We start from the raw sequence: 72089 nt of genomic DNA, 5'->3' as shown, positions 1-72089 counted from the left end.
ATACAGCGTACAAACAAAGGAGAAACTGCAAATGTTTCGCTTAATGACCCCATAAGATTGATTCCAACATAAAAACCCACCCGTGCGTCTAGCCAATGAGAAATAAATCTCGTGCGTGGTTAGGATGTCTATCACAAACCGAGCCAACTGAGGGAAATGAGAACTGTTTTGTTTGTACTGCGATAGCCTACCCAAGTAAAACTGTTGTGGAAAAGACTAGTTCAACCGCTTTTAAAATTAAGGCTTTCCATTTACAGCTATTACATTACCAAAAAGGCCAACGAAATAAACACCAGCTCTATAAGATTAATAAAAGAGTAAATGAGGAATCTTATGAAACAAAAGAACAATATGTTGTGCACCAAGAAAATAAATTAGCTTTTGAAGTCAATAGCAATACCCATCTAAGTCAGCCCAATACCATAAGATATCCTACGCTCAGAAAATATAAAGATAACAGACAAAGAAACAATAACTATGAACCTCGTGAAGTCTATAAAACCTAGAGAATGAACACCATTATTGGCAACAGAATATCAAATAAAGTAAATTGTCGTCCTTTTTTTCCTTGAACCTTTATTTTTTATACTATTTGGAGCCAAAAGTGGAGGGGATGGCTGAACTATGTCCACAAGAACTTGAAGGTCAAAACGCTGTAATAAACCCACTAAACTTGATATACATCAAAAGATCTTCCGACTTTTCTGTTCTACGAAATGCTCACAAACATGAATTTGTACCTTCCTTATTACTGTCTAATACAACGTCAATTGCTCCTAAAATTGACGAGATTGCGAATACCATATTGATGTCAGACACTGATGTTGTTATGTTTACAGAGACTTTGTTAAAGGAACCAATTCCAAACAAAGCAATTAGCATTTCTAATTATCAACTGCTAAGAAGGGATCGAGCTCAAAAGTTGCACGGAGGTGTCTGCTTATACGTAAAGTCATCAATATTCAGCCGCCAGCTTTCAGATATGCAAAGTGAAGAAGAATAGTGGGCCATGCTTCGCCCTCACCGTTTACTTAGAGGGTTTCATCAAATTATAGTCGGTGTAGTCTATCATCCCCCGGGAGAAGATAATGATCGTATGATTTAACACATACAAAATACATTGGAAAGTTTCGAGTCATCTTTCCCCAATAGTGCAATTATTATTGCCGGTGATTTCAATAAACTAAAATTGAAGCGCACTGTAAAATTATTCCAGCTAAAGCCAATGGTCAGTTTCCCAACCCGAGGACCAAATACTCTTGATCAGATTTTGTCAAACCTAAATAAGTATTGTAACCTACCAACTAGTGCGTCACCATTTGGTCTCTCGGATCATGTGACAATTAAAGTCAAACCAAAAGAACGTACCGTTTCTTGCCAATCTCAGTCAATAGTATAACGACAAAGTAAAAAGGCTAGTATTGGCAGATTTTCAATTGCTGTCCCATGGTCCCATATGCTATCCAACGAATATACATGTGACCAAAATATCGAAATAATGACAGATATCGTTAAATACGGACTAAATAAAATGATGCCCCAACGTTCCCTCAAGGTTTATAAATATGATCGTCCATGGATGACTAGACATCTAAAGACACTGATCTCTAAACGCCAAAAAGCATTTTTGTCCGGAAACGCTGCCTTATTTAAAGTTCTTTGAAACATGGTTAACAAAGAATAGAAAAGCATTCGAAAAGTATATTATAAGTCTAAAGTTGAAAACCTTAGAAATGTAAAACCTAATAAGTGGTGGCAAGAGGTCAAACAACTGTGTAGAAACTATAAATTGAACCAAAAAAAACTTTAAGACATGTTATCTACAGATTTAGATAACGATGAAAAATTTTATGTGATAAAATCAACGAATCCTTTATAAATGTGATGCAAGAATATTCTCCGCTATCTACTGAGGCATAAGTGTCTATGGATGAGAACGACCAGTCTATCAAAGTCGATGAAATCGAGGTTGTTGAAAAGTTAAGAAAAATTAGTCGCTCAAAGGCCAGCGTTCGTGATGGTCTACTTAATTGGATACTGAAAGACTATGCAGATATTCTCACGTTACCAATCACACCAATTTTAAATGTGTCTTTCCGAAATTTTCAAGTTCCTAGGATGTTGAAAATTGCCGATGTCGTCCCACTGCCCAAGGCATCAATTGTTAAAGTTTTTACACAAGATTTGAGACCGATATCACTTACTTCTGCTCTATCCAAAATTGCAGAAGAATTTGTTATTGAAAAAGATATAAAACCAATCATTTTAAGATGCAATGATAAGCATTAATATGGTTTTATCCTAAATCATCAACTACCCATGCTCTCATATCGATGATTCATCATTGGCTACAAATGACTGACGGAAAAGCCGTCACAGCTCGAGCTGTTTTCCTAGACTTTATAAAAGCGTTTGATATGATAGGTCATAATTTCCTAATTGCCAAGCTTTTAAGTCTTAGGATCAAACCTTGAACCTTTAACTGGCTGATTGATTTTTAGAGACAGGAAACAAAGAGTAAAACTCAATCAGTGTGTGTCCGATTGGAAAAACGTCCCTGCAGGAGAGCCTCAAGGAACATGTCTAGGACCATGGCTATTTTTAGCCATGATCAATAACTTAGAAATATATGGAAAAACAGAATCAATAATGTGGAAATTTGCAGATGACACCACTACTTCAGAACTAATTTCATATGATCGAAAAACTTATCTACAACAAGAAATCAACCACATTGCTAAGTGATCAATCAAAAATAAACTCACCCTTAATCAAAAGAAATGTAAAGAAATTTTCATATGTTTCAGAAAAACTACTGCAACGTTTGATGAAATCTTAATCGATGATCAACCTTTATAAAGAGCTCAAAATAAAGTAAATGGTTTGAACCAGGGAATATCGTTACTTTTTGACTCTGAAAACGACTACCGTCAACACGACAGTCCTTCTCAGGGCTATACCAACCTAGACGATCTACATTTACAAACATGTAGATATCAAAATGTTGAAATTTTGGGACTCACAATAAGAAATGATTTGAAATGGAACGACCACATAAATGTTATCACTAAAAAGGCAGCAAAACGTCTATATTTCATTAAGCAGTTGAAACGGGCTGATGTAGATAAAAAAGACCTTGTTTGTTTTTACTGCGCTAAAATAAGATCAATTCTTGAGTACTCTTGCCAAGTATTTCACTCTGCTCTACCAAAATATCTATCTGATGATTTAGAGCGTTTACAAAAGAGAGCCATGGGCATCATATTTCCTGAGCACATTATAAAGATGCCTTAACAGCAGCTTATATTCCGACCGGGGGCGGATCTAGGGTATGTCAAATCACTCACGTGACTTATGTTTATAGTTCAAAATTATTTATCAAATTTAATCATTACAATTTTTTGGTCATTAAATTTTCGTTCTGTAATCGTTTCGATTTCATCGTCAAAATTCTGTTTTATGTATGAAAACATACACAAACACCACCTTAGTAAACAGATCAGTAGATAAAACATATCTAGAATTATATTAATTGGCTTACTGATAAGTCGGGTGGCTCGACTGGTTCGACCGATAATGGAGTTCAATAGCGCTTATTTAAGCCATTCAATTGGTGAATAGCCAGATCAGTGGATGATCTGGAATAATCTCGACCGATAAGTGGGGTGGCTGGACCGATAAGAGAGTCTGATTGCTATCGTGTAATTGGTTCGTTTAAATTTTGTCTTACTATGATTGGTTTGACCGATTTTGATTGATAGCAAACTGAACTAACGTATTCAAGCTCACTGTCTAAATTGAATGTTTGATCGTTTCATAGTAATTTTCTAAAGCATGATAAAAACTAAACTACACTCAGATGGAATTTATGGAAATCTTGTACAAATTCATACATTGACATGAATTATGGTATCCAAACTGTGAATTTTTCAAGAGGGTGAAAATTTATGGATGAATTGTAAATGCTTGGCAAAGACGATCTCGCAAGCGACATTTCAGTAAATGATGTTCAAAAGCAAGCCAACATTGTTTTGAGTTTTCTCAGCAGAAATTTACATCCAAAGTCATAAGTAACGGACAACTGAAGTGTATGCATAAATGTAAAATATCAAAGTCAATTTATGCGAGTGTGTAAAGCTGTGGGTACATCCTACATTCCTGCAAACATATTTCAATGGACAAAAAATCTATAGCCATAGGGTGCCATACTATTATTTAATTTATCATAAACAAATGTTTGGGGCTTTACACTTTATGATCATTTATCATTCAATCATTAGACTGTTATACTACACATTGTTTAAGATATGAGAAAACTAACATTGATTACATGAGAAGCTGTTTGCTATAACCTGTGATTTTGAGTCTTTTCTGATCCACGAAACTTTTTATTTTGATGATTTGACTGGAATGGTATTAAACTAATTATTTCACATACATGAAATGTTGTCCCTTGTCACATATTGTCCCCTTTTCTAACTGAACATCTCATGTAGAGATGTCAAGGTGTGTTGATCTACAGCTCATACAAGATTGTTTGCCATAAATTCCAATGGGCTATTTATGTATGAAAAACATTTTCTATAAAGTAAAAATATGTTCCTATACATGCAGATAAACCTCAAAATTTGGTAAAACAGCAAAGTATTTTTCATGATCACTAGGTAATTTCTCTGATGGTCATTATAATTTCTAAACTAAATCATTTCAGACTTACATTCAAACTAGCTTTGATCATATATTTATTGGAAATTTATCATAACAAGTAAGCATAACACATGAACCAACTTTAACACTCATGTAACTATATGATGGAAGGCATGTTGGTTGCATTCTGTTTGTATTGGCAAATACAATGCTACTGATGATTGCTATATAGCACACCTTGCATTTACTTACAGAAGATAACAGTCTAGTGAGATGCCTAATAAACATTAATGACATAAAGCTGTCCTTAATAGCAAATTTTCACTCTGATAATTTTTTCTTAATCTTTGGCAGAAAAAAATTTGAGTTTTTTCTCAAAAGGTGAATTTGCTGCCCTGTATGTGGAGATGGGTAAAGGGTTACAATAAACTTGCCTGGTTTGAAGTCTGAGCTTTTCTACATCTATGAACTGTCTCTTTTAGTACCAAGCTTCTAACTTAACTTATTATATAGAGGTTTGAATGGAGGTCTCTAGGGTGGTCTATACCTGACAACTTGGTAGAAATTTTCAAAAACAATATCTTTTTTGGAATAGCATTATTGTAAATTAAATTTTATGTTCCTAGACATGCTATTTAGCCATATTTTTGGCAAGATAATGAGCCTAAATATTTGGCAAAGCATTCAAGTATTATTCACTTCATTTTTTTTGAAAAAAACGTAAGCAAAATGTTTTGTATCTACGCAAAACGATGCCCACAAAATACATTTTGTATTCCTCTACAACGCTGAAAATGGCATTTCCAAGGCTCTGAAATTCAAAATTTCCTAGGGGAGGATGCCTCGGACCCCTCCTGAGGTGCGGAGAGCCTCCGACGATTTATGAATCCGCCCCTGATTCCGATCCTATTTGACAGACGTAAATCTCTCAGTAGGAGATTCTTTAATGATATAGTGAAGTAAATGGTTTGAACTCGGGAGTATCGTTACATGTTCGTAAATGTAGATCGTCCAGGTTGGTATTGTCCTGAGAAGGACTGTTTTTGTTGTTGTTGACTGACGTTTTGACAATCTTAGCGGTAGTCATCTTTAGAGTCAAATGAGGAGTAAACGTCAGGTTAGCCGTATTTGTTATCTTGTTCTTACATCATTGTATTATGTGTACAGGAAATGTGTATTGTTATTGTGAAGTAGTGTGAAGTGAAATGTTTTTAGTTGTGATGAGTGATTTGGGTGTGATGTTTTTAGTTGTAATGTGTGGGTGTCAATTCTGTATTGTCATTGTGAATTAGTGTGATCAAACAAACGATCAACTAAAACATTTCACTTAACACTAATTCACAATGGCAATACACATTTCCTGTACGCATAATACAATGACGTAAGAACCACATAACAAATACAGCTAACTTGACGTTTACTCCTCATTTGACTCTGAAGATGACTACCGCTAAGGTTGTCGAAACGTCAGTCAACAACAACAAAAACAGTCCTTCTCAGGACTATACCAATCTGGACGATCTACATTTACAAACATGATATAGTGAAGGATAAGAATCACAAACTTTACAATTTATTATCTCAAAGAACTTATAGCATTTATAATCAGCTAAAGACAAATAAAACATTTAATGCAACTAAATATTGCACAAATTGTTTTAAAAACTCTTTTATTCCGAATTTCTCAAACGAACATATCTTTTAAATTGTACGTTGCCCATAGGTTGTACATTCAATCTGCTTATGTAATACATCTTTAATTTAACTTCATTTAAGTTTTACTATTATTAATCTTAATGAATGTAAATAACTGTATTATGGTAACTATAAGTAATAATTGTGTATAATACATGTAATTCAGTTGTAAAAACTGCAAGATGTATTAATATTAAATAATTTTTTGATTTTTGATTTTGATTTATTGTATGAAGTAAATAGATTTTGTCTAATTATCATTTTTGGAGGGCAATAAAAATATTTGGTGTGAGCCTTTAGTAGAAAATTATTTAAATAGGGCTAGGCGCCCACTTAAGCGCCGCTCCCGGATAAGCGCCGCACTCAGAAAAATGAAATTAGGTGAGCACCGCGGCGCTGAATCGAGCATTTACGGTAGATGACAAACGAAATGTTGACTGCACTTCTGAAAAGTTTTGTTTACGTTCGGTGATGGATTTTGTGTTTTCTTGTCGTAGAGAATTTGAAGTGATTTCGGCAGTTTTTATGCGACTCTTTGATCGTTAAGGCAGGATAAATAATTGAGCTGATAGGCTTGCACGATACTCATGTATTTGCTTAAAACTTTAAGAGATATTTTTGCTTGTACTGGTGTTAGCTGTTAATGAAATAGTTACGTTTATTGAAGAAAGAAAGTTTGCTTTAGATAAGGAACAATATAACTTGGTGGCATCAATATACGTTTTGATCACTTGAAATTCATTTAATGTTCTCTTATGTCCCTAAGTATTAACCATAACAATGTTTATCCTTGAATGTACTAATTTATCAATACATCAACAATTGGTGTTTTGAAATGAAATCGTTTTAGCTTCTAGGTTCCGTTCTCTTTAATAAACAATAGTTAAAAAGAAACGCGCACATCCTGACTTTCGGATGCGTTGAGTAACATTTTACTGTTAATACGAAATTCGAATGTTAGTGGTTTAATTATTTACATTAAATCGAACTTAATCGGATAATGAGGATGAGATTCATTTAATGAAGTAGAACGAATCAGAGCAGTCTAATAATAGCGTGTCACAGGAACCATCGGATGTTCAAATCACGTTAGGTTGCGTGAAAGTTTTTAAAATCCTAAGATGTTAGAAGTGTACTGGGTTAGGCTTTAGTCTTGATTGTGTGAAATATTAAATATTTTAAACTGCTAAGCACAAGGTGAACATTCGCTCTTTTCGGTCAGTATGTTTAATTATATCTTTTAAAAAGTATTGTAAAAAGCATAACCTATTATAATAAAATAAATTTAGAAATGGCTTCAACAACATAAATTGAATATTTAAATAATTTATTAGAAATTGTTTTGAAGTAACCTGATATTAAATAGCAGTGTGAACAGGCTACGAACCATTAAGTTTAGATTGACAGAGTAACATAAATGACATAAAGATATAGTTTTGTGATATCCACGATAAATTACCGATTGCTTATTTTGAATGGTTTTTAGTCATTTTCCTACATCATATTCATTGTTCCTTAAGCAATTATTTTCATTCGTTTATTGCAATATTTATAAATATAATATGTACATTTATCACTCACCTCTGTTGGCTGGAGTGAGAAGATTGTTCTCGTCAGAAATCTGTCCCGATATCTCTGCAAGTCTTTTTAAAGTGAGGCTGTTTGTGTCGTTGCAAATGCTTTTATGAGTGCATAAGTCCCTCCCCCAACATGAACGTTAAAACACAGCAGGCTCATATTTCGCAAGAAGCTTAAAATTAGTAAAATGCATAGCATATTTATTGTTCCACAATTATTGCAACACCAAAAATTGACCACCAACCATTACCTTACATGGAGTGATTTCATTACCATTGGTCAGATCATACACCCTGTATTTGTTTGAATTTCATAACAAAAAATACCAAGAATGCCTGAACACATGCGATGGTTTTATTCAAAAGCAGTTGATTTTAATGTTGATTTAGCACTTCAATGTTAAGTAACATCTTGCTTCAATCTTTACTTTGCCTAATTGTTTTACTTGTTAATAACCTGTATAATGTCTTTTATTACACCGGCTGTAAAACTAAAAAAATCGCTGGATCGCGAGAGATTGATGATTGGCATATGATATTCATATATGCAGGATATGCTGTTTTCATTACTTTTGAAATTCATTGTTTTATGCGGATTATAACATACATTTTGAACACGAATCTTCCTATTTTAATCTTCCTACGGCCATCAATCATATCAATATTTTTAAAGAAAATTGAAGTTTTCAATCACAACATTTGCTACTTTATTTGACAAAGAGCATTCCCGATTATCCACCATATAAAAAATGAAAAGTTACAATGTAGTACAGAGCGATAAGATGTGAAGTGTTTTAGTCACATTTCGCTGATTGCGGAATAATCACGAAAATATTGAACGAAATCTTCGCGTTTTTGTAAGGGGATTTAGTGTTTCCTTGTTATATAGATGTGGAAGTGATTTTGAAAGATATTCATGGCAACTGTTTGATCGTCAGGGCAAGTTAAATAATTAGGCTTGCGTGATGCTCAGTTATTTTACAAAAGCTATTGGAGATATTTTTGTTTCTACTGTTATTTTTGAAACGAAAATTGTTTTGCTCGCTTTTAGGTTCTGTGCTTATTATAATACAAAATTACAATAGTTTATACACGCTCTTCCGTGGAGTAAAATTTGGTTTTTAATGCATATTTTAAATGTTGGTGTTTTAAACTGCATGTCACCATTTACCAAAGTAGGCCCTAAATTCGCCACAATACCTAATGGACTTTGATTCCCTGATAGAGTGGCTCTTTTTGTAACTATTTTAGTTTTTGACTATCAGACTATCTTTTCCACAGATTAAATAAAATTACGCCCACCAGTCGAAATTCCTCAGCATCACCCCCTGGTTTGTTGCGCAATGCCTTCAAAGATAATTAATATTTTACAGAACTTAATCGGGTAATGAGGAATAAAATCATTTGTAGAAATAGGAAAAGTTGATTGAAATTCCGTTGTAAGAAATGATCTAGTGTCCCTATAGTCTTGTTATCTTAAAATAAACCTTTTTGTTTTTATGCAATGTAGCTAAAGAGTCTTTATGTACAGTATAAACATAAATAGTTCAGCGAAGATAAATTTTCTACAATACCTAAAGGATTTTGATTTCCTGATAGAATGATTCTTACTCCAACTGTGAAAGATTTTGTTGACTTGCAGTTTTAACATATATCGGTATTGAAATTGGTTGGAAGATAGCCAGCTGAACCGCATGCAAACTGAATAAAATTACGCCCTTTAGTCAAAATTCCTCAGCTTCACCCTCTGGCTTGTTGCGAAATACCTTCAAAGGTAATTTCCATTTTAAAGAATTTAATCGGGCAATGGGGAATAAAATCATTTGATGAAATAGGAAAAGTTGAAATAGAACCTGACTAATAACTGCGTGTCGCTGGTAAAAGTCACGGGCTATATTTTGTCCTTAAAAATCCCAAGATTGCAGAGGGGCACTGGGCTACGCTTTAGTCTTCATTTTGTGAAATATTTATAATCAAACTGTCAAGCAGAAGGTAAATATTCGCTTCTTTGGGTCACTATGATTGATTATATCTTTTAAAATATTTGCAAAAAGCACACAACCTAATATAATACGATAAAATAAACTAGTCGCATAAAAATGTGCAATAGCATAATTTGAATAGTTGAATTCATTAGAAATTAATTTTTTTAAATGGCATGATTTGAACTGGCCGAGGGCGCTGGCTACGAACCATCCAGTTTAGACTGACTGAGTAATGTAAATCATATATAAAGATGCAGTTCTGTGATATTAACGATGAGTTATTGATTGAATGGTTGTTAGTCATTTTCCCATTTCAGACACTCCTAAATATACGCCCTCTACAAGTCCCTCCTAAATATAAACGAACAATCGCAATGAAAAGCCCCACCGGGCTCTTCTTATTTAAAGAATTTTAATTTATTCAAGTGAATATCGTACTCATGTTCACTAATAAATATTTCATCATACACTAATACAACCAACCATTACCTTTAACGGAGTAATTTCCGTAAAATTGTTGCAATTACGTAAAAAAATACAGGTTGCTGAAAATTGTTCATGTTAACTGTTGTAAAACAGAGAGCACAAAGGCAAAATAAACGATTTCCGTTTCAAAACAACGGTAAGAGCAGAAGTGACCCTGCTGAACATCAATTAAAACAAGTTACTTTACTTACGTTTACTATCAAAATGTTGGCACAAAAACTCTTAAAAACGGTTCGAAACAAGCTTGGCGAACTCATCATTCATAATCAATGTTATCTATGAAAGCCTAATTAATTAAATTGCCCTAAAAAACAAACAGTCGCTACCAAAAACTTTCAAAATCACTTAGAAATCTCTACGACAAGAAAACATTAAATCCTCTCACAGAACATGTACAAATCTTTTCATAAGCGCTTCGAACACTTTGTTCGTTATGTATGTTATTATTTAACTACCACGGAAACATGACTGAAAATGCAGCATTCTATCCCACATACATACCTAGAGAGTAGCTTTTCATTTTTCACATCGTTGATGGTCACGAATGCTCTCTTGTTATTTAGTGTGATAAAGTTGCAAACATTTTTTTTATCTAAAAGTCAAATTCCGTTTAGGAAAAATATCGGCATGATAATTGACCGTCGGAAGATTGATAATTGGAGGGATTTATTAAAGTGAAATTCATGATGCATCATTTGTTCTATATTCATTAAAAGAGTTCTTTGTTGTTAAGTTTGTAATGTGTTGAAGAATGTGTGCGCCGGCTTTTGCATGCAATTTAAGGTCTTACACATTTACACTTGCTTTTTCAAAATATATGTTCTTGAAAGTCCTTAAAAAGTGTATAAATTTCATTACTCTTGCTTTGTACGGTATTCAATGTTTCTGTTGAACCTAATTCACATTTACTTTGCATTTATAGGCTTTTAGTTGATATTGGTATTATTTCATCTACACAAACAAGCAATTCATCGTGTGAAATTTATGCCGTATTTTTTACTTGGATTTTTGTACATGTGGCGTGCATTTTCAAAATGATCATTGTAGTTTAATATGGTTATTTTCAACTGAAGGTAATCTAAAATCTTAGTGGTCATTTCACTCATATTGTTACAAAATGCCGTGTTCATAGTGACAAAGCAGGGCCTATGGTAAAGAAACCATCAAGTGTTTAGTGTATAATAAGTCCTTGTCTAATTTGTTGAGTGTAATGCCACTGTAGGAAATGATCGAATGTCTCTCTAGCCTTGATATCGTAATTAAACTAAACCAGTTTTATTTTGTATATGTGCAATGCAAAGAGTCTTTATGTACAGTGTAAACATAAATAGTTCATTGTAGATGTTGAGTGTTAAATAATCACACCAGCCCCAATTTTTGAAAGGTTAACAGACTCAAATGTCATGTTACTATTGGTCACTGTAAGATCACTTTAACTTTTGTGATCATTAAGAGCTTTGGCACCTGGCTTTTTGTCGAACATAGTTGAATCGATTAGGCTAGGTAAATTTGCCAAATCTTACCCATGCAACAACATGATTTGTGATTACATGTAGCTATTGATATATGGCATATTCTAAATAGTTTCATTTGAAGTGGAATATTTTAAAATAGCATTCAAAATGGCACGGTTGGCCAGCTACAAACAATCGAGAATAAACTGACAGAAAACATAAAGCTATAGGCTATAGCTATGACCTATACACAGATGTAGTTTTAACGACATTGATAATAAATCAAAGTGGTTGTTTGTGTTGAGCTCGCGTATTTGGTTATTTTCCTTAATAAAAAATTTTCTACTGAAGAAATCGTTTTCATTCATTAATTGCAAAAATTTATAAATATCATTGCTCTTACATGCACCTCTGACGAATAGAGTGAGGAGATTGTTCACTAAAAATTTGTTCTAATGTCTGTGCAAGTTTTTTGAAGGTGATGCTGTTGGTATCAAGACACAGCAGGTTCCTATTTCGTAAGAATTTTAAATTTAATAAAGTGCACAGCATTTTACTTATTCTTCACCAATTATTGCAACATATAACTCTGACACGACGAACAACTACCTTAAACGAAGTGATTTCTGTAGCATTTTTGCAATTACGCATGTTATTGACGTGAAAAATATAGGAAAAATGTAGGAAAAATATGTTATGTCATTGCGTATGTTATTACGTATGCTACGTATGTATAAGAAATTGCTATCTTTTTAAAGTTTGGATTTGGACCAATCGATGAAAGTTGCTACATTTTTGTCACACTCAAACTCCAACTACATATGGAAATTGTGTTCGAAAGAGATTCCACATTGTATTTGTTTGTATTTCCAATGCTAACAAATTTGAAGAATGCTTGAACACAGGCGTTGCTTTTGTGCAACTTCAGTTTAGTTTTATTGATTGATAAAGATAAAGTAACATCATGCTTTTTCATTTTCAATGGTTTATTTATTAATACCAATATAATGTCTTTAGCTGCATGGAATATTCGTAAATCATGTAAAAACGCGAGAATCTCACGGCTAGAGGAAGATCAATCACTGGGAATGGCTAATATTCATGTATGCATGATTTGCCTTATTAGTTTCCTTTGAAATTTATACCCTTAATTATCAATCTTCTTGCGGCCACGAATGATGCGGACATTTCCGAAATAAAATTCAAGTTTTAGATCAACAACTTTTGCGAGTTTATGAAATTAGCAATAGAGCATACGCTACTATCTACTATGGAATGATAAGATGCTAAATGTTTTGGTCATGTTTCGGTGATTGTCAGATAAAAACATAATAACGAATGGAGCTTCTCCTGCTCTTCTGTAAACATTTGTATGTTTTCTGTGAGGAAATTTGTAGTTTTGTTGTCATATAGATTTCGAAATGGTTTTGAAAGATTTTATGGCGACGCTATGATAGTCAAGGAAGTTAAGTTATTAAGCTTGCTTAATGCTCATGTTATTTACATAAACTATAGGGGTCATTTTCCTGTTACTGTTGTTTTAAAACGGAAATCTTATCGGTCGCTGGTACGCTCTCGCTAATACGAAAGTTAAAGCTAAGCATTTCAAGATATTCGAACTAGTAGGATTGGGAAATAAACAAAGCATAACTTTTATTGTAAATACTTTCGTAAAGTAAAATAAAGAAATGTTATAGAAACAAGCAACAGCATGAATCGAGCCGTCGGTCGTTTCGAGCCGTCCAGGGAATCTAAATTTTCAAATTTTCTCATGATTTCATTTTAGCTAGGTGTTTTATAAAAAATATAGTTACTCAACACATAGAGGTGGTCTGCAATCACACGTTGGGACTAAAATAACAAATGAAGTCCTTCGACATTAGTAAGACAAGAATAAAACTAAATTATGCATTCATCATGGGAATTGCACTGCAGTTATTTAAACTGAATTGTAGCTTAAGCTTCGAAGAAAGTCTTCAGCCATTTGCATGAGGTGTTTTATCTTTTTGCACTTCTCCACTGGACCAGTCAACGAGCTTTAAACAAATGGAAAAGTTTTGGTGAAAATTGAGAGCCGCCAAATCTTATTTTTATCTATATTATATACTTTGACGATAAGAAGGTGATTTTAAAATACAAATTTTAAATGGTCGGTTTAGCATTGACGTGAGGGTAACAATTCTTGAAGAATAAAAGTAGATGCTTGCAAAAACCAGATCGTAGCATGAACTTCGACTTATCGCATCATATTACTGTTAATTTGCATAATCCATTTGCTTGTTTCAGATAGGAACATCGATTGTGTTAGTAGAAACTATCTCTTTTGTTTATAAAGAGTTATTTATCGTTCCTTAGTGTCGATTTCAGTTAACTTTTCAAATGGCGGTTGCCAAGTTATTTTCTAATGTTGCCAATTACATTTCCAAATATGGAACGTTCGTTATGAGCTTGTCAACTTAAGTTCACAAGTTTTGTACTTGAGTACTGAAGTTGTGAACTAAAGTTGCGAAGTACTAGCAAACGCGAAAGGTCCATGTACCCTGTAGACAGTTGACAATGATCCGTTCAGTAAGCAAGGAAAACCTTTACCAATAGAAGTAAGAAATGAAATACTTGAAATGTGGTTAAATAACGAGCGTTTGACAAACATTTCGAAACAATTAAACCTACCGTATAAGACTATATCAAATATAATAGATCTATGGATAAACACTGGCTCTATTGCACCTCGCCAGAGCAAACTTGATGTTCGAACCACGCGTACAAATGACATTATTGCATACACTGAATATCTAAAAAATTAATAAACCATCTATTTACGCAAAAGCGATTCAGCAACAACTAGAAAATAACAAAGTTTGCCTTACAGCAAACATACCTAGCAGGTCATCCATTAGTAGAACTTTGAATAAAGATCTTGGTTACACTTACAAGATAATAGGTCAAATTACTCGAGAGACAGAACGGCCGGGCGTTATGGATAGCAATTATTTGATTGATTGATTGCAGCCGAATTCATTTCTTTGATGAGTCGTCTGTAGTTGGTACGAGTGGCAACAGACGTCGAGGGCACAGTATGCAGGGTACTCCTGCATTTGAAATCCAACGATACACTTCTAGTGCCACATTTACTGTAAATTTATTACATGTGGCACTCTTAGAGGGCCGTCAAACGGATTAGAATTGCTTGATTTCCTTGCTTACTGAACGGATTCATTGCCAAATGTCTACAGGGTACAAAGAACTTTCGCGTTTGCTAGTACTTCGCAACTTAGTTCACAACTTCAGTACTCAAGTACAAAACTTGTGAACTTAAGTTGACAAGTTCATAACGAACATTCCATATTTGGAAATGTAATTGGCAATATTAGAAAGTAGCTTGGCAACCGCCATTTGAAAACTTAAAGGACATTGGCAACGAAAATTTTTATGGCATATTTTTGAACCTTTGTAATGTCTAAAAACTAAAATAGCAAAATTTTTTTCCAAAAATATTTTATTGCTGAGATATTTGCAGCAAAAGTTTATAAATTTCGCGATCTTGGATAAAATTTTGATAAAATTATCTCGAGCGGTAGTGACGTCTTGGCCGGTAGGCAGTCAAAACAACAATACAATATACTTTGTGATTGACTGCGTTACAACACATTTAAAGCATATTTTACGGGGTTTTTTGCTGTAATGGATGACATACACGAAAATCAACCGGGCTAAGTTCTGCCCCTTCAATATGAACCTGAAATGAAGGCCGAAACAAGTGAAGAAAGCGGTTCCGAACAGGAGAGTGAGCAGAGCGACTTGTCCTCGTCGGAGGATGAAATACATGCTGAATTTGAGAAAGCAAATGCTTGGCGCCTTCATACTCTTAGTTGGTGTAAGTGTGGACATTGTACTTTGCCAAAAGGCAATCGAGTGTTTTGTTGCCACGAAAAGCACTTGAATACGATGAGTATGAGGCTTTGCTAGGCCAAACAGAAACTCAAGGAGAGTATTGCTTGACAACACACCAAGAATTTAGGGACAATATGCTGTCAGAAAGTGTGTTAGAGATAGACGTGTGTCGGTATCTAGAAAAAACTGGCCCCTGTCTGATGAGGAGCTGGCGAGAATACACAAGCTGTATCGATTAGTCGCATATCAAAGATGTTCTAGGTGGATTTTTCAAATTTTAGGGAATAAACATCGAAGACCATTTCCTGCTTGAAACTTTGAAAACTACGGTGGCCCTTATCTGCAATTCACAAATTAATTTGTCAATGCACAAACATTCCCTTAAATTCAAAAACAATATATTTGATACAAAATAATGTGCTGAATGCAAAATGATTTTGTTTGCGATGCAAAACACGAACAATGCAAAACAAATTTGATCGCAATGCAAAACAAATTTGATAGCAATGCAAAAATAAATTTGATCGCAATGCAAAAACAAATTTGATCGCAATGCAAAAACAAAGTTACCGCAACCCAGAATTTTGCACTGTACTGTGGGCGGCAATATGTCGAATATTTAATAGAGTGGGACAGTGTATATTAGATTTCTTTCCAAAATATCTGCGTTGGTTTGTAATGTTTTGCTGCTTTTGTGGACATGGAATGGAGACGTCGTTTTTCTTTTGCCCGAATTGCGGAAAGAAAAAATCCAATGGAACCTCTGAGCCTTCAAGCAGCTCTGTTAAATCACCTTGTGTGACTCACTCGACTGGGAACTCCCCCACTTCGTCGAACACGTCTTCATCTTGTACAAGTTTGTCTACTTTCATGAAGAACAAGGAGGCTGAACGACGGTCGCATTTTGAGCCCAAGAGGAAAAAGTCACGCTCTGCAACATCACGAAAAAATACTGATGTTTTTATAACAGTAGGTTTAATGGAATACGACCACGATGATTCATATACGCCAAGACGGGTTTTTGGTAAAACATTTCCTGTGAAGGTGACACCGGACATGGTGTATGATCAAGTTGTTAAAAGATCTTTGACCGAATGGGCTAACTATGATAGAACATTTTGCCCTGATAGAGGTTACGTACTTGTTTACCCAGATGGTCAATTGGCACGAACAATTCCTGGTGGGGACGAAGAATTCGTGATGGGCAAGTACAAAGAAGAACTTGGGAAAGCGTACTCAAGAATAAGTTTGTACCTTTGCCCTGTAGCACCAAAACAGAAAGTGAGAGCGAATGATGTACTCATCACTGATCTACTTACCGAAAACGACGATTTGGACCTCAATAGTGAATTACAAGAAGAAGTGCCTGAAAATTGTAATGGAAATTTGGCAGTATCTCCAGAATCCAGTGGAAATGGGTCTGGGGAAGCTGTTGCAACATCCTATGCTTTGACGGACTTTTTGTAAGTGTAACATGTAATATGACTAAGTTTTTACTACTTTATTGTGTATAAAGCAATCACTGTTGGTTGTATTAAATCTATGAAATCTTTTGTTATTAGACCAGTTGGAGTTGATGAGAATGCTGCTGTGCAACAGGCCATACGTAATAGCTTGTCTATGCATGTCGATGTGGAAGATGCAGTTGGTGATGCTATCACTGACCCTGAAATTCTCACAAGTGATGGTTTCTTGAATGCAGTTAAAGAGCATGCAGCAAACAAAATTCAAGGAGACCCTCGAAACATTGTTGTTAGCCGATTAAGCATATGGCGAACTGCGCTACCATATTTTAGAAGGAAAGGCTTCCTTAGTTCCGTTGGCATTTTGAAAGTATCATTTGCTACATTTGAAGAGGAAGATGCCGTAGATCAAAGTGGCCCAAGAAGAGAATTCTTCCATCTACTTCTTGGAGCTATTGCACGAGACAGTGGAATAATGTGTAGTAAGTTATGAATTAAAGTTCTTGACTTGGAAATGTTGTGTACTAAATTTCAAGTTTTGATTTCATTTCAGTCTGTAGCCTGGTTGTAGAGTGTGCCACTTTATTTTTATTGGCTAAATATAAATTTTCTGTAGGCATGCCAACAGGTTGTGTAATTTGCTGCAATGTTGGAGCCTTGAATCAAGGAACATTTTGGCTGTTGGACACATGTTGGCTACACTTGTTGTGCAAGGTGGAGAATTGCCACGAATATTTAGCATATCTGTTTGCCAATATATTGAGGCAGGGTTTGGCAGCTGTACACCAGATATAGATGAGCTACCTGACAAGAACATTAGAGATTCTCTTTTAAAGGTATCAAATGTTCGACATCACATGGCAGAAACCAATTTGCCAATTTTTATTGACACTTAAATTCTTTGAAACTTAATTTTTTTTTAAACAATTTTGGCAACAATTGTTTTCATTATTACTATAGCTGAAAGCTGCAAAGGATCAAGGGGGTGTTGATTCTTTTTTGGCTGAGAGTGAGTGGAGATATGACATTGATGGATTGTCCCAAACCCTCCTAATTAAAGATAAGCTGATGTTCATTGAGGAGGTCACCAAATACTTCATCATCACAAAATGCAAACCAATGCTTGATCAGCTCATTGAAGGCCTCAATTATTATGATGTATGTGGTGTCGTATATTTAATTCAAAGTTTAGTTTAATTTTATTTTATTTGCCTGCCTCCATAATAGTGTTATAGTAGTAGCACTTTGGGGTATTATGTAAAACAAAGCAAAACAGAGAAACTAATGCTAGTCATGTATTATTGGTTAATACATTGAATAATATACACAGCAGATATTAGCACTGAATATTGCAATAGTATTAATTATTGATTTCTATATACTATAAGTAAAATGCCTTTCCTATTCAAAGGTTTTGCAACTGGTCCGTGCTAATAAAGGAATGGCAAACTATTTATTCCATTGAGCTCTATAAGACCTGGAGGGGCAAAGGGGCCTGGGCCTCGTGGTCAAAAACATGGCGGTAATGGCGGATTTTGGTGGTCAAAACTTCCACTTTAAAAATTTTTTTCAATATTCACTCCCTCCTGATTTCTAATACTGTTTGTATGGACGAAAACAAGTGAGAAAAAACAATTACGATACCGACAGCATATCATGTGAAAATAATGCTCAGCATTGCGTGAAAACACAGTACAGACACACATCAAAATAAAGAAGATCGACGGTAGAGGAACGCATATTTTGGATGTAACATTTAAGTTATTTTATGACATTTTAGCCTTTTAAAGTGAAAGTCAAACGGCATTCTTTACTAGACCTGTCAATCTCGTCAAACTTATACATTATTTCATGCTTTTGTGTGTTTGACTGTTTGTCAACAGTTGGTGCACCTATTTTCTTGCTTCAAATGGATAAATCTGTGTAAAATGCTCCTAAGGAAGGAGAAAATGTTTGCTTCAGTCCTACGACATAAGTCAACTAAAATTTACCATGGTTAAGTATCATAAGTGTATTGTCATTACCTGATAAATCTACTGAAAACTCATAAAGAAAGTATGTTGAACTAGAAGAGCTACAAGAAAAAATTCAAACACCATGACATGTTGCTTGGTAATTTGTATTTTGTAAACAGCTTGGCAGAATCTTGGATCTATTACTGAACAGAACTACATTAATTTTCCATTGAAATTACAAACTTGGAAACTAAAGTGCATTGGTTTCTCTGACAAAAACACTGTCTATTGCTGCATGAAGGCAAAATAGTTATCTGACAGTGTTGGTGAAGAAATTTATCAAGTTCTATAGATATTATTGTGCATTACTTACAGTTTTTTGGAATTGTGTAATATATGTCATGAACAAGATATAATTTTTCAAAATGCTAACCCCTTCGAGCACTACTACTCTTCTGTTTTGCTTAAACAACTTACAGCTACCAATACTAATTATTTATATGTACAAACTAACATTTGGGAATTAAATGATAAACAACTTGTTAAATCTTTGTATTTTACATCAAGCCTTTGAATTAGTTCCTTTTATCTCTTGGTAAAAAATATTAATGAAAGACACAAATCAAGTTTCTCGAAAATAGTATTTTGTACAAAGAAACTAAATAATTGGAAAGGTCGCATGTTGAAGACAGACTTTGCTTCTTTGACTAGGTTGCTTGACCATGAGCAAATTTAAATTTGTTTACAATTTGTTTAAAGAATTCTTTTTATTGATTTCTACTAATTCTTCACAAGACACAAAGAATTTCTTTGCCATCTATTTTTGCTTCCTCTACATTCAACTTCATTGTAACCAATGCATCCGATGTGAATTTGTGGATCACCTGGAATCATACCAATTATGGATTTAATGAGATGAGACAATGATACGTTTAATTTTTCATGCATATTAATGATAAAATCATAAGCTACTGTTAGAAACAATTTCAAGGTAGAAACAAATCTTAGCACATTGTTCAACACACTACTTTCATCTTGGTTTTGAAGTATTAATCTGTTTACTATAACAATAAATACTTCCTTTACAGAAACGCTAAGTAGTACTTTAAAATTGTTAGCATAAATCCAACTTTCCAATCTCATTATAATTGTCTACAACATACAGTCAGTCAAATTGAGCAGGCAAACAGTTTAACAGTTATTTTTATTATACAACATATACCATAGTTCTCATTAATTTTGCATGGCACTGCATTCAATTTCAACACAACTCTGTTGTAAACTTTCCCTTCATCTTTTCAAAAAAAAAACATGAACAAATTATGCCCCATTTTTGGGAGGTAAACTCAATTCAAATCAGGAGAGTTTAGCTTGATGCCTTGATCATGATACAAGATGGATGCAAAACTCGATAAAAATTGACAGCTTCGCCACGTCTGGCGAGCGATTAAGTGAAGAACAAACAAGACTGGACCAAAATAACTTTAAATTAAAACTTAGTAGTAGAAACACTCTTCAAGTATCGTGTTAAAAACACAATAGTAAAACTAATACTGTGCTACTTACCGGAGTCAAGAAATGTTCCCTTTTCTGTCGCTATTTCAGCATCCGCAAACCACAGAAGTTGACGGTTTAATAAATAAAATTTTAAAAAAAAGTGTTTATGTTAGGAAAATAAATAGTTTTGATATTTTCTATACTCGCAATCGTGGTGGTCAAATCAGGGTGGGCGACAAAAATTTTATTTCATGAGCCCGCGTCTCTCCGCTGACTTTGACCACCAAAATCCGCCATGTTTTTGACCATGCGGCCGCGCGCTAATAATTTATACTAATTTTGTTGACGTTTCCCCTCCAGTTATTATAGAACTCAATGATTTATTCCAGTACAATCCAGAGGAAAAGATGGATGGCAGCAAGCTGATAAAAATCATGAAACCTAATTTTTCTCCAATTGGTCACCATCTTAGAGAACCACAAGAAATAATAATGGCTAAATTTATCGCCTTCATCAAGTCCATGGAAGGTGAGTGACAATGTGATCTGTCCCAGATCGAAGCATCTGCTTTTGCAATGGCAGATTTAATAAGTGTCTTTTTCTGTATATTTCTGTGTCATATGATATGTATTACATATTACTATTAATAGATGGAAGTTTGCTGGAAACTTACATGATGAATCGAGTTGACAGAAGAAGAGGAGCTTTGCTTCTGAAGCAACTCCTAAGCATATTCTTCTATTTGCAACTGGTGCAACCAACGTACCTACTATTGGCTTTGTACCTAAACCAACAATCACATTTGTTCATGATGATGGCAAGATGATACCATCAGCTCAGACCTGTTCCAACTCATTGCATTTGTATGTGAACAAGAAGACACTAGATTGTAGCCTGGCCCATTGCTTTGACAGCTTTAATGAATGGAGGAATATTTAGTAAATTGTGAGGAAGAATAACAATGTGTCCCTTGTTTTGGGGATTTAGTTAAACTTTTGCAGAGTTATGTTACAGACATTATTTACAAATGGTGTGCCAAAAAAAAAAAAAAAATTAAAAAAATTTAAATTCAAAAATTTTTTTTCAAAAATAAATTCAGCTTTGGGCAATTCCACGTAAGATATGGTACATTTCAATGCTCTTCTCAATGTGTTGGTTGAGACATACCAAGTTCATTTCCAATGGTGCAATAATATTCTTGAATAACATTTTCTTCCATATACTCATGACAATATTGAGACATATCTTGAAATTGAGCATCAGTCACTTGCTTTGCATAATTTTGTGCACCATTGCATTCAGGAGAAAGTAAAGTTCATCTGGTCTTCCAGCAACTGTGTCAAACCTTGACTTACGGATGTAGTGGGACAATTGACGCTTGTTAGATCTTCTTGTAATAAATTGGCAAAGCAATACCACAAACATTCCTTGTCTAGATCACTTGATGTATTTAAATGCCCTGTCTCAATCATATCTTTAAAAAATTCATCCACCAGTTCGAGCGATTTTTCATAGAAATGCCCACCAAGATTCAATCCGCTGGTTTGACTGGAGGAACCATACCGATGAGCATTGATACCTGCCATCTCATCATCCCCACTAGTTCTAAAATAAGTTTGCATTGCTGCCATTATGACATTTTCAGTCCCATTGTCTGTTCTCAACATGTGGGGCATCCACCATACTTCTTAACAGCATCCAGGAAGTGTTGACTTGTAACAGCAGGATTGTTATTTGTTTTGCATACTTTAAGCCATAAAACTTTTCGGCCATATCCATCTATGCATCCATGCACTGGGAAGCCATATGGCTTAAGTTTGTCATAGCCATCAACATGCCAAGCATAATTGGGACCTGGGTTGTGGTAAGTTCTTCGCCTAAGGGTTTTGCCCTGCCTTTCCCTCACGCCATCAGGATCCAACTCATTAACAAAACCCTGATCGTTTCCCTGGGCTTGGTAACCTTCCCGTTGCAAGGTATGCCACACAGAGCGATAACCAGCTGAAGAACCTGGTCCATCAAGCTCGTGCTGTATTCGTTGTCGAATTAGACTTAAATCATACTCCTTGTTCCTTCGACGAAGACCAAGAGATCTTAGCTTGAATTTAAGTGTTCGTAAGGAGATGTTAATGCCGTGAAACTTGCCAAGGAATTGCATAATCTTCTCGTATGCAAAGCCTTCTATGAAATAATGCGCGATTAGTTCGTCACACGTATCGTCTCCTCCAGGGATTTGTTCCTCCGCGTTTCGAAAGCCTTGTAAGTGATTTCCGCAAAATGGGCAATATTGGAATGTGACCTGAATATTTTGACCGCAAAATGGACAATACATTCCTGGTGAAATTCAGCAAAACATTACAAACCAACGCAGATATTTTCGAAAGAAATCTAATATACACTGTCCCACTCTATTAAATATTCGACATATTGCCGCCCACAGTACAGTGCAAAATTCTGGGTTGCGGTAACTTTGTTTTTGCATTGCGATCAAATTTGTTTTGCATTGCGATCAAATTTGTTTTGCATTGCTATCAAATTTGTTTTGCATTGCGATCAAATTTGTTTTGCATTGTTCGTGTTTTGCATCGCAAACAAAATCATTTGCATTCAGCACATTATTTTTGTATCAAATATATTGTTTTGAATTTAAGGGAATGTTTGTGCATTGACAAATTAATTTGTGAATTGCAGATACGGGCCACCGTAGAAAACGCTTCGCGTCATCTGACGGAGTTTATACACATTTTAAATACGCATATTATCACGAAAGACCGTAAATTTAAAGTCTTAGACAGACGCTCTTTGATGTTCTTTGTTATGATCTGCAATTGCGATGCCATATCATTGTCGAAGGATTGTCACGAATTGCGCAAAAGCAAAATGCATGAGTGATCCACCCAAAACTTGTATTCATTCATAAGTTGTAAAGTTAATAGAAAAGTGTACTTGTACATTGTGCACGCAAACACGCACGTAAAACATTACGAATAAACGCAACTCTACAGTCATGAACAAAACATAACGGCTTATAGCTTATCACCTATATAAAACTACATAATCTCGCAGAGTCTTATGTATATAAATAATAAATTAAACGTATAACTCTTTGTTGGTCACAGGTTTGTAATATGGGAAAATGAAATATTTCTATTGCACGAAATGTTCAGTGTACAAAACACGCTTATTGCTGTCTGGGCTTACACTTGGTATGTCGCCAAAGCCTAGTTGTAAGATCTGCTAAAATAAACGTTTCTACGTCTTATAACGACTAAATATCCTGAGTGTTCTGCTGTACTGCTGTGAAACCTGGTCCACTTATCGCGGGCACATACAACAGCTGGAGCAGTTCCACCAGCGCTGCCTGAGAAAAATCCTCCGCATCAAGTGGCAGGACAAAGTGTCCAACCTTGAAGTCCTTGAAAGGTGTGGACTCCCCAGGATTGAGAGCTTGATCATCAAAGCTCAACTCCGATGGACAGGCCATGTCGTAAGGATGGATGACAGCAGAATCCCAAAGATGCTGCTTTATGGTCAACTACAAGACGGGAGCCGTGTCCAAGGAAGACCGCTGAAGAGATACAAAGACACCCTTAAAGCCAACATCAAGAGCTGCAACATAGCCCCAAACACCTGGGAGGAGTTCGCGGGAGGTAGACTGCAGTGGAGGCATCTATGCTCCCAAGGCGTTCGGAACTTCGAAGCCGGTAGAGCAGCCGCCATCAACGAGAAGAGGGCCGGAAGGAAGCAACGCTCTGCCCCTCTTGTCTCGTACCCCTTCAGCGTTTGCGGCCGTTCGTGTGCATCACAAATTGGAAAGTATATAAACGTGATAAACTACATAACTTTTGTTAATCTTATCAACCGCCGACTATTGTTTTTGTTTTAAAATTCCAGTGAACAAATGTGCTGTATATTATTATTATACTATTATTTTATATTGTGTCATTCAGTTGATACCAGCCAATGACGTCAGTAATCTATTCCGGCATAATTTAGCATAACGTTTTTTTCCAAAATGGCGGATAAGGATTCAACTTTATGTCAAATTTTCTCAACAGCAAAACTCAAAGAGAAACGAAAACACGAAATTAAGTATTCCATAGCTATCTATGACAAACGTATGAAAAAATTTCATTGCCATTGTCCTTTAACTGAAATCGACAATAAGTGATTACTGTTGATTTTGAGCCAATCAAAATAAAATTTATTACGTCATTGAATAAACTTTCTACCTATTAAAACTCATTTGTTGTTTATACCATGTTGTCTTTATTTAATGTTGTATAAAAATGCTGTTGAGTAACTTGCCATTTTACTGACGAAGTAGTAGGAATGACTTCGAAATAGTAGTGGTTTATGTCTATTGACTGCTGTATAAATTTTAATGAAGCAGATTTCATTTTGTGCAGTGTATACTAAAGATCTACGGCTTGAACTTTTAATTTTATTATAAATACTGGCATATATTCAGCGAATAGTGAATTTATATTTGAACTTTGAATTATCTTCTACATGTAACTACGTGGCTATGATAGATATTTCCTGGCCAGTTAAGCAAATTTTGTTGGAGGAACACGACTTTTATAGAACACGACTTTTTAGCGACTTTTTTCGTTTATAGGAACACGACTTTTTTATCCATTATAGATCAGAAGTATCTGGCAACTGTCATTGCTTTTGGCAGGTGATAACAGTTTATTGCATATTTTGAGGCAGTTAACATCACTTGAGCTGTTTTTGAATGCTACTTTTTAGTGCCAACATTCTTTATTTTCCTCAATTGTTGAACAGCACAAAGAATTCAACAACACCTCAAAGAATATTTTACCTTTGACAGTATCTCAAGACTGTCTAGATTTTGGTTTTATAGGTGTTGATCTTGTCAAAAAGGAGGCCTTTGTGAATTGTCACGACCAAAAGTGGTCATCGTTTCTATGCATTTTAGCTCTTTCTTCTGTGTTGGAGACAAAAATTTTTACTTACTACCCAGATTGTGGAGAGAGCAGGCCTAAAACAATATTCAACTCTCTTGTTTGTCCAAGAAGAATAGTTAAAGAATCGGCCGATGCAATTCATCTTTTGTTTTGTTATAAAGGGGTAGTTAAACCAGATCAATGTTTCCAACCTAATCATTTTTTTCTCTAGCTTTTCCTAGCAAAACTAAAGGACATTTTCTGGTCAAACATGCCCAGTGCCATCAAAAAACAAAGCAAAAAAGTCTGGGAATATCTGTAAGTTCTTTTCAAAATGGAAAAACCAGAAATCATTACAAGTGAGGTTTCTTGTACTAGGATTTCTGAACAAATCATTGAAGATTTACAGGTAAAGCCTAACTTTAGTCACAATTTTGATATAGCTACCTACTACAAAAGAGCTAAAGGTTTGAAAATGTCTGATATTTGTTTGCTTATTAAAATGTTTTTAAACCAGATGAAAATTACACTTTTCCTCCTTTGAGTGAGAACAATAAAAAAAGGTCTTTTAAATGAATGGCTCGAAAATTTTACCTGGCTGTGTTTCACCAAAAAAATGGTGCTTATTGCTTATCATGTGTTCTTTATGGACATTAATTCCCAGTAAATGCTCGAGAATAAGCAAGCTATTTCGTTAACCTTTTCGTCATTGGAATGATGCTGTAGGGGGGACAAATGTGGCAAGAATAAAAGTAATATTTCCAAGACCAGCTAAAATAAAATCATCGATAGTATTGGTCAGGTAATATCCAAAGATATTATGAACGAGATAAAAAGAATAAATATTATTCTATCATTGCAGATGAAGCTGCTAATTCTTCTCACAAAGAGGAATTTTCTATTGTTCTACGTTTTGTTGTCCCTTCAATGAATGTTAAAGAAGAGTTCATGTGTTTCCTACATTGCAAATGGGGGTTGAGTGGTCAACAGCTTTCAAAGCTTGTCTTAGAAACTCTAGAGAAATGTGCTTTACCCATTATGGATTGCAGGGGACAAGGTTATGATGGTGTAGGAGCTGTTTCTGGGCATATAAATGGTTTAGCGGCGCACATGTTAAGAACTAATCCTAAAGCTCTTTACACTCACTGTTACAGTCAACGACTAAATTTTTCTGTCTGTGACACTCTTTCTAACGTTGAAATTAATAACATTTTATCTGTTGTTTCTCAGGCTGCCAATTTTATCAACATATCACAGACACGCAACATACCCTTTGCTGAGCTCGTTAAAAAGTCAGATGTTCAGACCAAGAATGCAAAACTGGTAAGTCTTTGTAAAAAGACTGTAATGCGCCGTTGTTGCTAAAACAAAGACTGTCCATGTCCAGAATCACATTATTGCTTTGCACTATGTGTTTCCTAGGCATGCTGAAGAGCCCTGACATTGGGCGAAACGGTCTTAGCGTGTTTGTCCTCAATATTTTGTATGAAAAAAATGAAAACTGCGATTTCATTCACTTTGAAAATTTGTTGTAGAGCTATTCCAAAACGCTGGAAATCGCATTTCTGGGACCCTAGGCTTCAACATTTTCCAGGGGACTGCTTGAAAACTAAATGCTCAAGTGTAGCGAAATGGCTCCATGGCAATATATTTACACAAATTTGTAGCAAGTATCTGAAGGAACTTCATGATAGCCAACCTATGGATTTAGGAAAAGCAACCAGCTGAAAAAGTTACAAGTATTGGTATTCTCATGTCTGGGATCAATATTAGTAAACTACATCGAAAATGTTTCATGTAGTATAACTATTTGAGCATCTCAAAGGATTTTCGTTTTAAAATATATACCTATGTGTAATCTGATGGCCAAGAAAAGTGCCAAACTGAGAGTTGAAGTAGAGCATATTATGGAAGAGTATGTATCAATTTGACAACCACAACATGACCTTGGAACAGACTGACATGTACATATCATAATTATACAACTATAAATATTTCGGCTTCATAGCTACTGGACCACAACGTCCACAAGAGTTTTAGAAGAATTATAAATTTTACCAGAACAACTCAATTAATGAACTAACAGGGAAGTTTTGCTTTGCCGTGTTAAACTCATTTCATCATCACTCTGTTGACTCTGTTCATTTACAGAAGAAAATTTCGTTCGATTTATCCGTGAAAGACGATTTTACTCTTCACAAAGCGTTTGGACGACAAATGACAATATAGTATTTATCTAATAAAAACGGTTTACATTCAAATTAGCAATGAATTTTTTGTTGACTTTTACGAGGACGTCTCTATAATCGTTGCAAGTAAAGCACTGGAAGCGGTTATACTTATGCTCGCTCAAGCTTGCCGTCGGCTTTCCGAGCGCGTGACACTAGGAGACTGAGAGATACATATATGAGACCATCTCAGCATGCAGATTTTGTAAAAGGAACTTTGGAAAACTGCTTGTCCAATTATTCTTAATTTAATATTTGCATATTATACATACGTACAGTGTTACTTCTTGCTGTTACTTCTATAAATTGACTTAGTTATATGAGAATTTGAAAACAATTACTTTGTCTAAATTGAATGACAAAACAAACTCTAAGTTGCAGTTTGTTGCTCATCATATCAATCGCATGTTTTAAGAATTACTGTGCTTTTGTCCATTTGGTATTGTTTCGCTTATAACAGATGATAAATGATTGCAAATGGCACTTTACGCCTACCCGGTGCGAGAGGCAGCAGTTACCTTGCGATAGTAATTCGTAGTTTCTAATTACAATTACTAAGTAGCTACAACTGCATGTGGCATATAAACTTAGATCTTTAATCTTTATGTATAGGCGAACGAACTATGCAGAAGTAATGCCATGCAATTTGAAGGTGCGAAAAGGACATTTGAACTTCTTAAGAAATCTAGTGTTTCATTTGACATGTTAAATGATTTTGGCAAACGGAAAATATTCAAAACTCCTCATCAAAAAAAGCTTCTAGATCTTGAGCAATTTCACAATATTCTGATTTAATAACTACGCAAAATATTTAAAATTAAAAAGATCAGTTGGCCTAATTTGAGAATCACAACAGGAATGATTTGTATAGCTAAACTAAAAGTGTAATTTTTACGCTTGAAGTTTTGACTCTTTTTAATGCTATGAAATCACGTCATGCCTCACTGAATCCCAGTCAGCCGGAATCATGTAAACAGCCTCTGAACATGGCGGCATAGAAATCTGTTAAAGTTTTTTATTCAGTCGATTTATGTAAGTAGTAAATACATCATATGATTTATGTACAGTTGTTACCACGCATGTATGGTTTAAAAGGTCTATTTTAGAAAGGTTGGCAGCTCTCAACACAAAATTAGCGACCGTTAACACAAATATTTTTACAAAACTGTAAATATCTAATAAGTAAATAACAAAACATGAAAAACAAGTACATCTCATTAATAAGGAGTAATTGTACAATATTTTTGCAAGTTTTTAACATGCAAATGTATTTCTAGGCATATCTTTGCAAAACCTATGCTTAGGTCACTTATTCGTCATATTTTTGAATGTTCAAACACATCGCAGATTGGTTGAATTTATGCGAAAACCATTAAAAAAAATTGTAGCCAATCTGAATACATGTGAAAGCAATTGCAAAGACTCATTTTGAAAAAGACAATCTTATCCAACATTAAGGCCCAGAGCAAGAGTATAATTAGTTATTGTCAAAATGAGCCAACTAAGTATAATCATAGTTTTTGTCAAAATGAATTAACAGAGCTTGGCCAAAGCTTAAATCGATAGGTTTATTATAATGTCGGGCAAATGTAGTCACCGTAGACAAGCCACCAGATTTCAATACATCTTTAAGGGTGTACAAGCCCAGAGCCCATGAGATGTAGATGCAGATCTGCTGCTATGAGAGCTAAAAACTCCGATATCAAAACTTGCATCTGCTAACACAGATTCGACCAAGCGACCAATCGTTGCATTACTTACAAGTTTTATGTGGTTTATGGTAGCTAAGCAGTAGTTGATGGTGTTTTCTTATAATTTCAGTTCATGTCAAAGAGTTTGAATGTGAGGAACTAAATATAGTGCACTATCTGGCTAAGAGACGATTTCAACGAGTCGATGCGTTTTCCTGGTTTGGTAGTTTTAATTTTATCTTTGATGTGAAAGACGATTTTTCCTAGCATGACCTGCATATGATTGGTGTTTAACTTCACGAGGGTATGGATCTCGATGCTGTTATGATGGCACGTAAGGTCGTTGCTTTTTGGTAAGCCTTTCGAGACTTCTGCATTGTAAGTGTTTCGTTGTTTTAAAATACCTAAATAATATAACGATTGTCGAGAATCGCCTTTCAATTACCACACAGTCACAAAACGATTAAAATTTTACTGATCGTAAATATATTTTCTTTTTTGTTGCAGAAGTACTTTATTGCAAAGCCATCATCAAAGAATATATATAATATATTAATACTAACATGGCTTAATATGCACATGTGGCTTGGACGAGATATGAACTTGCACCTTCGGGATACTAGTCCGCCGCTCTACCTGTTGAGCTATCAAGCCCACAGGGAAACGAGAGAAAAGAGATTTGACTCCTATTTATTATTTGTATTCTGTAATGATGGCTTTAGAATAAAGTCGAAACACTGTGCCATCCAGTAAACTGCTATAGTGGCGAGAATCTACGTCCATAAACAGTTTAAAAAGAGATTTGACTTGTCTCCAATCCTTGTGGGCTTGGTAGCTCAACAGCTAGAGCGGGGAACTAGTATCCCGAAGGTGTGACTTCAAATCTCGTCCAAGTCACATGTTTTTATGTGCATATTAAACCGTGTTAGGATTAATATATTATATATATTAACAGAAGTATCTTATGCTCTTATCTCTCATATCACCCCACTTTTTCCGACCCTCAAATTGGCTAATCTAATCAACTTGTCATACAAATACTTTAACGTATTTCCGACGCTCGCTAAATATTCGACACCGATATCCCAAACACATAAATAACGCGGTAAAGAGAGTTTTAATTCAAAAAGTGTCTTTAAGAAACCGTGTTACCAATTGGTGTTCTCCAAAAGTGTGATGGTCGTGTGAATTGAGAACAGACGAGAGCGCTGAGCGTGCAGTGTATATTGCGCTATATCCCAGTTTATTCTAGTATGTGTATGTCAATATTCACATCTGGGACATTATCTGATTGTCAGCGCAAAACACTACCCATCGCTGTAAACATATAAAGTATTGCTTACTTGTACTGCCCGCCAGGAGATTAATATGATGTCAACTGTGTCTTGTTTGGGTCCCATTCCTATGAACTTCCCAACAACAGACAGACCAGATACTTTAAGCTTTTGTGCAGCTGGTGAATCTCATGCTTTTTATCCGTCAGTGGTAAAAGTCGGGGTCCGGTTTCTTTTAGAAAGGGTCTCAGAGGTACATACTCATGGCTTTGGATATCAAGACTGTGCGGGCCAATTGGAAATAACATAGATTCCTGTTGCCCTTTCCTCGTCGATTTTCTGTAAAAAAGGACTGATTACTTTGAAAGGAGAGAAAGTGCAAAACTTTATATTTGATAAGTCCACTGAAAATACGTCTTACTGCGAGGACTATGGAGTTCAGGGCGTAGAGCAGATTTGCTCTCTACGCAACTTTGAAAAATTAACCAACGGCATATCCGATTAAGGCAATAGCATCTATAGTATTACCGATTTGATCAAGAATGTTGAGCGACCACATTGTCGCTAGCTGTTATTAGAGAAAATGACGCCTTTTATAGCACAGACTGCATGTTACCCACTCGTAAATCACTGCGTTTTCGTGCAGTTACCATTTGTTCCCAAATTTTAGGATTTAACATAGGGATTGACATAATTGCTACAGATTTCTGATCTTGCGAATTTTGCCATCATTCCTTTCAACTACTCAGATGATAAAGTAATTTGGTATACGAGCTGCCTGCTCAGCTGGGCCATCTTTCTTTAGCAACTTCCGCATACCCTCATTTGAAGCTGCTACGTTTAAATTATTGCGCTGATCTCTTTCTGAAATCTCTAAGACATGTGAGCGTGTATCATGTACCTGTAAACACAGTATAGCGGCACGTGCTACACTTTGCTCAATCATCTGTTGATGGAGTGTGACCATTTCGCTCATGTTGCAGTTAATTTCTACCTAATTTTGAGTCGCTACTGATGTAACTTCACCATCATATTGGCTGGGTCGGCCTGAACTACCACCAGTTTGGCACGTGGTAAACGTTTGTCCTTAAATATGTTCTACTTGTAGCATAGCTTGATCGAGGTCCATTTCGAGATAGAAGATGAAAAAACCGAACTGAAAAAATACTCTTTACTACAAAAGCTAGTTTAACTCTGATAGTATATTAATCCTAACACGGTTTTTAATATGCACATGAAAAACATGTGACTTGGACGAGATTTAAACTCGCACCTTCGTGATACTAGTCCGCCGCTCTACCTGTTGAGCTACCAAGCCCACAGGGATTGAAGACGAGTCAAATCTCTTTTAAATTGCGTATGGGCGAGAGATTCTCGCCACTATAGCAGTTTACTGGATGGCACCGTGTTTCGACTTTATTCCAAAGCCATCGTCAGAGAATATGTAATAAATTCATCCTAACACGGTTTTTAATATGCACATGAAAAAGGTGCGAGTTCAAATCTCGTCCAAGTCACATGTTTTTCATGTGCATATTAAAAACCGTGTTAGGATTAATATATTATATATTCTTTGATGATGGCTTTGGAATAACTCTGATAAAGAACAGCAATATAATATTAGTATAAATGAATCGTTCTTTTTTACCACTGTACTTACCAACTGTTGAAACAAACCGTTTTATTAACGAAAATGCAGTAAAAGTAACAATATAGCACATTTAGTTGTTACCGCTATGAAAGGTTGTGTATAATGGCTATCGAAGGGGCCTTGTAATAGTATTGGTCATTATTGAGGAGTAGGTGATTTGTAGGAGAGAGAGCACTGCGCATTAATTAACCAGTATTTAGAGCACGAATAGTGGTACGATGGCTGGAGTGGATGAGAGGGGACTGGGAAAGATATATGTGGGCCACAACTCCTCCACTTCTCGCTAATTACTAATAGAATTGCAATCAAGCTACAACTTAAAACAAGTCTCTTTCGATTTACAATTCTATCATGTCATTTGCTGTAATTGTCACGTAGCTGTAGAAAGATTTAGAGCAGCAGACATTGTACCAATATTTCGAATGACAAAAAACAAGCCTTCATAAAATAACCATAAAAACCATTATAATTAAAACATGAACAAATCATAAAACTGTATACAGACGCACATCAGGTCAATGTTTTCTAAAGCGGCGTTCCCATATTAAAATTCTGTGTATTGAATGATGAAAGCATTGAAATGTATATTCTTTGACCATACTGCGGTGCCTATTATATCTTTATTTGTGGTAAGATGAGAAGTTGAAGCCGTCCTAGTACTATGACTTGTATATATAGATATGTGCATACCTGCATCTGTCATAGAACGTTCAACTCTGTGTTAAGTAGTGTCAGTGAAATTAGGTTGATGTGGGTTGATAAAGCTGATAAGGAATTGTTTATTTTAACCACGTAGTGGGGCCGTTAGTTTTAAATTTTGCAAAACCGAGTGACCACACATACTTAAGAGTGGCAGGAGAAAAGCAAGGCTGGGGAATGGTTCTTATATAGAAAGTGATACCTAGATTTTCTGGCGGTGGAGATGATTCAAAGCGGTGTTAGCATCCCAAGTTAAGTAATATCTAGCTAATGATGAACGAGTGTCGTATATACATTTCATAAATCTTTTGACGAGTGGCAACTGTCTAAATTGCGTTGTGTTTCCTTCCCGATTGAGAATAAAACACTTCTGGTCGTTTTGATTGAACTATATGATGGTCATAGGCAAAAAGAAAGATTTTTTAAAAATTAGTCTGACCTTGTCGTCGTGAGCAAATCGTATTACGACGGGTTTGGCTAAGAGTTTTGAATTTCCTGCTTCAATCGTAACTACATGTTCATTACATATAGAAATAGAATTGATAGAAATGCGAAATTTCCATTGTTCACTCACTTTCAAGGGGATGATTGCACTCCACTTTTGCAAATTAGATTTTCGTACTTGTTAACTAATCTCTTTCAATTTTTTACAAAAAGTTTGTGAGAGTGTTTTCATTTTCTCACAAATGTAAATAAATATAGCTCCATTTTTCAAACATACACTGCATGTATGACAGCAAAGCTGTAGAATGTATTCATAACCCTGCGATATCTTTATAGAAGCAGGATTGTGAACACATGTTCATCGTTAACCTACTGTCGGGCTTCAAATACTGCCTCAGGTGACTTAGCAGTACTACCACAGTTGACTTAACAATTAGAAAATGTGTTAGGTACAGCAAAAGTGAATTTTCACTTGAAATCAACCTTTTATTTTTATGTAGTTATATTTCAGAATCCAGCTTGAGATACTACCGTGTTTAAATAAGTGTAAATGCTACTACTACTATTACTACTACTACTAATAATAATAATAGTAATAATAATAATAATAATAATACTTAAAATACATATGATACTACCATTACTATCATTGTTACAGAGCTTAAACACTATACATTTTTAGTACATAAAGAAACCGTGCACACTTGAACCCTCGTATAACGTGGCTTAAGTTATTTAACTGAGATTAAACTATTTCTACTTTGTTATCAAAAAGTTGCTGATGGGTCACCCCACCATATTTTTCTTGTTTTTTTTATTGCATCAGCCTTTTCTTTTCTCTTGCCGTATATTATCCTCCATTCCTTATCGTAATCGTCCGCTTTTCGTTGCTCGCCATCATTCCTACACAGTTCGCTAAGCTGCTCGTATACGTCTAATAACCAAGGATGATTATCTGACAAAAAAAGATTTATGATATCTAAAGCTTTTAAAAGGCTTTCCTTTGCATCTTTAAATTTTTTATTTATTGAAAGACACACGCTAAGATGTAGGAAGGCTCTTGCAATTCCAGGATTTTGCTCAAAATGGACAATTTTTTTCAGTTTTGCCAAAGCTTGTTGGGCATAAGCCAAGGCATCGCTATGCTCTGGGTTCTTTATTAACGACATGCATTTTGCTAGATTTGACAAGACCATGGCCATGTTGAGTTCGTCATTGGTTTCATTTAATTTTTGTTTTGCCTTATTCAATAAACTGATTGCTTGTTTGTAGTCTTTCTTCTCTATCAAAGAAAGTCCAACATTGTGAAGGGACTCGGCTATAAGGCGATCTTTTTTGTTTTGACTTAAATTGTCCCCTACACTTAAATTCATTCTCAATTCTTTAGCTTTGCACAATAACTGGTAGGCTTCAGTAACCATTCCAAGATATAGAAAACATAAACCCACGCCATTCAAGATTTCTGCCATGTTAAGAACGTCGTTGTCAGCGACGAAGTTGGCTGCTTCTCTGTAAGTATTCAAAGCTTCATTAAGTTTTCCAAGTCGTTGTCTACACCACGCTACTTTGATATGGACAAGTAAATGCTTCTCGTTATCATCGCTGTATTTGTACAAGATATCAACTAAATGCTTTTCTGCATATTTAAAATAAGATGTACTGGTGTAACAGCATACTTTTTGAATCAAATTATCAAAAAAAAGGTCAACACTTGGCTCACCTAAATAGCAAAGAAGTTTGTCTTCGTTGGATTCAAATAACTTTATTGCCAATTGAAAGTTTCCAAGTTCTTTTTGGCATGTTGCGATATGATATGAAATCTTTATCATAATGAAATCGCTGCTGTCTTCTCTTAGCATACTTTTGCATGTTTGGTACGAAGAAATTGCTGACTCGTACTCTTCGCTGCATCGGTATGCATGTGCTGCAGCTTTAGCGAGCTGTGCTGCAACTGTGAGAGAGTTTTCTTCAGGTTCTTGTCCTTTATTGATGGACGTGAGAACGACAAACATCGCAGAGGCGACAACGTCAACTATATACATTGCTTCATCACTCTTTACTTTTTGCATGGCATCCAGCATCCTTTCAGCATTGCTTTCATCAAGCTTGAATTTTTTCAAGCTTTCACCACGTGGCGACAGCCTCTGAAACAAAGTTTGTTCATTTCTCTCCACAACATTTCTGTATACAGCGTTTCCATCAGTTACTTCGTTGACAAAATAACGCAACCAAGTCGACAAGCTATGCGGTGTTTTCAATTTCAAAGACGGGGGTGCAATGGATAAAGCAGAGGCTATTCTTACGTGTTCACCATCTTTTCCAAATAGTTTCATTGCTTGGGGGATTGCTTGTGCCAATGGACAATTGCCACCAACGCCTCCGTCTACAAATTCATCATCGCCAATTCTGACTGGAGTATCAAAGTAAATTGGAGCATTTGAGGTTGCGAGCAGGACTTGGTAGGTTGGGTAAAGTTTGTAGTCTTCGTTTGCTGTATCAAACAACACCAGCTCTTGCTTGCTGCCAAGTTTTTTAGCCACAGCTCCGGCCACACATTTTAAATTGTCGATATTTCTAAAATCTTCAAGTTTACAATCGCCAAACTGATCTTTTAGTACTTTCTCTAATTTGGCTTTTGAGTATGTTTTAAAAGGAATGTTCGACAACTTAGGGGTATGAGAAAGAAACTTTTGCATTCTCGATTTCTTGAAAATTTCTTTAATTTTTTTACGATACATCTCAATGCATTCATCCACGCTCATTTGTTCCCTTGCATTGTCGTCTTCACCAATTTTATTTCCACCAACCAAACCAAACGCAATCAGACCACCTATACTGGTACCAACTATCATGTCGTAAACATCGGTGGGATGAATGGGATCCTCTACTCCATCCATAAAGTCAATCAGAAACTCTCTAACGTTACTATCTTTTAAGAAATCTACTTCCTTTTCATCATTGTCTACAAGGCAGCTCACATCATCAGGATTTCTTAACACAATCGTCGCCAATCGTAGAACGTCGTCCAATATCTTCAGCTCCAATATACCTCGACTTCCTCCACCATCTAAGGACAGTATGTCAATTGTTTTTTTTGATGTTTCCTTTCCCTTGCTCATGACGTGTATACACAAAAATAACTCAGTCTTTTTCTTTAACGACAAGGTTTAAGTAACCACACCTTCCTTTCTGAGAAAGAAACAAGTTTCTCACGGCAATATCTTAGTTTTGTTAACGAATCTCATATTAAGTTCCACCCTACGAATAAAAATAAAAGCTGTAAGAAGCCAATAAAATAAAGTCTCAGAGAAATTTTCCATACTTGTTTTCCAAGATCAGGAGTTACAAGCTAAGGAAATATTAGATGGCTCCTGGAAGAGCAGGTCCCTGACCTCACTTCGAATAAGAATGACAATATTCTCGTATTTATTATAATGAAATTATTACTAATACATAAGAAAGAAATCTTAGTGCTAACTTAACATGAATATAGGGCAAGTAAAAAAATTAAACTAGCCAGCTGACTTGAATTATATATGCTTAGAATTATATTGTATTGAGCTCCCCTTAATTATGTTTGCTTAAAAAATAAGTCGTTTTTGGTGTTTCTCACATAAAGTATAGCATGTCTATTTTGTCTATTTATCTTTTACATACATGAAATATGAACCATTAGCAAGTGAGAGCTATTTTGTGGGAAAGATAAAAAACAACACAACATAAGATGTTAGATTGCAGTAGTTGATTAACTATTTCACTAAGTGCCTCAATGAATACTGCCAACGGCATCGGGCAGTTGACTAAAAACGAAAGATGAATACTTTAAAATTAAATCGTACACAACGCAAATTAACATCGTCATTATAACAAAAGTTGTATTGTAACTGAAATCAGTTCGAAATTTCTTTCATATAAAGGAGAAAGTCAATCTTTGCGATGGTGACAGATGTCACAGTCCAGGGCATTCGGCAATCTATGGCATTTATCGTGGATGAGTCATCAAAGTATGTTATTGATTTCTGTCTTTAAGATACGGAAACAAATTCTTCTAACGCGAACAAATATGAGGAATGTAAACGTTCCTTTTAGAAAACGACAAAATATCCTTTGCCTAGTGACACTAAAAAAACTGCTTGTATTTAGTTTATATTCGCGCAAATGAAATTGCCATAATATAAAGCTCAGCAAGATGCTACATTCATTTACTAACATTGTCAGGAACAATCTTTGTTAATGGTTCCTGCACATAGCACAAGGGTCTCCTGTTTGTGAAGATTTGCCATATTTCACACTCTCAAACCTATTAAGCCCAGAATAGTTTTCCGCTTAAAGACATCTCTTTTTGTAGCTTTTCTTTCATTATAGGGTACTTATACTTTTGTTTAAAATATAGTTTTAATTGACCAACGTCTTAAATTTTTATTATTGTTCGGAAGGCATGCGATAATTTTATTAATGTCAATGCACAGTAGGAAAATGAAATCAAAACAGTGTTTTGGTCAGTTGTCATAATTGTCAAAATGATGCTGTTTGTATCAATGCAAATTGGTAGAATGGCTGATATTCATATATGCAGGATATACCGCAATCAATTAGTTTGAAATATAATGTTTTATATGACTATTAGCCTTATGATTATATGTGATGTGATATGATGTTGCATAGTATGTTATATAACTGTTATTTGATGTTATATATAAGACTGGATTAAGCAACTCTATATTCGCAGTACCGAAAACAAAAATCGCTGCATTTTCATCATATTTCATCATATTTCATCACATTTCTGGCAATTCTATAAACTGGTTGACTCCTTAGTTATGTTCATTACATGTTGATAAGTCTGGATTGTTCTCGTATTTATTGCCCTCCAATGCAAGATAATTGCCCTACAATATATTTGCTGTGCATTTTCAAAAGTTGGTCCCTTCATTTTTGTCTTCAACTTTTGTGCCAAATGCTTGATCCAGTCTTACTTCAAGGTCAGTGACATCAATTCCTCCAATTATCTCAAAGAAGAGTGGATAAAACTGTGCCATCAATCATGCCGACCTTTTCTCAAACAAAATTCAAGTTTTATATCAACACTATTGCGACTTTATTAAAGTAACACTGACTATCCTATGTAAAAAATGAAAAGTTACGGCTTAGTTATGTGTATGAGACCTTCAAATGTTTAAGTCGCGTTTACTGTGATTGGTCATATAATCACATATCGTAAATGCTTGTTTTAGCGCTGCAATCAGAATTTAAGAAAGTTATTTAGCGCCGCTCCCGGTTAAGCGCTACATCTCAGATATTGATAAAGTATAATTTTGGTAATAAAAGAATACATTAGTTTTTTGTTGCACACCTATGTGAAATTTTTGTCAAGTTATATTGTATTGGACTTTCAAAATGGCGGTTTGTGATACTACTCCCTCTAACATTAGCAATGTTAATTTAAGGAATAACATCCTGTAGGCATTGAATGAAGAATCTATTTGCTGTAATAATGCACATTTAAACATAACGTATGACGGGGGGCGAGTGAAATGGACAAATAGTTTAGAATTATTGAAAGAATTTGTCAAAACTAATCTTATGGTTCCAGGCCAATGAACTTTACCTGGAGATCAATCTCGACGTTTTAAAAGTACTCGTTCTGACGTGTGCATCGCATGGGATCTTGCTGACGAAAAAAAGAAATCTGAATGGCTACAGTTGGAGGTTGTTTCCTTTAAGAAAACGATTGTCCATTTGGCTGAGTTTAAATTAAGGTATGAAACAAACTTGGAATCGGTAAATGGTATGGCAATAAGCAATGATGAGATTGGCCAAGTGTCCAGCGTCCATATTGAGGGAAGTACTCCGAATCAATGTGTTATGCATAATCAGTCAACTCCCTTCCCAAATATTACTTCTATGATAAACATTGATTTTCATCAAATACAGCATACAAACAAAGGAGAAACTGCAACTGTTTCGCTTAATGACCCCATAAGATTGATTCCAACATAAAAACCCACCCGTGCGTCTAGCCAATGAGAAATAAATCTCGTGCGTGGTTAGGATGTCTATCACAAACCGAGCCAACTGAGGGAAATGAGAACTGTTTTGTTTGTACTGCGATAGCCTACCCAAGTAAAACTGTTGTGGAAAAGACTAGTTCAACCGCTTTTAAAATTAAGGCTTTCCATTTACAGCTATTACATTACCAAAAAGGCCAACGAAATAAACACCAGCTCTATAAGATTAATAAGAGTAAATGAGGAATCTTATGAAACAAAAGAACAATATGTTGTGCACCAAGAAAATAAATTAGCTTTTGAAGTCAATAGCAATACCCATCTAAGTCAGCCCAATACCATAAGATATCCTACGCTCAGAAAATATAAAGATAACAGACAAAGAAACAATAACTATGAACCTCGTGAAGTCTATAAAACCTAGAGAATGAACACCATTATTGGCAACAGAATATCAAATAAAGTAAATTGTCGTCCTTTTATGCCTTGAACCTTTATTTTTTATACTATTTGGAGCCAAAAGTGGAGGGGATGGCTGAACTATGTCCACAAGAACTTGAAGGTCAAAACGCTGTAATAAACCCACTAAACTTGATATACATCAAAAGATCTTCCGACTTTTCTGTTCTACGAAATGCTCACAAACATGAATTTGTACCTTCCTTATTACTGTCTAATACAACGTCAATTGCTCCTAAAATTGACGAGATTGCGAATACCATATTGATGTCAGACACTGATGTTGTTATGTTTACAGAGACTTTGTTAAAGGAACCAATTCCAAACAAAGCAATTAGCATTTCTAATTATCAACTGCTAAGAAGGGATCGAGCTCAAAAGTTGCACGGAGGTGTCTGCTTATACGTAAAGTCATCAATATTCAGCCGCCAGCTTTCAGATATGCAAAGTGAAGAAGAATAGTGGGCCATGCTTCGCCCTCACCGTTTACTTAGAGGGTTTCATCAAATTATAGTCGGTGTAGTCTATCATCCCCCGGGAGAAGATAATGATTGTATGATTTAACACATACAAAATACATTGGAAAGTCTCGAGTCATCTTTCCCCAATAGTGCAATTATTATTGCCGGTGATTTCAATAAACTAAAATTGAAGCGCACTGTAAAATTATTCCAGCTAAACCCAATGGTCAGTTTTCCAACCCGAGGACCAAATACTCTTGATCAGATTTTGTCAAACCTAAATAAGTATTGTAACCTACCAACTAGTGCGTCACCATTTGGTCTCTCGGATCATGTGACAATTAAAGTCAAACCAAAAGAACGTACCGTTTCTTGCCAATCTCAGTCAATAGTATAACGACAAAGTAAAAAGGCTAGTATTGGCAGATTTTCAATTGCTGTCCCATGGTCCCATATGCTATCCAACGAATATACATGTGACCAAAATATCGAAATAATGACAGATATCGTTAAATACGGACTAAATAAAATGATGCCCCAACGTTCCCTCAAGGTTTATAAATATGATCGTCCATGGATGACTAGACATCTAAAGACACTGATCTCTAAACGCCAAAAAGCATTTTTGTCCGGAAACGCTGCCTTATTTAAAGTTCTTTGAAACATGGTTAACAAAGAATAGAAAAGCATTCGAAAAGTATATTATAAGTCTAAAGTTGAAAACCTTAGAAATGTAAAACCTAATAAGTGGTGGCAAGAGGTCAAACAACTGTGTAGAAACTATAAATTGAACCAAAAAAAACTTTAAGACATGTTATCTACAGATTTAGATAACGATGAAAAAATTTTATGTGATAAAATCAACGAATCCTTTATAAATGTGATGCAAGAATATTCTCCGCTATCTACTGAGGCATAAGTGTCTATGGATGAGAACGACCAGTCTATCAAAGTCGATGAAATCGAGGTTGTTGAAAAGTTAAGAAAAATTAGTCGCTCAAAGGCCAGCGTTCGTGATGGTCTACTTAATTGGATACTGAAAGACTATGCAGATATTCTCACGTTACCAATCACACCAATTTTAAATGTGTCTTTCCGAAATTTTCAAGTTCCTAGGATGTTGAAAATTGCCGATGTCGTCCCACTGCCCAAGGCATCAATTGTTAAAGTTTTTACACAAGATTTGAGACCGATATCACTTACTTCTGCTCTATCCAAAATTGCAGAAGAATTTGTTATTGAAAAAGATATAAAACCAATCATTTTAAGATGCAATGATAAGCATTAATATGGTTTTATCCCTAAATCATCAACTACCCATGCTCTCATATCGATGATTCATCATTGGCTACAAATGACTGACGGAAAAGCCGTCACAGCTCGAGCTGTTTTCCTAGACTTTATAAAAGCGTTTGATATGATAGGTCATAATTTCCTAATTGCCAAGCTTTTAAGTCTTAGGATCAAACCTTGAACCTTTAACTGGCTGATTGATTTTTTTAGAGACAGGAAACAAAGAGTAAAACTCAATCAGTGTGTGTCCGATTGGAAAAACGTCCCTGCAGGAGAGCCTCAAGGAACATGTCTAGGACCATGGCTATTTTTAGCCATGATCAATAACTTAGAAATATATGGAAAAACAGAATCAATAATGTGGAAATTTGCAGATGACACCACTACTTCAGAACTAATTTCATATGATCGAAAAACTTATCTACAACAAGAAATCAACCACATTGCTAAGTGATCAATCAAAATAAACTCACCCTTAATCAAAAGAAATGTAAAGAAATTTTCATATGTTTCAGAAAACTACTGCAACGTTTGATGAAATCTTAATCGATGATCAACCTTTATAAAGAGCTCAAAATAAAGTAAATGGTTTGAACCAGGGAATATCGTTACTTTTTGACTCTGAAAACGACTACCGTCAACACGACAGTCCTTCTCAGGGCTATACCAACCTAGACGATCTACATTTACAAACATGTAGATATCAAAATGTTGAAATTTTGGGACTCACAATAAGAAATGATTTGAAATGGAACGACCACATAAATGTTATCACTAAAAAGGCAGCAAAACGTCTATATTTCATTAAGCAGTTGAAACGGGCTGATGTAGATAAAAAAGACCTTGTTTGTTTTTACTGCGCTAAAATAAGATCAATTCTTGAGTACTCTTGCCAAGTATTTCACTCTGCTCTACCAAAATATCTATCTGATGATTTAGAGCGTTTACAAAAGAGAGCCATGGGCATCATATTTCCTGAGCACATTATAAAGATGCCTTAACAGCAGCTTATATTCCGACCGGGGGCGGATCTAGGGTATGTCAAATCACTCACGTGACTTATGTTTATAGTTCAAAAATTATTTATCAAATTTAATCATTACAATTTTTTTTGGTCATTAAATTTTCGTTCTGTAATCGTTTCGATTTCATCGTCAAAATTCTGTTTTATGTATGAAAACATACACAAACACCACCTTAGTAAACAGATCAGTAGATAAAAACATATCTAGAATTATATTAATTGGCTTACTGATAAGTCGGGTGGCTCGACTGGTTCGACCGATAATGGAGTTCAATAGCGCTTATTTAAGCCATTCAATTGGTGAATAGCCAGATCAGTGGATGATCTGGAATAATCTCGACCGATAAGTGGGGTGGCTGGACCGATAAGAGAGTCTGATTGCTATCGTGTAATTGGTTCGTTTAAATTTTGTCTTACTATGATTGGTTTGACCGATTTTGATTGATAGCAAACTGAACTAACGTATTCAAGCTCACTGTCTAAATTGAATGTTTGATCGTTTCATAGTAATTTTCTAAAGCATGATAAAAACTAAACTACACTCAGATGGAATTTATGGAAATCTTGTACAAATTCATACATTGACATGAATTATGGTATCCAAACTGTGAATTTTTTCAAGAGGGTGAAAAATTTATGGATGAATTGTAAATGCTTGGCAAAGACGATCTCGCAAGCGACATTTCAGTAAATGATGTTCAAAAGCAAGCCAACATTGTTTTGAGTTTTCTCAGCAGAAATTTACATCCAAAGTCATAAGTAACGGACAACTGAAGTGTATGCATAAATGTAAAATATCAAAGTCAATTTATGCGAGTGTGTAAAGCTGTGGGTACATCCTACATTCCTGCAAACATATTTCAATGGACAAAAAATCTATAGCCATAGGGTGCCATACTATTATTTAATTTATCATAAACAAATGTTTGGGGCTTTACACTTTATGATCATTTATCATTCAATCATTAGACTGTTATACTACACATTGTTTAAGATATGAGAAAACTAACATTGATTACATGAGAAGCTGTTTGCTATAACCTGTGATTTTGAGTCTTTTCTGATCCACGAAACTTTTATTTTGATGATTTGACTGGAATGGTATTAAACTAATTATTTCACATACATGAAATGTTGTCCCTTGTCACATATTGTCCCTTTTCTAACTGAACATCTCATGTAGAGATGTCAAGGTGTGTTGATCTACAGCTCATACAAGATTGTTTGCCATAAATTCCAATGGGCTATTTATGTATGAAAACATTTTCTATAAAGTAAAAATATGTTCCTATACATGCAGATAAACCTCAAAATTTGGTAAAACAGCAAAGTATTTTTCATGATCACTAGGTAATTTCTCTGATGGTCATTATAATTTCTAAACTAAATCATTTCAGACTTACATTCAAACTAGCTTTGATCATATATTTATTGGAAATTTATCATAACAAGTAAGCATAACACATGAACCAACTTTAACACTCATGTAACTATATGATGGAAGGCATGTTGGTTGCATTCTGTTTGTATTGGCAAATACAATGCTACTGATGATTGCTATATAGCACACCTTGCATTTACTTACAGAAGATAACAGTCTAGTGAGATGCCTAATAAACATTAATGACATAAAGCTGTCCTTAATAGCAAATTTTCACTCTGATAATTTTTCTTAATCTTTGGCAGAAAAAATTTGAGTTTTTCTCAAAAGGTGAATTTGCTGCCCTGTATGTGGAGATGGGTAAGGGTTACAATAAACTTGCCTGGTTTGAAGTCTGAGCTTTTCTACATCTATGAACTGTCTCTTTTAGTACCAAGCTTCTAACTTAACTTATTATATAGAGGTTTGAATGGAGGTCTCTAGGGTGGTCTATACCTGACAACTTGGTAGAAATTTTCAAAAACAATATCTTTTTTGGAATAGCATTATTGTAAATTAAATTTTATGTTCCTAGACATGCTATTTAGCCATATTTTTGGCAAGATAATGAGCCTAAATATTTGGCAAAGCATTCAAGTATTATTCACTTCATTTTTTTTGAAAAAAACGTAAGCAAAATGTTTTGTATCTACGCAAAAACGATGCCCACAAAATACATTTTGTATTCCTCTACAACGCTGAAAATGGCATTTCCAAGGCTCTGAAATTCAAAATTTCCTAGGGGAGGATGCCTCGGACCCCTCCTGAGGTGCGGAGAGCCTCCGACGATTTATGAATCCGCCCCTGATTCCGATCCTATTTGACAGACGTAAATCTCTCAGTAGGAGATTCTTTAATGATATAGTGAAGTAAATGGTTTGAACTCGGGAGTATCGTTACATGTTCGTAAATGTAGATCGTCCAGGTTGGTATTGTCCTGAGAAGGACTGTTTTGTTGTTGTTGACTGACGTTTGACAATCTTAGCGGTAGTCATCTTTAGAGTCAAATGAGGAGTAAACGTCAGGTTAGCCGTATTTGTTATCTTGTTCTTACATCATTGTATTATGTGTACAGGAAATGTGTATTGTTATTGTGAAGTAGTGTGAAGTGAAATGTTTTTAGTTGTGATGAGTGATTTGGGTGTGATGTTTTTAGTTGTAATGTGTGGGTGTCAATTCTGTATTGTCATTGTGAATTAGTGTGATCAAACAAACGATCAACTAAAACATTTCACTTAACACTAATTCACAATGGCAATACACATTTCCTGTACGCATAATACAATGACGTAAGAACCACATAACAAATACAGCTAACTTGACGTTTACTCCTCATTTGACTCTGAAGATGACTACCGCTAAGGTTGTCGAAACGTCAGTCAACAAACAAAACAGTCCTTCTCAGGACTATACCAATCTGGACGATCTACATTTACAAACATGATATAGTGAAGGATAAGAATCACAAACTTTACAATTTATTATCTCAAAGAACTTATAGCATTTATAATCAGCTAAAGACAAATAAAACATTTAATGCAACTAAATATTGCACAAATTGTTTTAAAAACTCTTTTATTCCGAATTTCTCAAACGAACATATCTTTTAAATTGTACGTTGCCCATAGGTTGTACATTCAATCTGCTTATGTAATACATCTTTAATTTAACTTCATTTAAGTTTTACTATTATTAATCTTAATGAATGTAAATAACTGTATTATGGTAACTATAAGTAATAATTGTGTATAATACATGTAATTCAGTTGTAAAAACTGCAAGATGTATTAATATTAAATAATTTTTTGATTTTTGATTTTGATTTATTGTATGAAGTAAATAGATTTTGTCTAATTATCATTTTTGGAGGGCAATAAAAATATTTGGTGTGAGCCTTTAGTAGAAAATTATTTAAATAGGGCTAGGCGCCCACTTAAGCGCCGCTCCCGGATAAGCGCCGCACTCAGAAAAATGAAATTAGGTGAGCACCGCGGCGCTGAATCGAGCATTTACGGTAGATGACAAACGAAATGTTGACTGCACTTCTGAAAAGTTTTGTTTACGTTCGGTGATGGATTTTGTGTTTTCTTGTCGTAGAGAATTTGAAGTGATTTCGGCAGTTTTTATGCGACTCTTTGATCGTTAAGGCAGGATAAATAATTGAGCTGATAGGCTTGCACGATACTCATGTATTTGCTTAAAACTTTAAGAGATATTTTTGCTTGTACTGGTGTTAGCTGTTAATGAAATAGTTACGTTTATTGAAGAAAGAAAGTTTGCTTTAGATAAGGAACAATATAACTTGGTGGCATCAATATACGTTTTGATCACTTGAAATTCATTTAATGTTCTCTTATGTCCCTAAGTATTAACCATAACAATGTTTATCCTTGAATGTACTAATTTATCAATACATCAACAATTGGTGTTTTGAAATGAAATCGTTTTTAGCTTCTAGGTTCCGTTCTCTTTTAATAAACAATAGTTAAAAAGAAACGCGCACATCCTGACTTTCGGATGCGTTGAGTAACATTTTACTGTTAATACGAAATTCGAATGTTAGTGGTTTAATTATTTACATTAAATCGAACTTAATCGGATAATGAGGATGAGATTCATTTAATGAAGTAGAACGAATCAGAGCAGTCTAATAATAGCGTGTCACAGGAACCATCGGATGTTCAAATCACGTTAGGTTGCGTGAAAGTTTTTAAAAATCCTAAGATGTTAGATGTGTACTGGGTTAGGCTTTAGTCTTGATTGTGTGAAATATTAAATATTTTAAACTGCCAAGCACAAGGTGAACATTCGCTCTTTTCGGTCAGTATGGTTAATTATATCTTTTAAAAAGTATTGTAAAAAGCATAACCTATTATAATAAAATAAATTTAGAAATGGCTTCAACAACATAAATTGAATATTTAAATAGTTTATTAGAAATTGTTTTTGAAGTAACCTGATATTAAATAGCAGTGTGAACAGGCTACGAACCATTAAGTTTAGATTGACAGAGTAACATAAATGACATAAAGATATAGTTTTGTGATATCCACGATAAATTACCGATTGCTTATTTTGAATGGTTTTTAGTCATTTTCCTACATCATATTCATTGTTCCTTAAGCAATTATTTTCATTCGTTTATTGCAATATTTATAAATATAATATGTACATTTATCACTCACCTCTGTTGGCTGGAGTGAGAAGATTGTTCTCGTCAGAAATCTGTCCCGATATCTCTGCAAGTCTTTTAAAGTGAGGCTGTTTGTGTCGTTGCAAATGCTTTTATGAGTGCATAAGTCCCTCCCCCAACATGAACGTTAAAACACAGCAGGCTCATATTTCGCAAGAAGCTTAAAATTAGTAAAATGCATAGCATATTTATTGTTCCACAATTATTGCAACACCAAAAATTGACCACCAACCATTACCTTACATGGAGTGATTTCATTACCATTGGTCAGATCATACACCCTGTATTTGTTTGAATTTCATAACAAAAAATACCAAGAATGCCTGAACACATGCGATGGTTTTATTCAAAAGCAGTTGATTTTAATGTTGATTTAGCACTTCAATGTTAAGTAACATCTTGCTTCAATCTTTACTTTGCCTAATTGTTTTACTTGTTAATAACCTGTATAATGTCTTTTATTACACCGGCTGTAAAACTAAAAAAATCGCTGGATCGCGAGAGATTGATGATTGGCATATGATATTCATATATGCAGGATATGCTGTTTTCATTACTTTTGAAATTCATTGTTTTATGCGGATTATAACATACATTTTTGAACACGAATCTTCCTATTTTAATCTTCCTACGGCCATCAATCATATCAATATTTTTTAAAGAAAATTGAAGTTTTCAATCACAACATTTGCTACTTTATTTGACAAAAGAGCATTCCCGATTATCCACCATATAAAAAATGAAAAGTTACAATGTAGTACAGAGCGATAAGATGTGAAGTGTTTTAGTCACATTTCGCTGATTGCGGAATAATCACGAAAATATTGAACGAAATCTTCGCGTTTTTGTAAGGGGATTTAGTGTTTCCTTGTTATATAGATGTGGAAGTGATTTTGAAAGATATTCATGGCAACTGTTTGATCGTCAGGGCAAGTTAAATAATTAGGCTTGCGTGATGCTCAGTTATTTTACAAAAGCTATTGGAGATATTTTTGTTTCTACTGTTATTTTTGAAACGAAAATTGTTTTGCTCGCTTTTAGGTTCTGTGCTTATTATAATACAAAAATTACAATAGTTTATACACGCTCTTCCGTGGAGTAAAATTTGGTTTTTAATGCATATTTTAAATGTTGGTGTTTTAAACTGCATGTCACCATTTACCAAAGTAGGCCCTAAATTCGCCACAATACCTAATGGACTTTGATTCCCTGATAGAGTGGCTCTTTTTGTAACTATTTTAGTTTTTGACTATCAGACTATCTTTTCCACAGATTAAATAAAATTACGCCCACCAGTCGAAATTCCTCAGCATCACCCCCTGGTTTGTTGCGCAATGCCTTCAAAGATAATTAATATTTTACAGAACTTAATCGGGTAATGAGGAATAAAATCATTTGTAGAAATAGGAAAAGTTGATTGAAATTCCGTTGTAAGAAATGATCTAGTGTCCCTATAGTCTTGTTATCTTAAAATAAACCTTTTTGTTTTTATGCAATGTAGCTAAAGAGTCTTTATGTACAGTATAAACATAAATAGTTCAGCGAAGATAAATTTTCTACAATACCTAAAGGATTTTGATTTCCTGATAGAATGATTCTTACTCCAACTGTGAAAGATTTTGTTGACTTGCAGTTTTAACATATATCGGTATTGAAATTGGTTGGAAGATAGCCAGCTGAACCGCATGCAAACTAAATAAAATTACGCCCTTTAGTCAAAATTCCTCAGCTTCACCCTCTGGCTTGTTGCGAAATACCTTCAAAGGTAATTTCCATTTTAAAGAATTTAATCGGGTAATGGGGAATAAAATCATTTGATGAAATAGGAAAAGTTGAAATAGAACCTGACTAATAACTGCGTGTCGCTGGTAAAAGTCACGGGCTATATTTTGTCCTAAAAAATCCCAAGATTGCAGAGGGGCACTGGACTACGCTTTAGTCTTCATTTTGTGAAATATTTATAATCAAACTGTCAAGCAGAAGGTAAATATTCGCTTCTTTGGGTCACTATGATTGATTATATCTTTTAAAATATTTGCAAAAAGCACACAACCTAATATAATACGATAAAATAAACTAGTCGCATAAAAATGTGCAATAGCATAATTTGAATAGTTTAATTCATTAGAAATTAATTTTTTTAAATGGCATGATTTGAACTGGCCGAGGGCGCTGGCTACGAACCATCCAGTTTAGACTGACTGAGTAATGTAAATCATATATAAAGATGCAGTTCTGTGATATTAACGATGAGTTATTGATTGAATGGTTGTTAGTCATTTTCCCATTTCAGACACTCCCTAAATATACGCCCTCTACAAGTCCCTCCCTAAATATAAACGAACAATCGCAATGAAAAGCCCCACCGGGCTCTTCTTATTTAAAGAATTTTAATTTATTCAAGTGAATATCGTACTCATGTTCACTAATAAATATTTCATCATACACTAATACAACCAACCATTACCTTTAACGGAGTAATTTCCGTAAAATTGTTGCAATTACGTAAAAAAATACAGGTTGCTGAAAATTGTTCATGTTAACTGTTGTAAAACAGAGAGCACAAAGGCAAAATAAACGATTTCCGTTTCAAAACAACGGTAAGAGCAGAAGTGACCCCTGCTGAACATCAATTAAAACAAGTTACTTTACTTACGTTTACTATCAAAATGTTGGCACAAAAACTCTTAAAAACGGTTCGAAACAAGCTTGGCGAACTCATCATTCATAATCAATGTTATCTATGAAAGCCTAATTAATTAAATTGCCCTAAAAAACAAACAGTCGCTACCAAAAACTTTCAAAATCACTTAGAAATCTCTACGACAAGAAAACATTAAATCCTCTCACAGAACATGTACAAATCTTTTCATAAGCGCTTCGAACACTTTGTTCGTTATGTATGTTATTATTTAACTACCACGGAAACATGACTGAAAATGCAGCATTCTATCCCACATACATACCTAGAGAGTAGCTTTTCATTTTTCACATCGTTGATGGTCACGAATGCTCTCTTGTTATTTAGTGTGATAAAGTTGCAAACATTTTTTATCTAAAAGTCAAATTCCGTTTAGGAAAAATATCGGCATGATAATTGACCGTCGGAAGATTGATAATTGGAGGGATTTATTAAAGTGAAATTCATGATGCATCATTTGTTCTATATTCATTAAAAGAGTTCTTTGTTGTTAAGTTTGTAATGTGTTGAAGAATGTGTGCGCCGGCTTTTGCATGCAATTTAAGGTCTTACACATTTACACTTGCTTTTTCAAAATATATGTTCTTGAAAGTCCTTAAAAAGTGTATAAATTTCATTACTCTTGCTTTGTACGGTATTCAATGTTTCTGTTGAACCTAATTCACATTTACTTTGCATTTATAGGCTTTTAGTTGATATTGGTATTATTTCATCTACACAAACAAGCAATTCATCGTGTGAAATTTATGTATTTTTACTTGGATTTTTGTACATGTGGCGTGCATTTTCAAAATGATCATTGTAGTTTAATATGGTTATTTTCAACTGAAGGTAATCTAAAATCTTAGTGGTCATTTCACTCATATTGTTACAAAATGCCGTGTTCATAGTGACAAAGCAGGGCCTATGGTAAAGAAACCATCAAGTGTTTAGTGTATAATAAGTCCTTGTCTAATTTGTTGAGTGTAATGCCACTGTAGGAAATGATCGAATGTCTCTCTAGCCTTGATATCGTAATTAAACTAAACCAGTTTTATTTTGTATATGTGCAATGCAAAGAGTCTTTATGTACAGTGTAAACATAAATAGTTCATTGTAGATGTTGAGTGTTAAATAATCACACCAGCCCCAATTTTTGAAAGGTTAACAGACTCAAATGTCATGTTACTATTGGTCACTGTAAGATCACTTTAACTTTTGTGATCATTAAGAGCTTTGGCACCTGGCTTTTTGTCGAACATAGTTGAATCGATTAGGCTAGGTAAATTTGCCAAATCTTACCCATGCAACAACATGATTTGTGATTACATGTAGCTATTGATATATGGCATATTCTAAATAGTTTCATTTGAAGTGGAATATTTTAAAATAGCATTCAAAATGGCACGGTTGGCCAGCTACAAACAATCGAGAATAAACTGACAGAAAACATAAAGCTATAGGCTATAGCTATGACCTATACACAGATGTAGTTTTAACGACATTGATAATAAATCAAAGTGGTTGTTTGTGTTGAGCTCGCGTATTTGGTTATTTTCCTTAATAAAAAATTTTCTACTGAAGAAATCGTTTTCATTCATTAATTGCAAAAATTTATAAATATCATTGCTCTTACATGCACCTCTGACGAATAGAGTGAGGAGATTGTTCACTAAAAATTTGTTCTAATGTCTGTGCAAGTTTTTGAAGGTGATGCTGTTGGTATCAAGACACAGCAGGTTCCTATTTCGTAAGAATTTTAAATTTAATAAAGTGCACAGCATTTTACTTATTCTTCACCAATTATTGCAACATATAACTCTGACACGACGAACAACTACCTTAAACGAAGTGATTTCTGTAGCATTTTTGCAATTACGCATGTTATTGACGTGAAAAATATAGGAAAAATGTAGGAAAAATATGTTATGTCATTGCGTATGTTATTACGTATGCTACGTATGTATAAGAAATTGCTATCTTTTTAAAGTTTGGATTTGGACCAATCGATGAAAGTTGCTACATTTTGTCACACTCAAACTCCAACTACATATGGAAATTGTGTTCGAAAGAGATTCCACATTGTATTTGTTTGTATTTCCAATGCTAACAAATTTGAAGAATCTTGAACACAGGCGTTGCTTTTGTGCAACTTCAGTTTAGTTTTATTGATTGATAAAGATAAAGTAACATCATGCTTTTCATTTTCAATGGTTTATTTATTAATACCAATATAATGTCTTTAGCTGCATGGAATATTCGTAAATCATGTAAAACGCGAGAATCTCACGGCTAGAGGAAGATCAATCACTGGGAATGGCTAATATTCATGTATGCATGATTTGCCTTATTAGTTTCCTTTGAAATTTATACCCTTAATTATCAATCTTCTTGCGGCCACGAATGATGCGGACATTTCCGAAATAAAATTCAAGTTTTAGATCAACAACTTTTGCGAGTTTATGAAATTAGCAATAGAGCATACGCTACTATCTACTATGGAATGATAAGATGCTAAATGTTTTGGTCATGTTTCGGTGATTGTCAGATAAAAACATAATAACGAATGGAGCTTCTCCTGCTCTTCTGTAAACATTTGTATGTTTTCTGTGAGGAAATTTGTAGTTTTGTTGTCATATAGATTTCGAAATGGTTTTGAAAGATTTTATGGCGACGCTATGATAGTCAAGGAAGTTAAGTTATTAAGCTTGCTTAATGCTCATGTTATTTACATAAACTATAGGGGTCATTTTCCTGTTACTGTTGTTTTAAAACGGAAATCTTATCGGTCGCTGGTACGCTCTCGCTAATACGAAAGTTAAAGCTAAGCATTTCAAGATATTCGAACTAGTAGGATTGGGAAATAAACAAAGCATAACTTTTATTGTAAATACTTTCGTAAAGTAAAATAAAGAAATGTTATAGAAACAAGCAACAGCATGAATCGAGCCGTCGGTCGTTTCGAGCCGTCCAGGGAATCTAAATTTTCAAATTTTCTCATGATTTCATTTTAGCTAGGTGTTTTATAAAAAATATAGTTACTCAACACATAGAGGTGGTCTGCAATCACACGTTGGGACTAAAATAACAAATGAAGTCCTTCGACATTAGTAAGACAAGAATAAAACTAAATTATGCATTCATCATGGGAATTGCACTGCAGTTATTTAAACTGAATTGTAGCTTAAGCTTCGAAGAAAGTCTTCAGCCATTTGCATGAGGTGTTTTATCTTTTTGCACTTCTCCACTGGACCAGTCAACGAGCTTTAAACAAATGGAAAAGTTTTGGTGAAAATTGAGAGCCGCCAAATCTTATTTTTATCTATATTATATACTTTGACGATAAGAAGGTGATTTTAAAATACAAATTTTAAATGGTCGGTTTAGCATTGACGTGAGGGTAGCAATTCTTGAAGAATAAAAGTAGATGCTTGCAAAAACCACGATCGTAGCATGAACTTCGACTTATCGCATCATATTACTGTTAATTTGCATAATCCATTTGCTTGTTTCAGATAGGAACATCAATTGTGTTAGTAGAAACTATCTCTTTGTTTATAAAGAGTTATTTATCGTTCCTTAGTGTCGATTTCAGTTAACTTTTCAAATGGCGGTTGCCAAGTTATTTTCTAATGTTGCCAATTACATTTCCAAATATGGAACGTTCGTTATGAGCTTGTCAACTTAAGTTCACAAGTTTTGTACTTGAGTACTGAAGTTGTGAACTAAAGTTGCGAAGTACTAGCAAACGCGAAAGGTCCATGTACCCTGTAGACAGTTGACAATGATCCGTTCAGTAAGCAAGGAAAACCTTTACCAATAGAAGTAAGAAATGAAATACTTGAAATGTGGTTAAATAACGAGCGTTTGACAAACATTTCGAAACAATTAAACCTACCGTATAAGACTATATCAAATATAATAGATCTATGGATAAACACTGGCTCTATTGCACCTCGCCAGAGCAAACTTGATGTTCGAACCACGCGTACAAATGACATTATTGCATACACTGAATATCTAAAAATTAATAAACCATCTATTTACGCAAAAGCGATTCAGCAACAACTAGAAAATAACAAAGTTTGCCTTACAGCAAACATACCTAGCAGGTCATCCATTAGTAGAACTTTGAATAAAGATCTTGGTTACACTTACAAGATAATAGGTCAAATTACTCGAGAGACAGAACGGCCGGGCGTTATGGATAGCAATTATTTGATTGATTGATTGCAGCCGAATTCATTTCTTTGATGAGTCGTCTGTAGTTGGTACGAGTGGCAACAGACGTCGAGGGCACAGTATGCAGGGTACTCCTGCATTTGAAATCAACGATACACTTCTAGTGCCACATTTACTGTAAATTTATTACATGTGGCACTCTTAGAGGGCCGTCAAACGGATTAGAATTGCTTGATTTCCTTGCTTACTGAACGGATTCATTGCCAAATGTCTACAGGGTACAAAGAACTTTCGCGTTTGCTAGTACTTCGCAACTTAGTTCACAACTTCAGTACTCAAGTACAAAACTTGTGAACTTAAGTTGACAAGTTCATAACGAACATTCCATATTTGGAAATGTAATTGGCAATATTAGAAAGTAGCTTGGCAACCGCCATTTGAAAACTTAAAGGACATTGGCAACGAAAATTTTTATGGCATATTTTTGAACCTTTGTAATGTCTAAAAACTAAAATAGCAAAATTTTTTTCCAAAAATATTTTATTGCTGAGATATTTGCAGCAAAAGTTTATAAATTTCGCGATCTTGGATAAAATTTTGATAAAATTATCTCGAGCGGTAGTGACGTCTTGGCCGGTAGGCAGTCAAAACAACAATACAATATACTTTGTGATTGACTGCGTTACAACACATTTAAAGCATATTTTACGGGGTTTTTTGCTGTAATGGATGACATACACGAAAATCAACCGGGCTAAGTTCTGCCCCTTCAATATGAACCTGAAATGAAGGCCGAAACAAGTGAAGAAAGCGGTTCCGAACAGGAGAGTGAGCAGAGCGACTTGTCCTCGTCGGAGGATGAAATACATGCTGAATTTGAGAAAGCAAATGCTTGGCGCCTTCATACTCTTAGTTGGTGTAAGTGTGGACATTGTACTTTGCCAAAAAAGGCAATCGAGTGTTTTTGTTGCCACGAAAAAGCACTTGAATACGATGAGTATGAGGCTTTGCTAGGCCAAACAGAAACTCAAGGAGAGTATTGCTTGACAACACACCAAGAATTTAGGGACAATATGCTGTCAGAAAGTGTGTTAGAGATAGACGTGTGTCGGTATCTAGAAAAAACTGGCCCCTGTCTGATGAGGAGCTGGCGAGAATACACAAGCTGTATCGATTAGTCGCATATCAAAGATGTTCTAGGTGGATTTTTCAAATTTTAGGGAATAAACATCGAAGACCATTTCCTGCTTGAAACTTTGAAAACTACGGTGGCCCTTATCTGCAATTCACAAATTAATTTGTCAATGCACAAACATTCCCTTAAATTCAAAAACAATATATTTGATACAAAAATAATGTGCTGAATGCAAAATGATTTTGTTTGCGATGCAAAACACGAACAATGCAAAACAAATTTGATCGCAATGCAAAACAAATTTGATAGCAATGCAAAAACAAATTTGATCGCAATGCAAAAACAAATTTGATCGCAATGCAAAAACAAAGTTACCGCAACCCAGAATTTTGCACTGTACTGTGGGCGGCAATATGTCGAATATTTAATAGAGTGGGACAGTGTATATTAGATTTGTTTCGAAAATATCTGCGTTGGTTTGTAATGTTTTGCTGCTTTTGTGGACATGGAATGGAGACGTCGTTTCTCTTTGCCCGAATTGCGGAAAGAAAAATCCAATGGAACCTCTGAGCCTTCAAGCAGCTCTGTTAAATCACCTTGTGTGACTCACTCGACTGGGAACTCCCCCACTTCGTCGAACACGTCTTCATCTTGTACAAGTTTGTCTACTTTCATGAAGAACAAGGAGGCTGAACGACGGTCGCATTTTGAGCCCAAGAGGAAAAAGTCACGCTCTGCAACATCACGAAAAATACTGATGTTTTATAACAGTAGGTTTAATGGAATACGACCACGATGATTCATATACGCCAAGACGGGTTTTTGGTAAAACATTTCCTGTGAAGGTGACACCGGACATGGTGTATGATCAAGTTGTTAAAAGATCTTTGACCGAATGGGCTAACTATGATAGAACATTTTGCCCTGATAGAGGTTACGTACTTGTTTACCCAGATGGTCAATTGGCACGAACAATTCCTGGTGGGGACGAAGAATTCGTGATGGGCAAGTACAAAGAAGAACTTGGGAAAGCGTACTCAAGAATAAGTTTGTACCTTTGCCCTGTAGCACCAAAACAGAAAGTGAGAGCGAATGATGTACTCATCACTGATCTACTTACCGAAAACGACGATTTGGACCTCAATAGTGAATTACAAGAAGAAGTGCCTGAAAATTGTAATGGAAATTTGGCAGTATCTCCAGAATCCAGTGGAAATGGGTCTGGGGAAGCTGTTGCAACATCCTATGCTTTGACGGACTTTTTGTAAGTGTAACATGTAATATGACTAAGTTTTACTACTTTATTGTGTATAAAGCAATCACTGTTGGTTGTATTAAATCTATGAAATCTTTTGTTATTAGACCAGTTGGAGTTGATGAGAATGCTGCTGTGCAACAGGCCATACGTAATAGCTTGTCTATGCATGTCGATGTGGAAGATGCAGTTGGTGATGCTATCACTGACCTTGAAATTCTCACAAGTGATGGTTTCTTGAATGCAGTTAAAGAGCATGCAGCAAACAAAATTCAAGGAGACCCTCGAAACATTGTTGTTAGCCGATTAAGCATATGGCGAACTGCGCTACCATATTTTAGAAGGAAAGGCTTCCTTAGTTCTCTGGCATTTTGAAAGTATCATTTGCTACATTTGAAGAGGAGGAAGATGCCGTAGATCAAAGTGGCCCAAGAAGAGAATTCTTCCATCTACTTCTTGGAGCTATTGCACGAGACAGTGGAATAATGTGTAGTAAGTTATGAATTAAAGTTCTTGACTTGGAAATGTTGTGTACTAAATTTCAAGTTTTGATTTCATTTCAGTCTGTAGCCTGGTTGTAGAGTGTGCCACTTTATTTTTATTGGCTAAATATAAATTTTCTGTAGGCATGCCAACAGGTTGTGTAATTTGCTGCAATGTTGGAGCCTTGAATCAAGGAACATTTTTGGCTGTTGGACACATGTTGGCTACACTTGTTGTGCAAGGTGGAGAATTGCCACGAATATTTAGCAAATCTGTTTGCCAATATATTGAGGCAGGGTTTGGCAGCTGTACACCAGATATAGATGAGCTACCTGACAAGAACATTAGAGATTCTCTTTTAAAGGTATCAAATGTTCGACATCACATGGCAGAAACCAATTTGCCAATTTTTATTGACACTTAAATTCTTTGAAACTTAATTTTTTTTTAAACAATTTTGGCAACAATTGTTTTCATTATTACTATAGCTGAAAGCTGCAAAGGATCAAGGGGGTGTTGATTCTTTTTTTGGCTGAGAGTGAGTGGAGATATGACATTGATGGATTGTCCCAAACCCTCCTAATTAAAGATAAGCTGATGTTCATTGAGGAGGTCACCAAATACTTCATCATCACAAAATGCAAACCAATGCTTGATCAGCTCATTGAAGGCCTCAATTATTATGATGTATGTGGTGTCGTATATTTAATTCAAAGTTTAGTTTAATTTTATTTTATTTGCCTGCCTCCATAATAGTGTTATAGTAGTAGCACTTTGGGGTATTATGTAAAACAAAGCAAAACAGAGAAACTAATGCTAGTCATGTATTATTGGTTAATACATTGAATAATATACACAGCAGATATTAGCACTGAATATTGCAATAGTATTAATTATTGATTTCTATATACTATAAGTAAAATGCCTTTCCTATTCAAAGGTTTTGCAACTGGTCCGTGCTAATAAAGGAATGGCAAACTATTTATTCCAGTACAATCCAGAGGAAAAGATGGATGGCAGCAAGCTGATAAAAATCATGAAACCTAATTTTTCTCCAATTGGTCACCATCTTAGAGAACCACAAGAAATAATAATGGCTAAATTTATCGCCTTCATCAAGTCCATGGAAGGTGAGTGACAATGTGATCTGTCCCAGATCGAAGCATCTGCTTTTGCAATGGCAGATTTAATAAGTGTCTTTTTCTGTATATTTCTGTGTCATATGATATGTATTACATATTACTATTTAATAGATGGAAGTTTGCTGGGAAACTTACATGATGAAGGAATCGAGTTGACAGAAGAAGAGGAGCGCTTTGCTTCTGAAGCAACTCCTAAGCATATTCTTCTATTTGCAACTGGTGCAACCAACGTACCTACTATTGGCTTTGTACCTAAACCAACAATCACATTTGTTCATGATGATGGCAAGATGATACCATCAGCTCAGACCTGTTCCAACTCATTGCATTTGTATGTGAACAAGAAGACACTAGATTGTAGCCTGGCCCATTGCTTGCTGACAGCTTTAATGAATGGAGGAATATTTAGTAAATTGTGAGGAAGAATAACAATGTGTCCCTTGTTTTGGGGATTTAGTTAAACTTTGCAGAGTTATGTTACAGACATTATTTACAAATGGTGTGCCAAAAAAAAAAAAAATTAAAAAAAAAATTTAAATTCAAAAATTTTTTTTCAAAAATTTAAATTCAGCTTTGGGCAATTCCACGTAAGATATGGTACATTTCAATGCTCTTCTCCAATGTGTTGGTTGAGACATACCAAGTTCATTTCCAATGGTGCAATAATATTCTTGAATAACATTTTCTTCCATATACTCATGACAATATTGAGACATATCTTGAAATTGAGCATCAGTCACTTGCTTTGCATAATTTTGTGCACCATTGCATTCAGGGAGAAAGTAAAGTTCATCTGGTCTTCCAGCAACTGTGTCAAACCTTGACTTACGGATGTAGTGGGAGTTCCAATTACGCTTGACGCTTGTTAGATCTTCTTGTAATAAATTGGCAAAGCAATACCACAAACATTCCTTGTCTAGATCACTTGATGTATTTAAATGCCCTGTCTCAATCATATCTTTAAAAAATTCATCCACCAGTTCGAGCGATTTTTCATAGAAATGCCCACCAAGATTCAATCCGCTGGTTTGACTGAGAGGAACCATACCGATGAGCATTGATACCTGCCATCTCATCATCCCCACTAGTTCTAAAATAAGTTTGCATTGCTGCCATTATGACATTTTCAGTCCCATTGTCTGTTCTCAACAATGTGGGGCATCCACCATACTTCTTAACAGCATCCAGGAAGTGTTGACTTGTAACAGCAGGATTGTTATTTGTTTTGCATACTTTAAGCCATAAAACTTTTCGGCCATATCCATCTATGCATCCATGCACTGGGAAGCCATATGGCTTAAGTTTGTCATAGCCATCAACATGCCAAGCATAATTGGGACCTGGGTTGTGGTAAGTTCTTCGCCTAAGGGTTTTGCCCTGCCTTTCCCTCACGCCATCAGGATCCAACTCATTAACAAAAACCCTGATCGTTTCCCTGGGCACTTGGTAACCTTCCCGTTGCAAGGTATGCCACACAGAGCGATAACCAGCTGAAGAACCTGGTCCATCAAGCTCGTGCTGTATTCGTTGTCGAATTAGACTTAAATCATACTCCTTGTTCCTTCGACGAAGACCAAGAGATCTTAGCTTGAATTTAAGTGTTCGTAAGGAGATGTTAATGCCGTGAAACTTGCCAAGGAATTGCATAATCTTCTCGTATGCAAAGCCTTCTCTGAAATAATGCGCGATTAGTTCGTCACACGTATCGTCTCCTCCAGGGATTTGTTCCTCCGCGTTTCGAAAGCCTTGTAAGTGATTTCCGCAAAATGGGCAATATTGGAATGTGACCTGAATATTTTGACCGCAAAATGGACAATACATTCCTGGTGAAATTCAGCAAAACATTACAAACCAACGCAGATATTTTCGAAAGAAATCTAATATACACTGTCCCACTCTATTAAATATTCGACATATTGCCGCCCACAGTACAGTGCAAAATTCTGGGTTGCGGTAACTTTGTTTTTGCATTGCGATCAAATTTGTTTTTGCATTGCGATCAAATTTGTTTTTGCATTGCGATCAAATTTGTTTTGCATTGCGATCAAATTTGTTTTGCATTGTTCGTGTTTTGCATCGCAAACAAAATCATTTTGCATTCAGCACATTATTTTTGTATCAAATATATTGTTTTGAATTTAAGGGAATGTTTGTACATTGACAAATTAATTTGTGAATTGCAGATACGGGCCACCGTAGAAAACGCTTCGCGTCATCTGACGGAGTTTATACACATTTTAAATACGCATATTATCACGAAAGACCGTAAATTTAAAGTCTTAGACAGACGCTCTTTGATGTTCTTTGTTATGATCTGCAATTGCGATGCCATATCATTGTCGAAGGATTGTCACGAATTGCGCAAAAGCAAAATGCATGAGTGATCCACCCAAAACTTGTATTCATTCATAAGTTGTAAAGTTAATAGAAAAGTGTACTTGTACATTGTGCACGCAAACACGCACGTAAAACATTACGAATAAACGCAACTCTACAGTCATGAACAAAACATAACGGCTTATAGCTTATCACCTATATAAAACTACATAATCTCGCAGAGTCTTATGTATATAAATAATAAATTAAACGTATAACTCTTTGTTGGTCACAGGTTTGTAATATGGGAAAATGAAATATTTCTATTGCACGAAATGTTCAGTGTACAAAACACGCTTATTGCTGTCTGGGCTTACACTTGGTATGTCGCCAAAGCCTAGTTGTAAGATCTGCTAAAATAAACGTTTCTACGTCTTATAACGACTAAATATCCTGAGTGTTCTGCTGTACTGCTGTGAAACCTGGTCCACTTATCGCGGGCACATACAACAGCTGGAGCAGTTCCACCAGCGCTGCCTGAGAAAAATCCACCGCATCAAGTGGCAGGACAAAGTGTCCAACCTTGAAGTCCTTGAAAGATGTGGACTCCCCAGGATTGAGAGCTTGATCATCAAAGCTCAACTCCGATGGACAGGCCATGTCGTAAGGATGGATGACAGCAGAATCCCAAAGATGCTGCTTTATGGTCAACTACAAGACGGGAGCCGTGTCCAAGGAAGACCGCTGAAGAGATACAAAGACACCCTTAAAGCCAACATCAAGAGCTGCAACATAGCCCCAAACACCTGGGAGGAGTTCGCGGGAGGTAGACTGCAGTGGAGGCATCTATGCTCCCAAGGCGTTCGGAACTTCGAAGCCGGTAGAGCAGCCGCCATCAACGAGAAGAGGGCCCGAAGGAAGCAACGCTCTGCCCCTCTTGTCTCGTACCCCTTCAGCGTTTGCGGCCGTTCGTGTGCATCACAAATTGGAAAGTATATAAACGTGATAAACTACATAACTTTTGTTAATCTTATCAACCGCCGACTATTGTTTTTGTTTTAAAATTCCAGTGAACAAATGTGCTGTATATTATTATTATACTATTATTTTATATTGTGTCATTCAGTTGATACCAGCCAATGACGTCAGTAATCTATTCCGGCATAATTTAGCATAACGTTTTTTTCCAAAATGGCGGATAAGGATTCAACTTTATGTCAAATTTTCTCAACAGCAAAACTCAAAAGAGAAACGAAAACACGAAATTAAGTATTCCATAGCTATCTATGACAAACGTACGAAAAAAATTTCATTGCCATTGTCCTTTAACTGAAATCGACAATAAGTGATTACTGTTGATTTTGAGCCAATCAAAATAAAAATTTATTACGTCATTGAATAAACTTTCTACCTATTAAAACTCATTTGTTGTTTATACCATGTTGTCTTTATTTAATGTTGTATAAAAATGCTGTTGAGTAACTTGCCATTTTACTGACGAAGTAGTAGGAATGACTTCGAAATAGTAGTGGTTTATGTCTATTGACTGCTGTATAAATTTTAATGAAGCAGATTTCATTTTGTGCAGTGTATACTAAAGATCTACGGCTTGAACTTTTAATTTTATTATAAATACTGGCATATATTCAGCGAATAGTGAATTTATATTTGAACTTTGAATTATCTTCTACATGTAACTACGTGGCTATGATAGATATTTCCTGGCCAGTTAAGCAAATTTTGTTGGAGGAACACGACTTTTATAGAACACGACTTTTAGCGACTTTTTCGTTTATAGGAACACGGCTTTTTATCCATTATAGATCAGAAGTATCTGGCAACTGTCATTGCTTTTGGCAGGTGATAACAGTTTATTGCATATTTTGAGGCAGTTAACATCACTTGAGCTGTTTTTGAATGCTACTTTTTAGTGCCAACATCCTTTATTTTCCTCGATTGTTGAACAGCACAAAGAATTCAACAACACCTCAAAGAATATTTTACCTTTGACAGTATCTCAAGACTGTCTAGATTTTGGTTTTATAGGTGTTGATCTTGTCAAAAAGGAGGCCTTTGTGAATTGTCACGACCAAAAGTGGTCATCGTTTCTATGCATTTTAGCTCTTTCTTCTGTGTTGGAGACAAAAATTTTTACTTACTACCCAGATTGTGGAGAGAGCAGGCCTAAAACAATATTCAACTCTCTTGTTTGTCCAAGAAGAATAGTTAAAGAATCGGCCGATGCAATTCATCTTTTGTTTTGTTATAAAGGGGTAGTTAAACCAGATCAATGTTTCCAACCTAATCATTTTGTTTCTCTAGCTTTTTCCTAGCAAAACTAAAAGGACATTTTCTGGTCAAACATGCCCAGTGCCATCAAAAAAAACAAAAGCAAAAAAAAGTCTGGGAATATCTGTAAGTTCTTTTCAAAAATGGAAAAACCAGAAATCATTACAAGTGAGGTTTCTTGTACTAGGATTTCTGAACAAATCATTGAAGATTTACAGGTAAAGCCTAACTTTAGTCACAATTTTGATATAGCTACCTACTACAAAAGAGCTAAAGGTTTGAAAATGTCTGATATTTGTTTGCTTATTAAAAATGTTTTTAAACCAGATGAAAATTACACTTTTCCTCCTTTGAGTGAGAACAATAAAAGAAAGGTCTTTTAAATATGAATGGCTCGAAAATTTTACCTGGCTGTGTTTTTCACCAAAAAAAATGGTGCTTATTGCTTATCATGTGTTCTTTATGGACATTAATTCCCCAGTAAATGCTCGAGAATAAGCAAGCTATTTCGTTAACCTTTTCGTCATTGGAATGATGCTGTAGGGGGGACAAATGTGGCAAGAATAAAAGTAATATTTCCAAGACCAGCTAAAATAAAATCATCGATAGTATTGGTCAGGTAATATCCAAAGATATTATGAACGAGATAAAAAGAATAAATATTATTCTATCATTGCAGATGAAGCTGCTAATTCTTCTCACAAAGAGGAATTTTCTATTGTTCTACGTTTTGTTGTCCCTTCAATGAATGTTAAAGAAGAGTTCATGTGTTTCCTACATTGCAAATGGGGGTTGAGTGGTCAACAGCTTTCAAAGCTTGTCTTAGAAACTCTAGAGAAATGTGCTTTACCCATTATGGATTGCAGGGGACAAGGTTATGATGGTGTAGGAGCTGTTTCTGGGCATATAAATGGTTTAGCGGCGCACATGTTAAGAACTAATCCTAAAGCTCTTTACACTCACTGTTACAGTCAACGACTAAATTTTTCTGTCTGTGACACTCTTTCTAACGTTGAAATTAATAACATTTTATCTGTTGTTTCTCAGGCTGCCAATTTTATCAACATATCACAGACACGCAACATACCCTTTGCTGAGCTCGTTAAAAAGTCAGATGTTCAGACCAAGAATGCAAAACTGGTAAGTCTTTGTAAAAAGACTGTAATGCGCCGTTGTTGCTAAAACAAAGACTGTCCATGTCCAGAATCACATTATTGCTTTGCACTATGTGTTTCCTAGGCATGCTGAAGAGCCCTGACATTGGGCGAAACGGTCTTAGCGTGTTTGTCCTCAATATTTTGTATGAAAAAATGAAAAACTGCGATTTCATTCACTTTGAAAATTTGTTGTAGAGCTATTCCAAAACGCTGGAAATCGCATTTCTGGGACCCTAGGCTTCAACATTTTCCAGGGGACGATGCCCCCGGACCCCCTACGCCTCAGGTGTTTGCCAATTTAAGACTGACGTTTGAAAAATCCTAGATCCGCCCTGAACTTCAACTTAGCATTATCCTTATTTACAATGCAATCACTCTTACTAGTTTTTTACTACTCGTGTGTCATGGGGGATTTATGGCCAAGAATATTTATTTGTTGGATACTTTGTTGACATGTCAGTTATTTGTGCATATAATGATGATGCACCCCGTTGTTATATCCTCCCATCGAAAGGTGGTCAACTGATATTCATAGAAGTAAGCATTATTTGGGGAGTGATTTAGCTGGGGTATTGAAGTGGTACCCTTTTTTTATCAACAATTAAATGACCACGGCTGTAAGAATATTCTTCATCTACTCAAAGGTTAGTTCATGGTTTTCCCTTAAGAAAACTAATCGTTAAAGTTCTCCTCATTGTTATGCCATTAATAAGCTATTTAGGCGTCAATATGCGTAATGAGCGTCACAATTTTACGTTTGTTTTTCACAAATTCAATAGTTATTTTTCCATCCAAAATTTTTTAGAAAAACAAAACACTAGCTAACCAGTGAAGACTTCAACCAGGTTCTTATTCATTCGAATATTGTGTTCAATTTAATTGTTAACACGCTACGTTAATGAAAACCTTTATATTGGACCATGATTGCGAGTCGTTTCCTGGAAAGACAGACGACGTTAGTGAACCATGGTTAACGTTCAAAATAGTGGTAGACTGATGACTCCATATGGGATGTCTCGAAAAATAAACAATGTGATGGCTAATCTTTTGATGATACTTCATAATTATGAGAATTCATGTTGGACAATGAAATCCAACCATATCCTACAACCGACCTGGGAGTAAATGAATGAAAATGATCAAGGGTTTTGTGGTGCGTAAGTAAAATATATTTCTTACGTTTAGAATACTTTTATAAAATACAGTCACAATTCTATTGTTAGAATTAAGACTTCAACCAGAGAAAATAGGCATTATTTTGAAATTGGAATTTTCTGTTTCTTTTAATAAAAAAAATTAGGGCTTCGTGCTTGCAAGCAAATAGCTAGCTTTCACTCATTGCAAGTTGTTAGTCTTGCTTTGCATGGCGTTGAACTTTACTATCAATCATTTTCATCGGCGAAAAAATTTGGTGAAAGAGACTTTGGACATCAGGTAATACTTCTTTATATTTGTTATTTACTTTGCGAGTTATTCATTCAGTGTATTGACATTCTTGACGTTGCTTGCTTACAAAAGAACATATGCTTGCTTACAAAGGAACAAAAGGGATTGCAAGTTCAGATAGTATACGAAGGAAAAAAGGGTTCTACTAAAAGAATGCACACTGCAAATTTTTCGACTCATAGAGATATCTTTCCATTCTTTAACCCATTCCATAAAGATGGCAAGTTTATGCATGCACAACTGTACTTTCGTAAAAAAGTCTTTATAAAAGCTCACGAGTGAGAGCCAGCTATTGATAATGTTTCAATAAATCAAGGTTTTAAAAAAGTAAAATCGAATAGCATTAGCCTTACCTTGAACCGAAATTCCATAATATATGTGACATCACTTTAGTTATTTCATTGTTATATGCGCATGTGCAAATATTGCATAGTTTTAAGTGTGGCATTTGTTATGCGAAGAATGTAATTATTTTCGTTCCTCGTTTTCTCATCGATTCAAAAGTTTTGACTTTTATTGCTTCCTAAGGCATTTATGTTCTGTCAAAACTTTTATTTTTTCAATGTCATTTGCAATGTATGGTCTCGTAAAACAAAATTGTATGACTAAAACGTGTAGTCTGGCTACTTCAATGTAAAGGCGAAGTCAAAACAAGCCCAAGTTTCATGTCCTAAAATGCATCCTTTTCATCAAAATTATTGTTTATTTATTCGGTAACTAAATTCCGCTCAATGTTTATCGAGTTATTGAACGCAAAACTATATATGAAATGTAAAGTAAAAAACGGGCTGCCTCTCGTCGCCACTGGATACAATAGATCATTTTGATTACAAAATATTCACCAAAAAATAAAACGAAAAATTGATTAATTTTTTTTTCGACTCTGAAGATGACTACCGCTAAGGTTGTCGAAACGTCAGTCAACAACAACAGAAACAGTCTTCTCAGGACTATACCAACCTGGACGATCGACATTTACAAACATGTAACGATACTCCCGAGTTCAATTTACTTTAACATGATTTACCTAACTTAAAACAAGCTAAAATCACAAAAAATTTCCTTTTTCCTTTGGAAGGTTTTTCACTGAATCCGCTGGTTTTCCCTCCGTTTTGTTTTGGAAAAAGCAGTGTCCATATTTAGGGCCAAACCGGAGGTTTGTTTTTAACATTGCTATCACTAAACATCGAAGGTTCTTTTCTAATTTAATTTTGGCCTTCGTGTATATGTCCTGAAGCACTAAGTGAAATAAGTACGTTATAAGTATGAAAGAAAGTGCGAATTGATGCAGTATATTTAATTGTATTATTGGATGCAGTCAGCCATTTCTTCATTCCAATTAGCCAGAAAAATCAATTTGTCCCATTTGTCTGCCTGATATCATCCATTGCTGGCTGAGGTTTACAAGCTTCTCTCCAAGATATATATGAAAACGACGACATGCAGATTGCGGAAAGTTACAAGGGGAAATTGATAAGTATAGACGAAGAGATAGCAAATATGACTAGGAGTGTTGAAGAAACATTTAAACTGATATGGAAAAATAATCCAACTTCAGCATAAGATACTTTTGACTAAATTTCATTTTACATGTTTCCTGTGAATTTTTTATTTTTACGTAGAGCTGTGATATAATTTTGTCATAAATAACTACAATTAGATTATTGCTGTAATCGAATTTTTATTTATTAATCATGTGATTGTTTGTTGAACAGTAATATGAATAAATGTAGTATTCGAGTAGTTAATGTCGAGGGTTGCATGCGATGGTTATATATTGATCTATGTGTTGGAAAAATAGTCTGCCTTCCCCCTCACCTATAAAATTTTAGCTCATTCAACACATTTAGATCTAAATTTATGGTAAATAATGATAGAAATGATTTTACACGCACCGTATGTATCCCTCCAAAAAACTGATAGAATTTTCAAATGTCTCGGGCGTTTATGAAATATTGTATGGTAAATGTTTTCGAATCAAAATGGCTACAGTTCACTAAATTTGATATTAGCTCTGATCACATCTTGTTTTCCTGTATTATATTTAGATCTGTATTATATTTATATTATATTTTGTCGTGTTACTTGACCATAAATCTAATAAGGCAAATATATCTGATTTAGGATTGCAAATATAAATGTCATGAGGTATTTTGCAAACAATGTTCGTGAAAATAAGGGGATAAAAATGAAAAACACAAAAAAAGCAGATGAAAAGAGAAAACATTTAATGATACTTTTCCAACACGGTGACCAGTGCTTCAAGGTATAAATTTTATTACTTTTTTATTCAACTGTAACGTTTTGATAGTTGATTATATCACTTTTTCTTAAACAAATACACTTGTGCAATTTGGTTATTTACAAAGACTGCTAGCATTATAATACAAACAGCACATGTCCACCAACTAAGAGTATACAACCCAGCCTTCCTTACAAACCAATTTGAATAGAGACTTAGGAAAATTACCAAACAACTGAGAATGAAAAAAAGAGCTCCGGATAAAGCATGAAGTCTCTTTAATGTGACTAACTTTAATGTGTTAAATAATGGTAATTTGGGATATAGTAATCCAGTACCCATGGATGTTTGAATACATGTTAGGAACATAGTGATGGCTCCAAGAATGCCATGCCAGGATATGAAATGTGGCTTATTGCTTCGATTCTTGTTTATAAAGATGACAAGAAATCCTCCAACAGCACAAGATGTTGCCAAAATTTGGAGGATCCAATGGCACCGAACCTTGACTGCTTGAGTTGCATTTGGGAAAAGGTTACTGTTTTTTGAAAATATTAGAATTGCCTCCAGCATGAAAAAACCAAACTAAAATTAAGATGTAAAACATTCTTACCTCTATCAGTACTAAGGCCATATGTTAACACAAACTTTGAAAGTTGATTTCTAAAACATTAAAGTAATTAGCACTGTTATTTTATTGCATATTACACTTATCTCATTTCAATAACTTACAAAAACTGTACATTATGTAACACCATTTCACATGAGTGTGACCATACATGCCTAATTTATTATGACTAATGTGTTTATCCATGTAGAATGCCTCCCCCCCTGTTTCAATTATTTATATAATCAGGTAGGGCTGTCTAATCTTACCAGAGCAGCAGGGGCGGATCTAGGATTTTTCAAACATCAGTCATAAAACGTCGGAGGCGCTCCGCACCTGGGGGAATCTGAGGCATTCTCCCCTGAGAAATTTTGAATTTCAGAGTCTTGAAAATGCCATTTTCAGCGTTTTAGAGCAATACAAAATGTATTTTGTGGGCATCGTTTTTGCGTAAAAACAACACATTTTTCTTACGTTTTTTTTCAAAAAAAAAAATAAAGTGAACAATACTTGAATGTTTTGCCAAATATTTAGGCTCATTATCATGCCAAATATATGGCTCATTAGCATGTCTAGGAACGTAAGATTTATTTACAATAACGCTATTCAAAAACAGATATATTCTTTAAAATTTCTACCAAGTTGTCAGGCATAGACCCCCCTAGAGACCCCCATTCAAACCTCTATGTATTACCTCTATGTATTACCATTCAAACCTCTAATAAGTTAAGTTAGAAATTTAGTACTACAAGTGACAGTTCATAGATATAGAAAAGCTCAGACTTCAAACCATGCAAGTTTATTGTAACTCTTTACCCATCTCCACATCAGTGCCAGCAAATTCACCCTTTGAGAAAAACTCAAAATTTTTTCTGCCAAAGATTAAGCAAAATTATCAGAGTGAAAATTTGCAGTTAAGGTTAGCTTAATGCCATAAATGTTTATCAGGCATTTCACTAGACTATTATCTTCTGCAAGGTGTGCTATATAGCAATCACTAGTAGCATTGTATTATCAAATACAAACAGAATGTAACCAACATGTCTTTAATTATATAATTACATGAATGTTAAAATGGTTTATGTGTCATGCTTACTGGTTGTGATAAATATCTTTCATATGATCAAAGCTTGTTTAAATGTAAATCTAAAATAATTTAGTTTAGAAATTATAATGATCATCAGAAAAATTACCTAGTGATCATGAAAAATACTTTGCTGTTTTGCCAAATTTCAAGGTTTATCTGCATACATAGGAAGACATTTTTACTTTATAGAAAATGCTTTTCATACATCAATAGCCCTTTGGAATTTATGGCAACAATCTGGTATGAGCCGTAGATTAACACACCTTTACATCTCTACATGAGGTGTTCAGTTAGAAAAGGGGACAATATGTGACATGGGACAACATTTCATGTATGTGAAATACTCAGGTTTAATACCATTCCAGTCAAATTGTCAAAATAAAAAAGCTTCATGGATCATAAGACTCAAAATCACAGGTTATAGTAAACAGCTTCTCATGTAATCAATGTTAGTTTTCTCAAATCTTAAACAATATGTAGTATAACTGTCTAATGATTGAATGATCAATGATCATAAACTGAAAAGCCCCAAACATTTGTTTATGATAAAGTAAATAATAGTATGGCACCTTATGGCTACAGATTTTTTGTCCATTGAAATATATTTGCAGAAATGTAGGATTTCGCTGCCATATAACGGCCAAGCATTAAAGAAATCATAGCTAAAAGTCCTTCGGCAACAACAATTTTAGAAGCATCAATCTGCTTACCATACGCCATATTAACATAAATCGCATCACACACTCGCATAAATTGACTTTGATATATTGCATTCATGCATACACTTCACTTGTCCTTTACTTACGATTTTCGATGTAAATTTCTGCTGATAAAACTCAAAACAATGTAGGCTTTCTTTTGAACATCAATGACTGAAATGTCGCTCGCGAGATCGTCTTTGCCAAGCATTTACAATTCATCCATAAATTTTTCACCCTCTTGAAAAAATTCCCAGTTTGGAAAGCAGCATTCATGTCAATATATGAATTTGTAAAAGATTTCCATGAATTCCATCTGATTGTAGTTTAGTTTCTATCATGCTTCAGAAAATTACTATGAACGATCAAACATTCAATTCAGACATTGAGCTTGACTATGTTAGTTCAGTTGGCTATCAGTCGAAATCGGTCAAACCAATCACAGTAAGACAAAAATTCAAATGAACCAATTGTAAGATAGCAATTGGACTCCCTTATAGGTCCGGCCACCCCTATTATCGGTCGAGATTATTCCAGACTGTCCACTGATCTGGCCATTGACCAATAAAATAGCGTTTCTGGCGTTCATAGACTCCTTTATAAGTCGAACCAGTCAAGCCACCCGCTTATCAGTCGGTTATTCCAGGTCAATTAAAATTCAACTGATCTGGTTACCATGAAGATATTCATTGCATTAGTCATTAGTTTTCAATAATAAATAAAGCTGGATTTTTATCACGAAGTAAATGCGATAATAAAGTAAGAATAATTAATGAATTTTTAATTAATATGAATAGGTAATTTTTGAATTTCAAACATCAGTCGCGCGACGGATTTGACATACTCTAGATCCGCCCCTGCAGAGCAGATATGGTAATAAAAATTATCAAATCTGACCACACTGATTTACAATACATTCAAAACATCCAATATTTTTTTATTATGATCAAATCCTTTAAAAGTTGCATGCATATTTGTTTACTTGGTTATTGGTAATTGATGATAAAAATTTGATGGTATATTATCTCTTACAGTTTACTCACACCAAGTATCATCAGTGTTGGATGCCATGAAAATAGACCTGTACAATGAAAGGTAAGTAATGACATTAAGGTAGGAAAACTTATTGTGTTTCGTGTTATGCTGTCGCAAAGCAAACCCAGTAAGGTAAATGTTTCAATGATTACTGATTGTCAAAACAATTAATTAAAATGCATAATTATGGAGTTTAAATGGCAATCCAAAATCTGTAAGTGGCTGTTTATCTACTGAAAATTAGCACATTATTGAGTTAAACTTCATGTTACTAGCCAGTTCAAACTAACCTTAGTTGAATCAAGCTTTAATCGGAGGCCCCGCATCATTTGTGCTGGCAACTTTGATTGGTAACCATAAAAGTGCAATAAAAATTTGTCATGTTGCCACCCCCTCTCCCCATCTTGTAAAATCATAGTAATTAAAACGATGGTATATCAAATATCAAATCATCAAAACAATCAAACAAAATGTTTGTCAAAGACTATTTACTAAATGTGAACAAGTTTAAGAAACTCATTTGATCAGACATAATGAATGCCATTATTTGATTTATTGGCATTAACAATGGAAGTTGCTAATGTAAATTAGGCTTTATTATAAAAAATGTCAATGACGTCTTACTTGTTCCGGGTACAGCAAACCAACATATATATGTCACAAGCCCGAGAGCGATAACGTGTGACATAATGTGAAACATCCAACCAGCTACAGTCAACCTAGTTCGTTTGTATTGTAAAGTTTAAACGTTTAGATAGACTTTCGTAACCGGCTTTTATTCCAAACATACAATTTGATTGGATGGTACTTATGAACTTAGCAACAAACGTAATGAATCATTGAACGAGCTTCGTGATATAACTTGGAAAGGTCAAATCAACTGCAATCACATCAAAGAATCTTGCAATAAATAAATTGCAGAGGTGC

At 34.9% G+C, this 72089-nt stretch overlaps 7 protein-coding genes and 1 long non-coding RNA gene across 8 annotated transcripts in view; 5 read left to right on the top strand and 3 right to left on the bottom strand.

Annotated features, from left to right (window-relative positions):
* LOC124435104 overlaps positions 1–8018 on the bottom strand; it is a 13381-nt gene extending 5363 nt beyond the window's left edge. Inside the window, exon 1 of the mRNA XM_046985055.1 lies at positions 7924–8018. The gene's annotated coding sequence lies outside the window, so the exon portion shown is untranslated. The remainder of the gene's footprint in view (positions 1–7923) is intronic.
* An 8258-nt stretch (positions 8019–16276) lies between these two features.
* Positions 16277–17605, top strand: LOC124435102. Its single transcript, XM_046985054.1, has 3 exons — positions 16277–17198; positions 17298–17553; positions 17591–17605. The coding sequence occupies exons 1-3, from the start codon at positions 16288–16290 to the stop codon at positions 17603–17605; spliced, it is 1182 nt and encodes a 393-aa protein (XP_046841010.1). The 5' UTR covers positions 16277–16287.
* A 282-nt stretch (positions 17606–17887) lies between these two features.
* LOC124435101 lies at positions 17888–18663 on the top strand. Its single transcript, XM_046985053.1, has 3 exons — positions 17888–18034; positions 18159–18356; positions 18610–18663. Exons 1-3 carry the CDS (start codon positions 17888–17890, stop codon positions 18661–18663), a joined length of 399 nt encoding a protein of 132 aa, XP_046841009.1.
* An 18043-nt stretch (positions 18664–36706) lies between these two features.
* LOC124434322 lies at positions 36707–47465 on the bottom strand. Its single transcript, XR_006944741.1, has 3 exons — positions 47401–47465; positions 42245–42329; positions 36707–36808 (listed from the first exon to the last, which is right to left on the bottom strand). It is a non-coding gene; the product is annotated as an uncharacterized LOC124434322 (long non-coding RNA).
* Positions 47466–55055: 7590 nt separating this feature from the next.
* LOC124434334 lies at positions 55056–55448 on the top strand. The gene has a single exon (XM_046984220.1). It carries the CDS (start codon positions 55056–55058, stop codon positions 55446–55448), a length of 393 nt encoding a protein of 130 aa, XP_046840176.1.
* Positions 55449–56175: 727 nt separating this feature from the next.
* On the top strand, positions 56176–57679 carry LOC124434333. Its single transcript, XM_046984219.1, has 5 exons — positions 56176–56669; positions 56768–57018; positions 57060–57152; positions 57287–57507; positions 57632–57679. The coding sequence occupies exons 1-5, from the start codon at positions 56185–56187 to the stop codon at positions 57677–57679; spliced, it is 1098 nt and encodes a 365-aa protein (XP_046840175.1). The 5' UTR covers positions 56176–56184.
* Positions 57680–57684: 5 nt separating this feature from the next.
* Positions 57685–58744, top strand: LOC124435043 (G2/M phase-specific E3 ubiquitin-protein ligase-like). The gene is made up of 3 exons (XM_046984992.1): positions 57685–57830; positions 58084–58273; positions 58397–58744. Exons 1-3 carry the CDS (start codon positions 57741–57743, stop codon positions 58702–58704), a joined length of 588 nt encoding a protein of 195 aa, XP_046840948.1. The 5' UTR covers positions 57685–57740; the 3' UTR covers positions 58705–58744.
* A 9001-nt stretch (positions 58745–67745) lies between these two features.
* LOC124434604 (transmembrane reductase CYB561D2-like) lies at positions 67746–72087 on the bottom strand. The gene is made up of 3 exons (XM_046984494.1): positions 71787–72087; positions 71171–71208; positions 67746–68320 (listed from the first exon to the last, which is right to left on the bottom strand). The coding sequence occupies exons 1-3, from the start codon at positions 71860–71862 to the stop codon at positions 67814–67816; spliced, it is 621 nt and encodes a 206-aa protein (XP_046840450.1). The 5' UTR covers positions 71863–72087; the 3' UTR covers positions 67746–67813.
* Between the last annotated feature and the right edge of the window lie 2 nt (positions 72088–72089).

Source organism: Xenia sp. Carnegie-2017, unplaced genomic scaffold (genome assembly GCF_021976095.1).
Source record: "Xenia sp. Carnegie-2017 unplaced genomic scaffold, XeniaSp_v1 HiC_scaffold_14, whole genome shotgun sequence".
In the NCBI taxonomy this organism is placed as follows: domain Eukaryota; kingdom Metazoa; phylum Cnidaria; class Anthozoa; order Malacalcyonacea; family Xeniidae; genus Xenia; species Xenia sp. Carnegie-2017.
Note: the sequence above shows the minus strand (reverse complement) of the source record. Positions and strands in the feature narration are given on the sequence as shown.

Bases quoted from the DNA above. Each gene is read 5' to 3' on its own strand.
- LOC124435102 (XM_046985054.1), top strand. From the start codon at position 16,288: ATGCAAAAACAAAGTTACCGCAACCCAGAATTTTGCACTGTACTGTGG. The intron at 17,199-17,297 runs GTAAGTGTAACA...TTTTGTTATTAG, and splicing joins TATGCTTTGACGGACTTTTT to ACCAGTTGGAGTTGATGAGA.
- LOC124435101 (XM_046985053.1), top strand. From the start codon at position 17,888: ATGTTGGCTACACTTGTTGTGCAAGGTGGAGAATTGCCACGAATATTT. The intron at 18,035-18,158 runs GTATCAAATGTT...TTATTACTATAG, and splicing joins TTAGAGATTCTCTTTTAAAG to CTGAAAGCTGCAAAGGATCA. The intron at 18,357-18,609 runs GTATGTGGTGTC...TCCTATTCAAAG, and splicing joins AAGGCCTCAATTATTATGAT to GTTTTGCAACTGGTCCGTGC.
- LOC124435043 (XM_046984992.1), top strand. From the start codon at position 57,741: ATGTTCATTGAGGAGGTCACCAAATACTTCATCATCACAAAATGCAAA. The intron at 57,831-58,083 runs GTATGTGGTGTC...TCCTATTCAAAG, and splicing joins AAGGCCTCAATTATTATGAT to GTTTTGCAACTGGTCCGTGC. The intron at 58,274-58,396 runs GTGAGTGACAAT...ACTATTTAATAG, and splicing joins CTTCATCAAGTCCATGGAAG to ATGGAAGTTTGCTGGGAAAC.
- LOC124434334 (XM_046984220.1), top strand. From the start codon at position 55,056: ATGAAGGCCGAAACAAGTGAAGAAAGCGGTTCCGAACAGGAGAGTGAG.
- LOC124434333 (XM_046984219.1), top strand. From the start codon at position 56,185: ATGGAATACGACCACGATGATTCATATACGCCAAGACGGGTTTTTGGT. The intron at 57,019-57,059 runs GTTCTCTGGCAT...CTACATTTGAAG, and splicing joins TAGAAGGAAAGGCTTCCTTA to AGGAGGAAGATGCCGTAGAT. The intron at 57,153-57,286 runs GTAAGTTATGAA...AATTTTCTGTAG, and splicing joins AGACAGTGGAATAATGTGTA to GCATGCCAACAGGTTGTGTA.
- LOC124434604 (XM_046984494.1), bottom strand. From the start codon at position 71,862: ATGTTTCACATTATGTCACACGTTATCGCTCTCGGGCTTGTGACATAT. The intron at 71,209-71,786 runs GTAAGACGTCAT...TTCATTGTACAG, and splicing joins GTTTGCTGTACCCGGAACAA to GTCTATTTTCATGGCATCCA. The intron at 68,321-71,170 runs GTGAGTAAACTG...TCTTAATTTTAG, and splicing joins CAACACTGATGATACTTGGT to TTTGGTTTTTTCATGCTGGA.